The 72,089-nt window shown below is 36.6% G+C and overlaps 1 protein-coding gene across 2 annotated transcripts; it reads right to left on the minus strand.

Moving 5' to 3' along the window:
• Positions 1-7,386: 7,386 nt before the first annotated feature.
• SGPP1 (sphingosine-1-phosphate phosphatase 1) lies at positions 7,387-42,848 on the minus strand. 2 transcript variants are annotated; one of them, XM_069465048.1, is made up of 3 exons: positions 42,011-42,848; positions 18,151-18,240; positions 7,387-9,830 (listed from the first exon to the last, which is right to left on the minus strand). In XM_069465048.1, exons 1-3 carry the CDS (start codon positions 42,692-42,694, stop codon positions 9,279-9,281), a joined length of 1,326 nt encoding a protein of 441 aa, XP_069321149.1. In that variant the 5' UTR covers positions 42,695-42,848; the 3' UTR covers positions 7,387-9,278. The 2 variants fall into 2 exon arrangements, with proteins under 2 accessions (XP_069321149.1, XP_069321150.1); XM_069465049.1 differs by lacking the exon at positions 18,151-18,240 and having other exon boundaries at positions 9,097-9,830.
• Positions 42,849-72,089: the final 29,241 nt, after the last annotated feature.

Raw genomic sequence — 72,089 nt, forward strand, 5'->3', positions numbered from 1 at the left:
TTAAAAAACCTTTATGAACTTGGAAGGCTGAGGCTGGAGGACTGCTTGAGACCAGGAGTTTGAGACCAGCCTGGTCTCACTATGTCTCACTAGTTTTAGTTTTTACTTTTTAAAAGTACAATTCAGTAATTTTTAGTATATTTACACTACATAGTGAGACCATGTCTGTAAAAACAAAACAAAAAACCTTTATAAATTAATGTTTTTTGCTTTGCAATTTTAAAATGTCTTGAATTTATTACAAGGATCTTACTTTCCAAAATATAACATGATTCTTCAAGGGTCATACAAGCTTTATGCTTGTAATGAAGTAATATTACATTCTTTATCCAGCATTGTCATTTTTTCTATTTTTCATTAGTTCTGAATGAGATTTTCTGAATGAGGAGAGATTTTCTTCTTTTTCCTCTGCATATCCATCTCTGGAGCTAACGAGATTTGTTGAATGAATTTTAGAATTACTGAGGTTGTTGGTGTCTAACCTGTCCCTCTCCCCATTTTTTTTTTTTAACAAAGAATTATCTGTTTAGGGCCGTTTCAAATGCTCAGAACTATTTGGATAGTAGGTTGGATTAGGTAACACCTAGCAGTCACTTTAAACCTTGTGATTCAAACAAAAGTTATGATGAAGATTTACAACCTCCTGTAATACTCTTCTAAAGCAATTACCTCATTGTTTCTCTTTGGTGAAACTTATAATTTCCTTAGTGGGCTGTATACAAACTTTTTACAGACAGGAAAAGAGGGGAAGGTTGCTTCAATGACAAGACAGGTTCTCTCAACTGTATGCCCTCAATGAAAGTGGATTAAAATTACTTTTTCTTATTAAATTTCAGAATCCTAATAAAAATAATAGAAATACTCCATTTTTTTTTTGCACACTTGGTCTAGGAGAGTTTATTAAATTTTAATGTTGAAGAGAACATCAAGTCCTACCTCTTTATTTTATATGGGAGGAAATCATATATCATAGGAAGTGGAGCTAGTGCCTACTTTAGCCAAAGACAAAAAGTAAAAATAAAAATCCTGGTCCTCTGACTTCTACACTTTAAACACTTCTCCATAACCTACTGGCCTCAGTCTACTTCTTTTATTCAATATATCTATTGTCACTATATTTATTGAAAAAAAAAATAGACACAGAATGGGAACGTGAAAGTCAATACCAGTTTGGCATCAGCATCTTCATGCAGAATAGAATTCATACACAAAAATTTTCACAAGAACAAACAAAAGAAACCTGTCAAGTGGTAGAATTAGGATTTGGGAAAAGTCACTATTTGCAAGCCCAGAATCTGAAGCCAGTTTTGATAGACTTTCAAGGGCAAGAATATGGTGTAACAAATTATGACATGGAACAGCTTAAAGCCCCCTAAAGACAGAAGTCTGTAATCTTTCCTTATAACTTATGAAGCCATTTCATGGAAAAATCAACAAAGGTTTCTTACGAATGGGAATTTCAGATTGGAACATGTGGAATGGCTATCTTTGCAGATCTGCAATGGCCAGTAACTTGTTTGTGGCCTAATTACAAGGCAAATGTAACACAGTGTGGTCATCATGTCCTTTTTCATAGGTAATAGACAACCTAATTAGGAAGCCAAGAGCCTTTTTGCATAATATTGAATCAGGAAAAAACTAGGTGGTCATGGGTGTATTGTGGATTATTTCACACATACAGACCATATTTGTGGTTTCCCTGTGATTCTGCTAGCAAACATCCTTCCTACACCCATGCTGCAATCTTCATGTCTCCAGCAGCTGAGATCAGCCAGATGTGTAGTGGGTTGTGATCTCAATCCATGGAGGAAATTTCATGGTCTCTTAAGTACGGTGAGATAAGAAATAAGTTTAAGAACACTGTTCTGTGGTGAGCAGGTATATGCAAACCTACCCCCAAAAGCCAAAGGAGCTGAGAGGCCAAAGAAAGAGGCTGACAAATCCAATTTCTCAGAAAGAAAATATTTAATAGAGACTTATGAACAGAAGCAATGTCTCAGGTGGCTGCAAGATGGTGGATCCCAGCACCCACCCTTCAGAAAATATCTTCTATATAGCAAGCTTTTGGGGTAAAGACATATGCAGCTGGTTATGTTGCAGATTTTCGTGCCAAAACTTGTGACCACTGGGGAGGTTAGAGAAGCATATTTATGAGGGGTTATCTATGCTAGAAGCATTGTTTAAAGGCTATGCTGCAGAACACTTTAGTATGCAGGAGTCAAACGTTAGTTATCTTGGCAGTTGCGCTTTAAGATGACGTCACTCTTGCCACACAATAGGTATTTTCCTACAAACATCAACTTTATTCCCAGAGCATGCCTGGAAATCCCAGAGTCATTCTTTTGGTAACTAGTCCTCCTTGTAGAACACACTGTAGACCCCTGGTCTGTTATAAGAGTAGCTGGTCTGTAGACTCTTCCTTATCCTCATGATGTGATTCCTCAAAGTCCGTAAGTTTCTGGGTATGTCATTAATTTGTGAGGGTTTGGAAGGTGGGGGGAGTATAATTTCACATCCAAAGTTCTCCTAACTCCCTGGGGACTCCTTCTAAATAACTGCAATTATAGCAGTCCTGATACCATATGACTAAAATTCAAGACCTTCGGCTTTTTCATAAAAATCCAGGATTAATATATAAAATTGCCCTATTTCTCCTCTTAATAAGTAAACAAGACTTAAAACAAATAATTCTCTTCCTTTATCACAGGTTTTAGAAAACAAAACCACAGGCCAGGTACGGTGGTTCATGCCTGTAATCTTAGCACTCTGGGAGGCTGAGGTGGGAGGATTACTTGAGCACAAGAGTAGTAGAGACCCTGTCTCTACTAAAAATAGAAAAAATTAGCCAGTGTGGTGGTGTGTGTCTGCAGTCCCAGCCACTCAGGAGGCTGACCAGGAGGATTGCTTGAGCCCAGGAGATTGAGGTTGCTGTGAGTTAGGCTGATGCCACAGCACTCTAGCTTGGGCAACAGAGCGAGACTTTGTCTTAAAAAAAAAAAACAAACAAACAAACCCACAAATACTCAATAATTATCTGTCAAACAATAGTTTTATTACCTTATTACCTTCAAGTTGGGTGTAATCTCACCCATGAGCTAAGTGAGCAATAGTGTCACTCTTCTACTGGTAAAGAAAGTCAACACTTCACCATATCCATCGTTTACTGGACATTGTAAGCAGCTTTTCAGCTTTATAACCTACTACTCCCTTTTATGTATCTTTACATACCTTCGTGCTCCAGACAAACTGCAATCTATTTGTTTGCTAAAGATGTCTAAAATAGTTCCATTTCCATACTTTGGTTCATCCGATTTCTTCTACCTAAAATGTATCCTTCGCCCCACCAAAATCTTATTTCACTTCCAACTGTCCACTGATGGAATACAGTGCCTCATAAAGTTATAGTTGACTTGACTGTTTAAGTATTTAGGAAGATTCCACATGATTATCTGCTAATGATATTTAGAAGAGATTTATGAATTGGGTAAAAAATTGCCATATGTGAGCTCTAAGATCCCAGATATGTCTAAAATATTTTATAATTCTATGATTACCCCTAACATATACAGCATAGTGGAAAAATGAAAACTATTTTTAGAAAAGGTAGAAAACATTTCAAACGTAAATGTCATATTTGGGTGTTTAATCAATTAATGATACTCATAAATCAATTTATATGTTATTTAAAAAATTTACACCCTCTGTCCATAAATACCTTAAATAAGATTTTGAGAATATACTGCCAAGAAACAAATATTTTAAAATTCCTATTTGTAAACTATTTGAAACATTTTGCAATAAAAAATGTTGTGGGATTATTACTCAGTTTCTTTTACTATCTTAAGATTGTAATCACAGCATTTCAACCAGAAATGAGCAAAAATAACAATGTCCATTAAAATGAGTTTGGTGAATTTTCCCCCTTACATCAACCCAGACAAAAGAGAGGAAAAACCTTTTAAGTAGTAGGGCAATCCATTTTATTGTCACCAACCCCAACTGAGTCCTGTAAATTTGGGCCTGGAGAACTTTGGACACCAGGGAGCATTTTAACTTGGCTTAAGCCAAAAAAATCTTGATTTTTTTTTTTTTTTTTTTTGAGACAGAGTCTCACTTTGTTGCCCGGGCTACAGGGAGTGCCGTGGCGTCAGCCTAGCTCATAGCAACCTCAAACTCCTGGGCTTAAGCGATCCTACTGCCTCAGCCTCCCGAGTAGCTGGGACTACAGGCATGTGCCACCATGCCCGGCTAATTTTTTGTGTGTGTGTGTGTATATATATATATATATATATATATATTTTAGTTGGCCAGATAATTTCTTTCTATTTTTAGTAGAGACGGGGGTCTCACTCTTGCTCAGGCTGGTCTCGAACTCCTGACCTCGAGCGATCCACCCGCCTTGGCCTCCCAGAGTGCTAGGATTACAAGCGTGAGCCACCGCGCCCGGCCAAAACCGTGATATTTAAGCCCTGAATGTATCTTATCTAAATTTTAATTATAAATATCACTTCAAAATTTTAAATGAAGTAGCCTGTTATATGAAATAGTAAAGATCAACTGTATAAAATATTCTCAAGAACACATTTATATAGCTCATTACTAGAAACTAAAAATTATATCCCTACACATACAGAACATTTTCTTTTCAGATTTGATTTCAATTCTAAACAAAGCAATATCTTACAACTAACCTGAATAAAAATCACATTCTATACAATAGGGTATTGTAGTAGTTACATGCAAAACTTTCCAAAAATTAAATTATTAAACCTTAAATATTTACCTGAAAAGTGACAAGATTCTTACCAGATAAATTGGAAGCATTTATTTATAACCTAAACTTTTAAAACAGCTAAAACAAGAAGTAAAATATAGACTATTAAACAATTTTAAAAGTTTTAAATCATTGATCTCTTTGAGAATCAATTCTCAAAGATGTAGAATTTTTCCCCAGAAAATGCACATACTGAAGCCTGTGTAGGGATTGAGCAATCATGGAATTCATGCAACATATATTAACTGAATGCCTGCTGCATCCCAGGGATCCAGAAATAAATAGATGCACAAGCTCCTTTTCCTCATGGAGGAGCTTCATCCTCATAAAGATGAAGACAGAAAATTTAAAAAGTAAATAATATATAAATAAGATAATCACAGACTGTGACATATACTACAATGGATTTCAGTTAAAAGGACTCCTGATTTAGGGCAAGGGATAAGCAACCAATGTGAAGAAGTAATATTATTGCAAGGATAAAAAGAGAATCCAGGATGGGCGTGGTGGCTCACACCTGTAATCCTAGCACTTTGGGAGGCTGATGCAGGAGAATCGCTTGAGGCCAGGAGTTTGAGGTTACAGTTAACTATGATCACACCAAGGCAGTCTACCCTAAGCAACAGAGTAAGATTCTGTCTCAAAAAAAAAAAAAAAAGAGAGAGAATCCATTTTACATCCCCTAAGAAAATGTCATTACATAAGAAAGGATATTTTTAAAATTCACTTGGTGTTTAGAAAATAGGGGGAAAAAACTTAAAAAACAAACATCAGACATTCTGTTATATTCTATTGCTTGCTGTACCAGGGAATGGGCTTTCTAGATATTGGTGGAAAATACACCAAGACTAAAAATACTGAAAAGAAAAGGGAAAATAGTCTCTTACAGGCTCTCTGGAACAATGAAAGCATCTGGTTTTCGTATTTACAGACAAGAGAGCTCTCACAATCACTAAGAATTTTCAGGATGAATAGCCAGTATAGCAGTTATCAAAGTACATTTTATTCTGCTCATGGGTTACTGCTATCAGATGTAGAATTCTGTATTTGGAGGAAAAAGGAGGAGGGGAAGGACAAATTAGGAAAAGTCAGCAAGTTGAGGTTTAAAAATAGTTTATTTCCTTAAACATTGTTATTTTTAAAAAAATATTTCTTTTACCAGCTTGGTTTTTTTTTTAACTTATGTATACTTCAAAAGGAAATGGAAGAACATGACTCAAATTTGACAAAATATCCAGCATAGTAACATCCACTATGTTCAATTACTTTTCCTCAAGATGTTGTTACCTCTTCCCTTTCTCAAAAAATCTTAGCAAACAACAAAACCCCACTTCACAAAATCTAATGCAACTATCAAGTTAAATTTTAAAAATTGGCCCTTATAAGATGTCTGAACATTTTGGTTTTTAAATCTAGAGTAAACATTCTTTGTTAACAAGCATAAAATTATTTTAGCAATAAAAAAATCTTTGTCATATAAAATTGTGTGTTTATATGTTTAAAACATTTTAGCATTTACTAATTTTATTGAATGTTTTGTAAAAGTTTGCCTGTAAGGGGCTGGTGAGGAGGATGACAGAAAAATTTGCCTTTAAATTCTATTCATTTCACTGAATAAATTTTTATGTTGTCTTTAAAAAGATACATTTAATAAACATTACTTGTAAAGAAAGCTACAAAATAAAAATAGTTGTATCAATTTTGAAGCAGCATTGTTTTATAGTAGGCTTTATACTAGGTCTTATAATTAGTTTCTGGCAGACCTAATTTTTACAATCCACCTATCATGGCATTTTAAAATTATAAGATGTCCATATGTTTTTATTCTGCTTGAAAAAGTACCTGTTGCTAGTCTTATGATTAATTACTGACATTCAAGGAATAGCAGTAAAATACCTACAATACTATTAGTCACAGATTTTAGTGAAACATTTTTTAGGTATAATTTTTTTTTTTTTTTTTTTTTTTTTTGTTGAGACAGAGTCTCACTTTGTTGCCCAGGCTAGAGTGAGTGCCATGGCATCAGCTTAGCTCACAGCAACCTCAAACTCCTGGGCTCAAGCGATCCTACTGCCTCAGCCTCCCGAGTAGCTGGGACTACAGGCATGCGCCACTATGCCCGGCTAATTTTTTCTATATAGATTTTTAGGTGTCCATATAATGTCTTTCTATTTTTAGTAGAGACGGGGTCTCGCTCAGGCTGGTCTCGAACTCCTGACCTTGAGCAATCCACCCGCCTCGGCCTCCCAGAGTGCTAGGATTACAGGCGTGAGCCACTGCGCCCGGCCTTTTAGGTATAATTTTTAAAAAAAGAAATATTATGAAACTTTTCACTAAAAATACAATGTTAGAGGTAATCATAAATGAAGCCAGAAGTCACTTTCCACCTTAAAGAATTTCATCAATGTCTTCTATTGCTAAAAACAGTACTTTGATTTTGAATAAAATGCTTCAGAGGAAAAGTCTGCTACAATGAAAATCCTGGACATATTTTTAAAATCTCCACCATCCAGACTCAAGCTTATTTCTTGGTGAGAAAAACAAATGAACAAACAAAATCTCTACCCGATAAAATAGACAATTGCCAAGAAGGCAAACAAAACAAAACCCTCTTTAATCTTGAATTTGGCTTTTATTTTAAAATACATTTAGCATGGAACTGTCATAGGACAGAAAATAATAAAACACAAAGAAATGGAATATTTTCAAATATTTTTTAAGCTAGACATAAAAATTAATGGGGTAGCATAAACTCAAATTATGGGCAACAGTCTCTAAAATTCAATTAATTAAACACACATTTTGAAAGAAAAGCTCTTTTCACACTTTCCAATGTACCGATATGTTCCTAAATGCCGTGTTTTCCTTTTAACTAATAGGTAAAGATAAATTTACTTGCTTTATTTAAAATTATCAGATTCAGTTTTGGTAAAAATTATCATGCCCCTAAATTCTCAATGAGAATTACAAAAATATGAGTTCAAATAGTTATGCTGTCCAAAATAGAAACATCTCAAGTGATACTTCTGGATAATCATATAGATATTGCACTAAAATCAGTAATTCCATACCTGATGTTCATTTCTATGGAAAGTTAATTCTCCTCTTTATGAAAAACTTTCTACAAATGAACTTAATGTTAACCTAATTACAATCACACTTCAAAATATAAAGGCAGAAACAGAAAAAATAGTTTAATAGTATACCCAAATGTGAAAATAATGAAAAGTTGAAAAGGATCTAAAATACTGATACCAATTTTAGATTTTATAATTTACCTTAAGTAGCTAATAAATGGATATTAAAAGTTAACAGTGCTAAATCTAATCCTTTCCAAATAATTTAGAAAAATGCTTTGTTTACATATGAAGCGTGTGCATTGTCCCCTCTATAAATTTCAACTATGTTCCCATTCACTGGAAATATCTACCTGCAGTATAAACAATCAAGACAATGTACAAAAAGATATATCTTGTTCCTGTAACTTACAATGCACAGAAAAATACCTACAAAAAGGGGAAATATTTATCCATTTAGCTTTCCAATAAATTAGTGAGAAAGTTTAGACCATTCCACATTTCTTTCTAAATAAAAGCTAAAGAGTTAAGAGTGGTTTAATTCTATGCCTGTTAGCTTGACATATACTTTTTAAATATTTGCCTGATTATATAACCTAAAATAAAGTTAGCGTCTTATTTTTATATCATAGTAAACATGGCATTTCTTAATTTAGCAACAGAAAGGCACAATTAGCAAGCCATAAAATTCAGTACCTGAATTATTAAACTGATGTCCAAAATAGATGCAAATAAAGTACATTCAAAACAGTGTACAGAACTTAAAAAAAAGAAATAAGGAATCCAAAAACTAATTTTTCTGAAAATTTGGTCCATTAAAAATGCCTCCCATGTTCAACACCATGGGTAACATGAAAGGTGATGGCAGTGTAAAAAGAGGCAGTAAATTAATGTGTGGTAGCATATGCATTCTGGTCTAATAATTATGCAATTCAATTAGGAAATGGCTCCCGTAGTAAATAAACATTAAATATATTTGTTAATAATGACATACCTGTATTTAGTTCAAATACACAGGCACAACTGTTTGCATATTATTATTGATTTTATAATATACCCCCATAGTTTAAAAAAGCTTAGGTATATTATTTTATATATAACATATATTAGATATATAATTGCATATTATGTACCTTAATATATATTATATATAACTTGAACCCATAACAGCACAAAACTCTCCAAACATTACATGAACATTCTAAATGGATACTTATCATTTTCTCAGTACTGAAATAACTCAGCTCACTTAAAACAGTATCTGGGTGTGCAATGATATAATGCACTGACTCTTACAAATTTACTTAAATAATTATTTAAGTTAAATTCCTGCAAAAGCCTAACTCTGATCTGGCTTTTACCTAGAATATATTTTTAGATATCAGTAACCAATGTCCTCCTTTCTTATCATAAACAATATTTACCCATCAAGAGATACCGATAAAGAAAAATATGTGAGGAACCAAAAATGTGATGGAGAAACCAACCATTCCATAGGTTATATACCGATAAGGAAGTTCAACTTCCATGTGCTGTCTTGCTTTTCGAATATCGTCACACGGTATACTGAAGATTTTACAGGCTAAAGGAATGGTGATCTTTTTCATTATATTTCTGACTATTAGTATAAATACCATCCCTATGAGGATCCGCAATATGGCTTTTCCACACAGAGTCACAGTAATGGGGAGCCTAGCTAAAGGTAACATATCTAGAGAAGGATCCAATATTAGGCCCACGTTATAAGTAACATGAGCTCCACATGCAATTCCAGCACCACTTCCTAGAATCTCAGCAGTGTCTCCTCGGGATGTGCTCCAGGTGTCAAGAGTGAAAGAAAAGATCCCCAAAGCTAAATGAAGCCCGATGATGATTAATGGAGCATATTTGTGAGTTTGGTTGAAGTTGTCAATCAGGTCCACAAATGGATAGAAGACAGCTAAGATTAATATGGTATATAGGAATCCAGCAATTATATCCTGGAAAAAGATAAAAGTATAGTTGTTTAGTATAGTACTAAACATGTTTGGCACTTAAAAAATAATGTATATTTTAAAATAATGTATATTTGACATTACAAATGTTCAATAGATATAAATTTTTAAAAGTTGTCAAATTCTCAAAGTAAACTTTACTGACCATATAGTAGGCACTAAAAACTGTTTAATGATAAAAAGATTTATTGATAATAATAAAAGATTATGTTTTTGTAGTTCTACCCTTTTATAAATTGACTACCTATATAATATACACAAATTTATATTCAAATCCTGAACAATAAACTATGCTTAAATTGTATATTTTTGAATTCTGGGAAAAAGAGTATACTTATTATTCAAAGAAATGATCTTCATTTTCATGCATTTAAATATGTAATTATCTTCACAGTCAAAGAGGATACAAACCCTAGGCAGTTTCCTTCTCTTATTCACTCATTCATTGAATAAATACTTACTGAGTACCTACATGTGCTTGGCACTATTTTAGCGGCTGAGGATACATTGCTTAAAAAAAACAAGATTACTGCTGTCACAAAGCTTATGTTTTAGTGGAGAAGACTGACAGTAACCACACAAGAAAGCAGATAAATATTATAATTTCAGACAGCTATGAATGTCATAACTATAGAAACTAAAACAGGACAATAGGATAGAATGATGAAGGTCCCTGTTAGCATGATTAAGGAAGCCTGTCTGAGAAGGCAACACTTGCGTAGAGATCTGATTCTAAAAAGGAGCCAGCCCTATCTTTAGAGCTAGAGGAAAAGTATTCCAGATAGAGGGAATACCAAGTGCAAAGGCCTTGAGGCAGAAAAGAACTTGGTTACTTCAAGGAACTGAGAGAAATCCGGTGTAGCTCAAATGGTGAGCAAAGGAAAGAGGGATGTGATATGAGGTCCAAGAAGTAGGCAGAGATTAAATCACGTAGAGCCCTTGTGGGCTAGGTAAAGAGTTCAGATTTTATTTCAAAAGCAACAGGAAGCCATTGAATGATTTCAAACTAGGAGTGTAACATAATCTGATTGATATTTGTAAAGAGCACTCCCTCTGCATTGCAGATTGGCTTACAGGGGAAAGTATGGAGGATAGAAGACCACCGAAGATGCTAGCAGAAGCCTACCACAGTGGTCTACTCTAAACATGCTCCATATCCACATGAAGAGAAGTACACAGATGGATTAACATATTTTAAAACTTTAACTTGGTCATGGATGGAATATGAAAAAGGAACAAAAGAGAGAGTGATCAAAGATAGATCCTAGTTTTTGGCAGGAGCAATTGATAGAAGATGGTTTAGTGGAGGAAATAATAAAGTTAATAAAAATAGCTTTCCTTTCTGAATTATTTCTGACAAAGATGTTCCATAATTTCCACCTTAAAACAAAACAAAACCAAACCCTGGGGTCTACTCTCTCTTACAGAAAAATTTATCAAGAGTTGCTTATACTCACTGCCTCTACATCCTTACTTCCAATTTTTTTCTAAACTTACCATTGCACTGAAATCACTCTTTTCACGAATACTAGTGATCTTCATGCTGTCCAAGACAGTGGTCACCTCTCAACAGCATTCAATACAGTTGAGCAACAGACTAGTTGCCTAATGTTTTTCTGTCTTGAAATTTTTTATTATATAATATTTATACATAGCAAAATATATGTAGGGTATATATGAAATGATAAAATTAGTATCTATGAAATCACTGCCCAACAAAAGAACTATATTACCAATAATTTTAAATCTACTGGTGTGCTCTCAGTTCTATCACTCTGCATTCCTCCCCAGAGGCAATTTCCAAGACTGAATTTTGGGTGAATAAAAATCTGTTTTAAAAAATTGTGTTAGCATATATCTCCAAGAAAAATATTATCTAGTTTTGCTTCTTTCTGAGTTTTGGAAAAATATTATGTATAGTATGCAGTCTCCTTCACTCTGCTTTTTGCACTTAACATTACATTTTTAAGATTCATTCATTATATGTAGTTGTAGGTCATTTACTTTCATAATAATGTAATATTTTTCTGTGTGACTATATAATTTATTTATCCATTTTCCCAGTGATGGTCACTCAGATTGTTTCTAGGTTTTGGATTAGTTAAGTGGTTATAGTTGAACTTGAATGTTTAGTTGCTATAATATCTATTCTTAAAGCCAACCAGGAATATTATAAACATTGCTACTAAGTTCTTTCTTGTGATGTTCGCTGGTATAGGTCTGCAAGAGTTTGTCCAGAGTATATGCCTAGGAATAGAATGGCTGAATCATAGATATGTACATGTTCAATCTGCAAAGATAATAAAAGAATTTCTAAAATGTTTATAGAAACTTAGATTCCATGAGCTGTTGGCTATGAAATGGTATTTCACGGATACTTAATTTGAACTTCACTGATTACAAAGTATCTTTTCATAAGTTTATGGGCTGGCTATGCAATGTATATTTGTATCCTTTGAGCAGTTGTTCTTTTGATTTTTCTTTATTTGGATTTTTTTCCTGATTTACAGGATTTATTTATATATTCCACATACAAATCCTTTATCAATAAAATCTTTTATCAATGTGTGCTGTAAACATTTTTTTCGAGTTGTGGCTTGTCTTTTCATTTTCTTTAGGGCATTAAGTTCTAAATTTTAATGTAGTCATATTTGTGATTTTAATGTGCATCCCTGGTTGAAAACTACCACATTTGCATTGTTATATTACATATTACATGTGTAGACTGTGACTACTCAAAGATAAAGACTTTATCTTATTTATACATATATTTCCAGTGTATGGCACATTAGTAAGCAGAAAATAAATATTTGGTTAGTTAAATTAAGACAGTTAAGGTAATTCTTTAGACTCATCACATTGACTATATAATTCTGTCTGACAAGAATTCTCTAAGAGAAACAGATGATACCTAATTTCTTGAACCTGGCCTTAAGGCAGTTTCAGGGAATAATAATTACAATACTTTCTGTACTAAAAACACTGCTCCAATACTTATAATTACTGTCCCATTTAATCATCACAACCAAACTGATATGGCTTGCCTTTTATAGTCCCATTTTGCTTGTATTGTCCTCAAGATGAATATATTTTTTTTTTTTTTTTTTTTTTTTGAGACAGAGTCTCACTTTGTTGCCCAGGCTAGAGTGAGTGCCATGGCGTCAGCCTAGCTCACAGCAACCTCAAACTCCTGAGCTCAAGGGATCCTCCTGTCTCAGCCTCCCGAGTAGTTGGGACTACAGGCATGCACCGCCATGCCCGGCTAATTTTTTTTTTTTTGATATATATTTTTAGCTGTCCATATGATTTCTTTCTATTTTTAGTAGAGATGGGGTCTCGCTCTTGCTCAGGCTGGTCTCGAACTCCTGAGCTCAAACGATCCGCCCACCTCGGCCTCCCAGAGTGCTAGGATTACAGGCGTGAGCCACCGCGCCCAGCCCAAGATGAATATTAAAAGCATCTTTTCTCTTCTCAAAAGTGTGCAAATGTGATGGAAATATATGGTTCAACCAGTTTTTAAAATGAAGGAAACAGGACTTAGGTCATATAGCTATTTAACCTCATAGATTGAAGGTACTCAAATAGATTTGTTAGAAAAATTAATATTTTCTGCATTAGAAATTAAATATTCAGAGTGAAGATAAACTAAATTTTCAACTTTTTTTTTTGAACATAAGATCTTTCAAGAAAACTCACTGATACATACTAAAACTTACTTAAGAATTCTGATTAACTGAATTTTACTGCAATTACTCAAAGATTCCACAAGTGACTCAAACTTTGATCATACTTTTGGAGATGGAGATCTCAAATTATGTGACTGTCAAGCCTCTATTCTTCATATTTCAGACCCCAAATTGCCAAAATAATTTCACCTTCTGAGGTTACATTCCTTTTGTTTGTTACCTTACCCTTTCCTCCCTACCTTATAATTAAAGACACAGGTCTTGGGAAATACCCATAGGATTTTGGTTACCAGGACAAAAGCTATTGCTTTATACTCTAAGGTTAAGTACAAGGAAGGGTTAATAGCTTTGAAGTTAGCTATTTTTTTTATTACACTTTTTTCATATTATAGATAAGTACATGTTCAATCCTATAAAATGTTTCTTTTACAATACCTTAAAAAATAAAAAAATTAAATGTCTTTAAAATTTTTTGTTTGATCACTTTGACATTAAGAATTCTTTAAAGGCTGGGTGCTGGCTCACACCTATAATCCTAGCACTCTGGGAGGCTGAAGCGGGAGGATTGCTTGGGCTCAGGAGTTCCAGATCAGCCTAAGCAAGAGCGACCCTGTCTCTACTAAAAATAGAAAAATTAGCTGGGTGTGGTGGCTTACACCTGTAGTCCCACCTACTCAGGAGGCTGAGGCAGGAGAATTGCTTATGCCCAGGAGTCTAGGGTGCCGTGAGCTAGGCTGACACCATGGCACTCTAGCCCAGGTGACAGAGCAAGACTCCATAAAAAAAAAAAAAAAAAATTCTTTAAAATAACTTCTCTTACATCAATTATATTTTTAGAAGTATATTTCAGTATGACATAAAAAATCCAGTATTTGTCCTCTACTTTTTTGTATAGCTCTATGAATATTAAACTTAGATTGCGATAAAACTATAAAAATCTGCTTCCTTTTCTGTTTATTAATTATATTTATTGCTCCAGATAGTAAGGGCATATTGAACTTCCATCTAGTAGGACCATAGGACCAGAAGGAAGGAACAATCAAATTTAGGACACTGGAAGCTCTCTGAACCTTTAGTGATTCAGGGTGCTTACCGAGGTGGGGGGGGGGGAGATAAAAAACAAATTTAGGACATAAACATGATAGGTACACCATTGTGATATCAATAAAATGAATAACATTAAAATGTATAACAAAATAGTTTTAAGCATTAGAGCACAAAGTTTGCAATAAAGAAAATTAATGCTAAAGGTAACATAAAGAGTTCAAAATAGCACATTTCTAAAAGGAAATTGCAAGTAATTTTAGATGTTTCTGATTATAAATAATTTTATGCCCTAAAAGTTAATAATTACACATTTGAATGGAATATTCAGGGTTATCAAATTTATGGTAGAAGATATCAAATATTATAAATTCAATGAAGATTTATTTATATTAAATCTGGAATTTTCTCCTTTTCATTTATCCTGATCAGAAAACAGACCTAGAGAGGCTACTGATTTGCTTAGACTGGAATTCAGGTCTCCTGTCTCCTAGTGGATTTTTGTTTTTATTTTAGCTATAATATATTTCAGGTGTCCTGGTTTAAATTTCAATATGCCAATACGGTTTCTGACAACAAAATTTATTGTTGTAATGCATTGTCTTTAATTATAAAAGCATTATTAAGGATGTTTTTGAATTTTCTATTATCTTTAATTAAAAAACAAATTTAACTCATGCTTACTATAGAAAAACTAAAAAATACAGATAAACAACAAGAAGCAATTTTACTCAGCAATACCCACTGTTAAAATTCTTAGTGTTCACTGTTAGACTTTTCTCTATAACATGTTTGCTGTTTGGTTGGTTTGATTTTTATTTCTTGTTATAAAAATGGGTTTGAGAGGTATATACTTTAAGAGAGTGCTCCATATGCTTAAAATACCTTTCTAAAAATACTTTCTACACATACATATAAATATCTATTTTTATATATATAAATATTTGGTATAATTTGGGTAAATGCAATTATAACTTATTCATAATTTTACTAATACAGAAACATTAGAATTTGACAAGTACTCAATTTAGTAATAAAAATGGCTTGTATATTATTTTGAGAAATTAAATTTTGAGAGCCAGGATTGATAATAAATGAAGAAAATAGGTAATAATTTTTACTTTTATGGGGATTAAAAAAACCAATTTAGGAAAGTAGACAGATATTAAAAATAAGCTCAGGTGTTGTTTTTTATATTGAAACAGTAACAATAAACCATTTGGCAAATACTGAAAGATTCCTTATAAATTATTTATAACACATTATTAGAGCTCTCTTCTTCTTCTTCTTCTTTTTTTTTTAAATAATTAGTTGTCCAGATAATTTCTTTCTATTTTTAGTAGAGACAGGGTCTCACTCTTGCTCCAGCTGGTCTCGAACTCCTGAGCTCAAACGATCCATCCGCCTCGGCCTCCCAGAGTGCTAGGATTACAGGTGTGAGCCACCACGCCTGGCCTAGAGCTCTCTTCTTAATGTTAGTAAAGACATCAAGTTACACAATATGGTCTCTAAGAACCTTTAAGCAATTTGTAGGACAAACTCTGCCTAATTTCTTAATAATCAATGAAGATACTAATTATGTTTTAGAAAATAGTTCAAAATGCAGCTAATTACTAAAACATTAAAATATAGAAAAAAGTACAAATTGTGGAAGTATATTAGACCGATACTGTTAAAAAATGAGTACACTGTGGGTATAATTTCAAATACCAATTAGCATAACACAAATAAGAAGCTATGACCAGATGTGGTGGCTTACACCTGTAATCCTAGCACTCTGGCGGCCAAGGCATGAGGATTGCTTGGGCCCAGGAGTTTGCGGCTGCAGTGAGCTATAACGATGCCACTGCACTCTACCCAGGGCAACAGAGTGAGACTCTGTCTCAAAAAACAACAACAACAAAAAAGAAGCAATTCAACTATTATTAATCAAAACTTTATTACTAATCAAAAATATATAGCATGGAATTATAATTTACAATACTTGCAAATTACCCCTAATTTTACTTTTAAAAGAAAAATAAAAATTTGCAATACTGCACATAATTAAATTCAGTGCCTAGTCAATAAAAGTGGTAAGACATTCTATGAGACAAGATAGTCTTTGAATAAATAACTAGGGTTATCAGATTCATGATTTGAAAAATAATACATCAATATTGTTTTCACTTCAGCTGATTCAAGAAGAGATGTTATCTAGTATATAAAAAATGAACTAAATTCAGCCTGGATGGATATTTGACCAACCCACTAAACATTTCACTTTTTTTTTTAAAGAATAGTATCTTTGAGATTATATATTCAGTATAAAAAGATAGATTCTTATTCCTCTTTGTATGATAGTAATGAATCTAGGGATAAAATTATGTAATATCTTTTCCTCCAAGAAATACCAGGGATTCATTTTTTATCACTCAAAGATGCATAACCATTTGGTAGTTTTTAGAAGTGGTATTGCTAACTTTTACGGGTGGAAGGGAGTAACTTTAACAAGCCACAGAAAATAGATAAGATTTTCTTATGACAAATATTAGATTTCACATAAAAATATCACACTTATTCTGTTTATAAAAATGTAAAGATTAGTCAGAACTGTATGTAAATTCACAATTTGTATTAAATATAAATAATTATAAAAAGTCAAACACAAAGAATTTGTTTATTAAAATAGTGTTTGGGACTTCTGGAAATTTTAGGATTCCAAGAATTAGCTCATATCTCTCCTTTTTTCTGATCCTTTAGATGCTTTCAGAGACACCACCTTACATGCTGAGCATAAAACACACAGTTACTGTTCTCAGGGAACTTACAGTCTAGTGAGGGTGAAAGCACTCACGCCCTAGGAGACGGGCTGCCTCACAAGTCTTGAGGAAGGAAAGATGGGGAAGGGGCTAAGAACACTTATAGTGAGTGTTGAAGAATGAACCAGATGGTTAAGGCAAAGAAAGCAAAAGTTATAGCATTTTTGAAGTTTACGGAGGTAAGAAACACCCTTTGCGTTTGGGGACACATAAGTAATTCAGTATGGCATCATAACTGTTTTGGAAAGTCTACTAAACAGGAGACTGAATACTGAAGGGGCAGTGTCAAACTGGAAGTAAGGCTACTAATTAAGAAGCTATTGTAGTAACCCGGTCAAGATAAGAAGAAAAGTAGAGTTTAATATGTAAATACAAATGGTACCAAGATAGTTTAAGTTCACTTAGTGTCTAGTCACTAGGTCTTCAATGATACTTAAGAGCTCTCCTTGGTTTCCGTACTCACATTGTTGGTTTTGACTCAATGATAGGAAAGGAATAGAAGAGACTGCAAAGGAAAATAAAGCTGAGACTGGAAGGAGGAAGAAAGGTTATCCTGAGTATATAATGTCAGCTATTGTGATCGCTGGAAACTATTTCTATGAAAACATGATTACTACATTAACACTTCATAAAGCACCTAACAAAGTTAGAAGACTTACAATAACTATATTTTCTCATTTAGGTTTCATGTAAGCTTGCAAATAATTAAAAATCATAAAATTGTCTGTCAATGTCATAAAAAATAAAGCATGAAGAACACAATGTTTTCCTTACCAGAATGGAGTGCATTCCCATGTAAATTCTACTTAGGCAAACTAGAGAACACCAGCAGGCAATAAGAATCAGTCCATATAAAAGAGGATACTAAAGGAGGGGAGAAAAGTAAAATTAGTTAAACCAATAAGTTAGATATAAACAAGCAAATAAAAACCAAATCACTATACTATAAACTCCCTGAAAATAAAAACTATGTAATTTGATTCCCCATTATATTCCCAGCACCGAACCCTGAGCACAGCACATAGCAGACATTTAAGAAATACTTCTGCACAAATGAACAAATGAATGAAATCTCATGAGTCTACACCCTTTATTGAGGGAACTGGATCATTTCTGCAACTATAGTAAAAATTCAATTGCTAGCATTCTACAGGAGGAGGACAGGTAGGAGTCATACTTTTAATATGGCCTCCAAAATGAAAAAGCCTCAGGAAAAGCACCTGAATTTGATCCATATAAACGTCCTCATTTCCCTGGGGAGAAGAACTGGGAGTTTTCTCCCTCTCACTTCCATCAGTGACTGCTATCTGCAATTTGTGTTGATACTCCTCCTCCTTGGTTTCAATACTCAACACCCTGTACTAAGTTCTCCACTTCTGTCCCATCCACTAAAATTTCAAATGGTAACCAGTTTAACTGAGAAAATTTTTCATGGAATACTGGGAAAAGAAACCATAAAAAGGGAAAAGGTATAAATAAAGTGTAGACAACTCTTGGCATCAATGGCATTAGTGGAAGAGTTGGCTTTGAATGCCTTGCGATTACAGGGAAGCGGGAAAGGATAGATGGGCATGGTGGTAAGTTTGTAAAGGAAGATGAAGGGAGGGCACATTTAGGACAGTTTATGTCTGATGACTTCAAATTTCTCAACGAAATTGAAGCCAATGTGGTTGGGGAAGTGAGGTTGAAAAAGGGAGTAAGGGTTGTATGGTTGTAAAAAGAGTGGTAAAGATTTAGTACATGGTTTTTGGTTTTTGGTTTTTAAAGAGACACGACTGTCACTACTCTATGTTGCCCAGGCTGGGATACACCGGCAATTCACAGGTATGATCATAGCTCTCTGCAGCCCTGAACTCCTGGGCTCAAGTCACCCTCCTGCCTCAGCTACCTGAGTAGCTGGGACTACAGACAGAGTCTGTTTTGATTTGACTTCTCTACTACAGTTAACATGGCCCTCCAATTTCTTCTTGAAACTCTAAATACCCTTGATAATCATAGCTTCGCACTCTTCTCTCCTGGTTCTCCTTTCGTCACTTTTTTTTTCCTCATTTCTCACCCAAGAGTGTATCTTCCTATTCATGTTCCTCAAACCTAAGTATAAAGAAGGATTCTGTCCTTAGTAGTTATTGACAGTCTTACCTTTTCTGATTTTAAAACTACTACCTAGGCATGCTGAAGATCGACATTTCCCTGGTTTAAGAGCCATATATCGAACTCCTGCACATATCCACCTCGAGGTCTCCATGGAGCTAAACTCACTATACCTCAAACCAAGCCCATCATCCTATCACCCGAACTTGTTCCTCCTCTCATATTCCCTACTTAATTTGGAAACATCATAAACCACATAATCTAAATGAGAAGCATGGTTTGTCCTTCATTGCTCCCTTATTCCTTGTATTCAACCAATAACCAGGTTTCACTAATTTTATCTCCTAAATATTCCTTCATCTATCATCTCTTCTCCATCCCTACTTATACTGCTCTTGCTCACATCCTCCCAGTTTCTTTTCTAGGCTCTACCTATTTCTCCAGCCATTTTTCCACATGCATGAGGCAGACAGCCATGTAACCACACATGAGGTAAGTGCTATGATGGGAATATACTAAAAATTCAGAGGCAGCCTAGGGGTAAGCATTGAACTTCACTTAGGGATGTTAACAAAGCTTCCTAGATAAAGTAAGATTTAAGCTATCCTGAAAGATGAGTAGAATTTCATCAGAGAAATGAAGGAGTGAGGACAGGGCAAAAAAGATGGAGAGTATTACAAAGAGCAGGAACAACATGAACAAAGGCTTGTAAGAAATTGTAAGTATTGGCCGGGCGCGGTGGCTCACGCCTGTAATCCTAGCACTCTGGGAGGCCGAGGTGGGCAGATCGTTTGAGCTCAGGAGTTCGAGACCAGCCTGAGCAAGAGCGAGACCCCACCTCTACTAAAAATAGAAAGAAATTATATGGACAGCTAAAAATATATATAGAAAAAAAAAATTAGCCGGGCATGGTGGCGCATGCCTGTAGTCCCAGCTACTCGGGAGGCTGAGACAGGAGGATCGCTTGAGCTCAGGAGTTTGAGGTTGCTGTGAGCTAGGCTGACGCCACGGCACTCACTCTAGCCTGGGCAACAGAGTGAGACTCTGTCTCAAAAAAAAAAAAAAAAGAAATTGTAAGTATTAAATTTTCTGGGAGAATAAGCACTTTTATTCTTTTGGGGGTAGGTACTACATAGCAAGCATGAAAACATGCAAATTATGACATAAATATATACAAATTATATTACTATAATAAAATCTGATTAAGAAAATAAAAAGAGGATGGTGCTGAAAAACAGTAATGCCCATTAATATTTCTTGTGCTCTTCCTATATTTTCAGATTCACTTGCAGTAAGATTGGGGTCATGTGACTAGTTTTAGCCAATAAGCTGGGGGAAAGGTGATTTATACCATTTTCAATCATTTTTTGAACTCTCGCTTTCCTATAGATGTGACCCTGGGAAACCACATATTGAGATGCATCACAAGATGGGCAAACTTCCATCAGCCTGAGTCCCTGAGGTTCTAAGTCGACAGAGGTGTTTGCTACCTCATAATGGATAATGGATATGTAACACAAAGGAGATATAAGCTTTTGTTGTGTTAAGTCACTAAGATTTGGGGGTTATTACCACAGCATAACCAAGCCCATCTTAATAAAACAGAAACAGAAGTAGGATCATAAGTTTCAAAGTGTAAGTGGGCAGGTCACAGTATTAAATAGAAGATGGTCAGGGGAGGCTTCACTGAGAAGCTGAGAATTAAGACGCTGGTGAGAGTATCAGCCAGGCGTATATCTCAGGGAAGAACACACACCAGGCAGGGGAGTCAGCTAAAGCAAAGTTTCTAACGACGAAGTATGCCTGGCAAGGAGCAAAGAGAGCAAGTAGAAGAGGTCAGGAAAGTAATGGGGGGCTCTTAGGCCCACTGGAAGAAATCTGACTTCTATCGTGAATTAAATGGGGAGCCATTGCAGGGTTTTGAGTAGAGCAGTGTCATGATGGCTGCTAGGATGAGATTAATTATAAGGGAGCAAGGGTGAAAACAAGAAGACCAGTTAGGAGGTTGTTGGTATAATCTAGGTGAGAGGTAACAGTGGCTTCTATCTCTACTGCAGGCACTCAGGCCTTTTAAATTTTTCTGTAGGCCGGCCTGGGCAACATATTGAGACCCTGTCTCTAAAAATAAATTAATTAATTAAAAGTATATAAATAAGTTTTTTTGTTAATTTTTAAAAGCTGTTAATAGCAAAAAAGAGAGCCAATGGAAAAAAAAAAAAATCGTCCTAATGCCTCCCTCTTTCTATTTAGACCCCGTAAGGAAGTAAAAACGTACAGAATTACTGATGGGAGTTCATTATAAATAATAGATTGAAGAAAAAATCATTTACAGAGTCTCAGAAGAAAACTGATTTATGTGGAATTATCCTTTGCCAAGAAATGACAGAATTCACTACAAATGTATTAAATATATTTAAACCACTCCTTTCAGTCATCTTGGTTTGTCCTCTTTTTCTTCATGACTTCTTGGTGTGCCCCAGGGCCTAGTTCTAAGGATATTTCATTTCCCAGTCTATCTTCATTCCTTGATGAATTCATCCAATATAAGGGATTTATATACACTCCATATATTCATGAATAAATTTCTATCTCTAGCCTGGACTGCTCTCCTGAATTCCGGACTTGAATATCCACTGCCCAATTGATATTTCCACTTCAGTGTTTAATAGGCATCTCACATGTAACATGATCAAACTTGAACTTCTGATTTCTCCCCCATATCCCCATCCCACAAATGTATTGCTGCAGTTTTCTCCTTCCTAATACATCACTTCCCCACTGTTCCAGTCCTCAGGCCAAACACCTTGTTGTTATTCTTGGCTTGCTTTCTCGCATCTATCATCTAATCCATTAACAACATCAGTTATATCTTCAAAATACATCCAGTTGTTAACTGTAACTGTAATCCCCATGGTAACTACAATGAAAGTATCTTAACAATTATACACAAAAAAATAAATAAATAAATAAAAAGGGAATCCAATGGTATACTACAAAAAAATCAAATAAACACAAAAGAAGACAATAATGGAGAATTTTTTTTTTTTTAAAGAAATGGGGGTCTTACTCTGTCACCCGGGCTAGAGTGTAGTGGCATGATCATAGCTCACTGTAACCTTGAATTCCTGGGCTCAAGCTATCCTCCTGCCTCAGCCTTCTGAGTAGCCGGGACTATGGGCACACATCACCATGTCCAGCTAACTTTTTCATTTTTCATTTTTTTTTAGAAATGGGGTCTCACGTTGTTGCCCAGGCTAGTCTCAAATTCCTGGGTTCTAGTAATCCTCCTACCTCGGTTTCCTGAGTCACTGTAATTATAGGCCTGAGCCATTGTACCTGGCTCTAGTAATGGAAGAAATGAGGAACAAAGGGGTGTAAGATACACAGCAAACAAATAGCAAAATGACATAAGTCATTCCTTATCGATAATTACTTTAAACAAACGGTTTAAACTCCCCAATCAAAAGACAGAGATCGGCAGAATTGTTAAGAATAAATGATACAACCATATGTTGCCTAAAGAGACTCACTTTAAATACAAAGATACAAAAAAGTTGAACATAAATGATGGAAAAAGATATTCTACGCAAATAATAATAATCAAAAGAGAGCTTTGTGACTATACTAATATCAGACAAAATAGATTTCAAGTGAAAAACTATTTAAAAAGCCTTTTGACTCATTGCACCCCTGAAAGCAAGATGGGTTACCAACAGCTTACTGGAGCCACCCATAAAAATTTGGCCAGGGTTCTTGCCCTTGCCAAGTCTGCTCAAACAGTGAAGCCAGTATTACCCTGATAATAAAACCAGACAAAAATATCACAAAAGTAAATTACAGACAAGTATGCCTTATTAATTAATACCGATGCAAAAATCCTTTACAAAATATTAGCAGACCCAACTCAGCAACATATTATAAGGATTACGCACCATGACCCAGTGGGATTTATCCCAGGAATGCATGGGTAGTTTAACATAAGAAAATCAATCAATGCAATATACCACATTCATAGAACAAAGGGGGGAAAAAAATCACAGAATCATCCCAATTGATGCAGAAAAAGTACTTGCCAAGATCCAATCCCTTCATAATAAAAACACAACATTAGAAGGGAACTTTATCAACATGATGAAGGGTATCTATAAAATATCTACAGATAACATTATACTCAGTCGTGAAAGACTTAAAGCTTTCCCTCCAAACAAGGATACTCACCTCTAGCCACTGCTCTCTAACATTATATTAGAAGTTCTAGCCAGAGCAATTAGGCAAGAAAAAGAGATAAAAGATGTCTAAACTTACAAGGAAGAAGTAAAACTATGGTAATCTCTCTTTATCTGAGGTTTCACTTCTCATAGTTTCAGTTTCAGGTATCTGCAGTCAACTGTGGTCCAAAAATAAATAAGTACAGTACAATAAGATATTTTGAGAGAGAGAGAGAGAGAGAGACATTCACATAATTTTTATTATAGTATACTGTTATAATTGTTCTATTTTTTATTAGTTATTGTTGTTAACGTCTTACTGTGTACCTAACTTATGAATTAAACTTTACCATAGATATTTATGTATAGGAAAAAACATATTATATACAGAATTCAGTACTATCCACAGTTACAGGCATCTACTGGGGGTTAGTTGGAAAGTATTCCCTGCCAGTAAGGGGGGACTACTATATGTCTATATACAGATGACATGATCCTAAAAATAGAAAATCCCAAAGAACCTACACACACAAAAAAGACTAGTAGACTTAATGAATTCAAAGTTGTAGGGTATAAGATCAACACGTAAAAATCAGTTGTGTTTCTGTACACCAGCAATAAACAATCTGAAAAGAAAATTAAGAAAATTCCATTTTCAATATGATCCCAAAGAATAAAATGCCTAGGAATAAATTTAACCAAGGAAATGAAAGGCTTGCACCTTGAAAACTAAAAAACATTACTGAAAGAAATTAAAGACCTAATTAATGGAAAGACATCCCATTTCATAAATTAGAAGACTTAATATTGTTAAAATGATATTACTACCAAAACCATCTAGAGATTCAATGTAATCCATGTCAAAGTTCTAACCACATTTTTGCAGATATGGAAAAACCGACCCTCAAATTCAGGGAATTGCAAGAGGCCTTAAGCAGCCAAAAGAACATTGAAAAAGAGGAACAATGTTGGAGGACTCACACTTCCTGATTTCAAAATTTACATTAATCTGGCCAGGCACGGTGGCTCACGCCTGTATTCCTAGCACTCTGGGAGGCCGAGGTGGGAGGATCGTTTGAGCTCTGGAGTTCGAGACCAGCCTGAGCAAGAGCGAGACCCCATCTCTACTAAAAATAGAAAGAAATTATATGGACAGCTAAAAATATATATAGAAAAAATTAGCCGGGCATTGTGGTGCATGCCTATAGTCCCAGCTACTCGGGAGGCCGAGACAGGAGGATCCCTTGAGATCAGGAGTTTGAGGTTGCTGTGAGCTAGGCTGATGCCACGGCACTCACTCTAGCCTGGGCAACAGAGTGAGACTCTGTCTCAAAAAAAAAAAAAAAAAGAAAGAAAGAAAAGAAAAAAAATTTTTACATTAATCAAAACAGTGTGGTATTGGTGTAAGGACAGACATGCAGGCCAATGGAACAAAATTAGAAGTCCAAAAATAAAGTCATATATTTATGGCTAACTGGTTTTCAACAAGGGTGCTAAGACCATTCAATGGGGAAAGAATAGTCTCTTTAACAAATAGTGCTAGGACATCTAAATATCTATATGCAAAAGAATGAAGCTGGACTCCTACCTTATACTATATGCAAAAATAAAGTCAAACTGGGTTGACAACCTAAATATAAGAGCTAAAACCATAAAACTTTCAGGTCATATATTTAATAAGGGTCTAGGGCCAGGTGTGGTGGCTCATACCTATAATCCTAGCACTTTGGGAGGTCCAGGTAGGAGGATCAGTTGAGGCCAGGAGTTCGTGACCAGCCTAGGTAACATAGTGAGACCCTGTCACTACAAAAAAAAAGAAAAATTAGCCAGGCACAGTGGCTTACGCCTGTAGTCCCAGCTACTTGGGAGGCTGATGCAGGAGGATCAGCTGAGCCCAGGAGTTTGAGGTTGCAATGAGCTATGATGACACCAATGCACTCTAGCCCAGGCAACAGAGCAATATCCTGTCTCAAAAAATAAATAAATAATAAACAATAAGGGTCTAGTATACAGAATTTGTAAAGAATTCTTACAACTCAAAAACAAAAAGACAACCCAATTGAAAAATGGGCAAAAGATCTGAATAGACATTTCTCCAAAGAAGATACACATATGGCCAAACAGGCACATGAAAATATGCTAACACCTTATTCACTGGGGAATTGCAAATCAAAACCACTTCATATCCACTAGGATGGCAATAATAATAATTAACAAAAAGACTCCTTATTAGCATAGTGGCAAATAAAAAAAAGAAGCAAAACCATTTTTAAATAATAAAAAGAGAGAAAAAAGAGAAAAAAGACAAAGAAAATAACAAGTATTGGTAAGGATGCAGAGCAACTGGAACCCTTGTACATTGCTGTTGGGATGTAAAATGATACAGCTGCTTTGCAAAGCAGTTTAGCGGTTCCTCAAGAAGGTAAACATACAATGATCATATGACCCACATTTCCCCTAACTATATGCCCCCCTAAAGATGAAAACTGGTACTCAAACAAATACATGTACACACACCTTCATATCAGTTCTATTCGTAATAACCAAAAAATGGACATAGCCCAAATGTTCATCAACAAATGAATGAATAAACAAATTGTGGTACATACAGACAATGGAAGAATATTCAACGTAAAAGGAGTGAAGTACTGATACAAGCTACGATATGGATGAACCTCAAAAGCATTATACTAAGTGAATGAAGCCAGACATAAAGGGTCACACATTATATGATTACATTTATATGAAATATCCACAACAGGTAAATCCATAAAGCCATACAACGGTAACCAGGGGCCAGGGAGAAGGAGAAATGGGGAGCAACTGCTTAATGGGTATGGGGTGTCCTTCATGGTTGCACAACATTGTGACTGTACTAACTAGAGCTGAATTGTTCACTTCAAAATGATTAATTTTATGTTATGTAAATTTTATCTCCATTAACAAAAAGGAAAAAGAAAATAAATATATCCAGAATGTGACCACTTCTCACCATCTCTACCATTATCACCTGCTCTAAGCCACAAAAATTCCCTCCTGCTTGTATTACTATTATAACCTATTTTCTCTCCCTGCTTCCAACCTTGCTCCTCTGTGATCTAATTATTACTCCACAGTTAGAGATCATTTAAAAAAGTAAATCAGGCTGGGTGTGGTGGCTCACACCTGTAATCCCAGCACCTTGGGAGGCCAAGGCAGGAAGATCTTCCTGTCTTAACTCCTGACCTCCCTCAAGTGATCTTCCTGCCTTGGCCTCCCAAGGTGCTGGGATTATAGGTGTGGGTCACCGTGCCTGGCTTTATAATATATTTCATATCATAAACCACAATAAGGGAAGTACTATTTATTACTATCCTGGTTGATGTAATTTTACGTTAACAAAAGAGGATCCATGTTCCAATTTCTATTTCGGGCAAAGGATCTGTGAGGAAAGAAAGGAAGGCTACATGTTACAGCTTGTAATACATCAGAGCTGCAGGCAGGCCACAGCTTTCCAGGTAACAAATATCAACAAGAAATTCCTGATTCCCTCTCCAGAAACCAGACAAGAAATAAAAGAACCTTAGTAAATACAGACTTCCAGGCAGTTTCCAATTCATTAATAATTCTTCACTACCTACTAAAGTTTTTTTTTTTTAATCTATGGTCTCTTGGGTCATCTAGACCTATCTGCTACAAGGTTCCAGAAAACTTTTCCAATCAATGTCTAGTGTGGGTTCTGTGGAGATTTTTTTTCAATCCTTATTCAAACCCCCAGGCTAGGGAGTAAATCGAGTCTGCGGTGACGACAGCTCTGGAGCTGCCTCAGCGCTTCGGAAAGTAGAGTGGAGCACAGCTCATCAAGGACAGCAATTTTGAAAACACAAAAGGCACTGTGGTGGCAAATTCAAATTGTGCCTTTTCCACATTGGTAAATTAATTCTGTAAGGGCTCTAGCTTCTATTTTTTAAGAAGTCGGAATTAAGGGTGTTCTCTCTTTCCCCACGCTCTACCACAGCACCCTAACCAGCCTTTACTTCACTCTCTCCTTTTTTTCTGTTTCTACCTAATCCAATGCCTTATTTCTTACCCTTAATCTGGTTGGATGTTCTTAAATCTAGAATTCAATTCTAGGCAGATATTAGGAGAGATGGACAGAGATTTATTCTTTACTGAACTGTTAATAAAGTAATTTTTATTTAATATACAACTTACTATGTACCAGGCACTATTTCTAAGAGCTTTACAAATATTAACTCATCAGAACAACCTTACGGGGTAGGTATTCCAATTTACCTCATTTTACAGATGAAACTGAGGCACAGAGGGCTCAAGTTTTTATCCAAGACCAACTAGGTATTAAGTTATGGATCTATGATTCAAATACAGGAAGTCTGACTTCTGAGTCTGAGCTCTTTACTACTCTACTATGCTGCCCTTCATGTATAAAGTTGTTCAAAGTATGTTGTCTGTTTAATTTCTTTTATCCTTAGGATCAAGCAAAGTATCACTCAAATATTTTTTAAGTGTTTCTTAGAATGGAGGCTAGTTCAAATTTTGTTGAATTAGCGGTAGAAGAGATCTTACAGATATTAATTCCATCCCCCTCTTTACAGATAAACAGACCTAGGAATGCTAAATAACATTTAGTATTATTAATATATTCTACTGACCTAGTCTAACGCCTTTTCCAGTTTACCATGCTTCTTACTTTACACTTTTATCACTACACCAATAGGTAATAATTTTAAGTTTAGCAAGGATTCTTAGTTTTTATTTTCTTTTTCTTAGAGAATGTTGAGTTTTACCTGCTGCATTTATGTATTTCCTCTAATAAGAATGTTTTTACTGAAATTAAATCTTTAGATCTTGTCAAAAGAGTTGAAAGTACAAATTACAATTCTTTCACATTACTTTCAAATATATAAAAATTATCAAACCCCAAACAGATCACATGATTTCCTAGATGCTTTTAATTTCATACCATTATCTAGTCTTCTGGGAAGAGGCTTAAAAAAAAAAAAATCATACCTCTACCTAATCTTTTCATTGTACCTCCTTGATTACAGAAAACTAAACTTTTCCTTCAGTTATTCTACCAACTGGTTTTATTCTTCCTGTTTTCCTTAACTATTTATCATACATAATCAGGATTACTAATATTTTGTATATTGTGGGATTTTCCATTCACATTCATTGAAGTTAGTAAAATAGGTCAATAAAATGACTTACAATTAAAACAATTAGTAAAACTGTCTTTAACAGAATTTAATATTTTCACAGTAACTTAAATATGGGACGAAGGCAGGCATAGGAAAAAATTTCTATTTTGAATTCTAGGAATGAATAGTATATATGTAAACAATGGATGACACCAATGACATGTTGCTAGAATGAAAATTGATACAACCTTTCTGGAAAGCATTTTGTCAATATATAAAAGAACTCTAAATGTTCATATACATTTACCCAGCAATTCTAGAATTCTATATTAAGTACATAGAAATGTGGATAAGAATTCATATTTTTAAGGATTTATCAAACAAATTTATACTATGCAATAATTAATAATCAATATTTATTGATTATATACAGTAGTTAAACAATGTAGGTTTTTGGAGCTGCATAGACTTGGCTATCACCATTTACTACATGCATTTATTGGAACTCTAAAAATGTAAATAACAGAAACCAATTTAAATTACTTTAAGAAAAAAGGAAATGTATTAAAAGGCTACATTATATCTCACAGAATACTCAGGTGGAATGAGGCTAAGCCGAGAAAAGAAACTGCAACTATAAACTAGGTGGTCACAGAACCACTTCTTCTTTTTAGATTTCCATTTCATTTTTCTTTTTCTGCAGACCAGCTTCTCTGCTTTTTAGTCCACGGGGCAGATGAAGCCTTCTGAATTTATTTCTTCATTGAGGAAACCAGTCCAGACTCCGTACCTATTCTCAATTCCTAAGGGACAAGATCATACAGAGAAGATATGGCTGTCCTACAGGTAAGGGAGCTGTTAGAGGGTTATAAACTAGGAACACTCCCCGAAAGGTATCTATTTCTTCAGTTGTGGGACCATCGGCTAGTCACATAATCTCTTTACATCTCAGTTTCCTCATCTATAAATGGGGATAATAAAATCTATAATAATCATAATCTTACAGTATAAAAACTATTTTGTAGGAATATAAAAATATTTCACTCATTAAGAATGTTTTCTAGGAATCTTTATTAATGGGAAAATTTATGACATATTACTCAGGGTTCTCCAGAGAAACAGAACCAATAGGATGTGTATATATACATATAGGGAGAAAAATTTATTTTAAGGAATTGGTTCATGCAATTGTAGAGGCTACCAAGTCCAGAATCTGCAGGGCAGGCCAACAGGCTGAAGACCCAGAAAAGAGTTAATGTTGTAGCTCAAGTCCGAATTAAATTTGCTGACAGAATTCCCTGTTCTTGGAGGAGGTCAGTCTTTTTTTTCTTTTTCTTCTTCTTTTCTTTTTTGTAATATCATCTTAGGTGGTAAAGGCCTTTTTTTTCTTAAGGCCTTCAATGAATTGGATAAGGCCTCTCCACATTATGGAAAGTAATCTGCTTTACTCAAAGTCTACTTATTTAAACGTTAATCTCACCTAAAAAAACACTTCCACATCCCTATAATCTAGCCGTTAGGATTAAAAAAATAAAAATAAATTTAAAATACCTTCACAGAAACATCTAGAATAGTGATAGACTAAAAATCCTGGTCAAGTTGACACATAAAATTAATCATCACACATAATATTAAATTAAAATTAAAAAAGGATAAACTCCATATGTAATATGGTCCCAGTTATTTTCAAATTGTAAGGAAATACCAAAAAAAGTTAACACTAGCTATTTCTTATTCTTTTATTTTCCAAGTTTTCATAAGTTTCAGTACTTATCTTGCTTGTCCTCTTAGCAGAATTTAACAATCTTAACCACTTCTCTTTTCTAGAAATACGCTCTTTTCTACTTTCCCTTCTAGTTTCCCTCTATAGTATTAATATAATATTTTTATGATGCTGTCCAATCTACATCCCTTTCTTCTTTGGGATTTCAACATTCAAGATTAGGGCATTCAGGATTGTGTCTTTTGGGATAATGTCCCAAACCTGTCATAGCTATTCGGCTCTGCTGTTGGAGCACGAAAGCAGCCACAGACAATGTATAAAGGAATGGACATGGCTGTGTTTCCATATGCTTTATTTATAGACACTAAAATTTTGAATTTCATATAATGTTCTTATGTCACAAAATATTCTTCTTTTGACTTTTTTCAACAATTTAAAAACCATTAAAAACCATTCATACTTCATGGGTCATACAAAAACAGGCAGCAGGCCCTTGTTTGTAGATATCTGATCTAGGTTACCATCATTTTTCCCCTGGACTTGTACAGTAACTTCCTCCCTATCTCCAGTGTTGCTTCCCCCTGGTCTGTCTTCCATACCACAGACAGAAGAATCTTCCTAAAGCACCAATCTATTCTCTTTGAGGAAACAACCATATTTGTTTTACTCACACTGATATGTGTAGAGCCTACCATATTACCTTGTACTTACTACAGGTGAAAAAATATTTGTTGAATTGAATGCCACTACCTTGATTAAAGCTTTTTATTGAATGAGAAGAAAAAATGTGAGATTATAACAAAAGAAATATATCTGTCATTCTCAGCTGACATGATTTTCTCTATAAAGAACACATGCGAATCTATTAATACATATATACAGATTAAGAGTTCAACAAGGTTATTGTTTATAAGATCAATGTACAAATTTCAACTACATTCCTATATTCCAGTCACAAAATGTTAGAACATTTGAATTTTAACAAGATATCATCTACAATAGTAACAAAAAATGTAAAGTAACTAGAAATAAATTCAACAAAAGATATACTTGACCTATATGGAGAAAACTATAAAGCTTCATTGAAAGACATTTAAGAAAACCTAAAAAGTACATGTACTATATTCATAGATAAGAAGATTCAATATTGTAAGGCTATCAATTCTCTCCAAATAAATTTATCAATTCATTGCAATTTCAATGAAGTCCAGACAATATTTTTCAATGGAAATTAAAGACCTGCTTCTAAAATGTATATTGAAAGCAAAGATGCAAAATTAGCCATGATAATCTTAAAGAATATGGTGAGGAACTTGAATGAACAGATATCAAGACTTACTCTAAAGCAATTAAAGGAATAAAGACAATGACATTGATAAAGAGCTACACAAATACACCATTTGAACAGAGAACTCAGAATCAGACATATATATATAAAAACTTAAAATGTAACAGAAGTGGCACTACAGATAAGTAGAGAAAGGATAAACTACTCAAAAATGGTATGAGGTCAATTAATTATCTATACAAAAGAAATTACATCAGATTCATACCTCACAACATAAACAAAACCAATTGAAGGTGGATTAAACACTTAAATGTGAAACTACAACAATATCTTTCCAACAAAAAAATAACAAAAGGGATTTTCTTTTGGAACTAGGCAAACTAAATCATGTCATGTATTTATAAATAAAGAAGAATAGCAAGAATAATTCTGAAAAAATATTGCATTTAATATAAAGTTACAATGAATATAATATTATAGAACTTGCACATAAATATCCAACATATCAATTCTAAATAAAAATATGGCCATAGACCCAAATACATTCTTATACTTAATATATGATAAAAGTGACAGTTCAAGTCAGTAGGGGAAAAGGGATTATTCGCTAAATGGTGCCATTGGGAAATATTAGGTTGAATTCGTTCCCCAAAGCAAAAAGTGTTTAAAAGATTTAAGCATAAAAAATGAAACCATAAAAGTACTATAAGAAGCCACAACAGAGGCCATTCTAAATATCACATAAAACCCAGAAACTATGAAAGAAAATACTGATACATAAAAAGAAATAATTTCTGCTTGGCAGAAAACATCATGAAGTCTGAAGAAAATGAAAAATTTAGAAAAACAAGCCAGGAGCAGTGACACACACCTGTAGTCCCAACTACTTGGGAGGCTGAGGCAAGAGGATTGCCTGAGGCCAGGAGTTCAAGGCCGCAGTACACTATGACTGTGCCTGTTAGTAGCCACTGCACTCCAGCATGGGCACATGGCAAGAAACTCTCTTAAAAAAGAAAAGAAAAGAAAAAACCAGTAAGTAGCCCAAGACAAATGAAAACATATGTCCATGTAAAAACTTGTACATAAATATTCATAGCAGCATTATTCAAAATAACCAAAAAGTGAACCTAAATGTCATCAACTGATGAAAGGATAAATAAAAGTGGTCTATCTGTCCAATGGAATATTATTCAGCAATAAAAAGGAATGAAGTACTAGATACATTATAAGAATGAACCTTAACATTATGAGAAGTGAAAAAAGTCAGTTACAACAGACTACATATTGCATGCTGCCGTTTATATAAAATGTACAGAATACACAAATCTGTAGAGACATAAAGTGGATTAGTGGTTGCCTAAGGACTGGGGGAAAACGGAAAGTGACCACAATGGATGTGAGGTTCTTTAGGGGATGATGAAAATGTTCTAAAGGTGATTGTGGTGATGATTGCACAATATACTAAAAAGGACTGAATTGTATTTTTTAAATGGTTGAATTGTACAGTATGTGAATTATATCTCAAAAAGCTGTTATATATTTTAAAAAAAAAAAAAAACAATAAGTAGAGGTGAGAGGATTTCTCCTTCTGCCCATAAAGGATTGTTTTAAGAACAGCCTTTTCACTGTAAACAACCAGAAAACTAGAAAAATTATGTGAAACAACTGTTTTCAGATATTGGACAATAAGCAGCACAGAACTGTGATTGACAGTTCTGTGAAAAGGGAAACAAATGAAATGAGCCCTATGATTGTACTAGCTTGCTGCCAGAGGCAGTTTGCAGGCTGTATTACAGGAGGAGGAACCACAACAGAGCCCAGCAGTCTCACTGAGTTATGAGGAGAGAAAGTGGTGTTCTCAGTGGCCAAAGAGATTATAATTAGCAGGACAGAGTGCTGGAGAGAGGAACCTGCACAGAAAATGAGCCCTAGAGATGTGTAGAAGAAACTTGGCAAATTGTTGGCCAAGTACTAATCTGTGTATGCGTGAGGAGAAAGGCTGGGGGGAAAAACCACTGGAAAGTAGTAGGCAAAACAATTCCCAAAGCTCATGTAAGTTTGGAATTGCTTTCCCACCAGGCAGACTGAAGAGGAAATTGGGTAGAGTAATTAGAAGGTTATCACCTAAGTAGTGAAGCTAAATTAGCTCTAGGCTATGGTTATTCTGGGGCCATTTTAACAAGACTAAAAGGATTAAACAGACAAGTAATTTAACTGCAGACCAGAACAAAGCTTAATACTATTTAAAGGAATACAACAAAATCCAAAAGTCTATAAAAACTACCAAGCAAAAAAGCAGGAAAATATAATACATAACCAGGAAAAATATTAGAAACACACAAAGATTACAGAAATGAAGGAATTAGTGGACAAGAACCTTAAAACAGCTATTAAAAATCTTGTAAACTTACTTAAGGATGTAAGGGAATATAGGAACATAATAAGCTGAGAAATGGAAGATTTTTTAAAAAGACCCAAATGGAACTTCTAAATATAAATTATATAGTATCTGAAATTATATGCCATCCTACTTGATGAAATTTTCAGAAAATGAGACATTGCAGAAGAATAGATGAGTGAATTTGAAGCCACAGCAATAGAAACTATCTAAAAGGAAGGAATAAAAGCAAAAACACTAAAAAAAAAAAAAAAAAAAAAAAAAAAACCCCAAAAACAGAACAGAGCATCATTGACCTATACATGAACAGTCTAACACACATGAAATTGGAATTTCAGATGAAAAGGATAGAGGTGGTAAGGGGGAAAAGAAAAAAAATTCTAGAAAGAATGCTGAACATCTTCCAAATATAATGAAAACTACAAACCCACAGATTCAAGATCAATGAGCCCCAGGCAGAAGAAATACAAACAAACGCACATCAAGGCACATCATTTTCAAATTGCTCAAAACTAGTGACAAAGAGAAAATCTTAAAAGCAGCCAGAAGAAAAAAAAGACATTAAGTACAGAGGACCACAAATAAGAATTTCAGCAGATGTTTTTTCAAAAACTATATAAGCCAGGGGGCAATGGAGAAACACAGTATTTAACGTGCTGAAAAGGCCAGGCACGGTGAATCATGCCTGCAATCCTAGTACTTTGGGAGGCTGAAGCAGGAGGATAACTTGAGGACAGGAGTTTGAGACCAGCCCGGGCAACATAGTGAGACCCTGTCTCTACAAAAAAAAGTAGCCATGCATGCTAGCACAAGCCTGTAGTTCCAGCTACTGGGGAGGCGAAGGTGGGGGGGTCACTTGAACCCAGGAATTGGAGGTTACAGTGAGCTATGATTACACAACTGCACTCATTCCAGCCTGGGCAACAGAGTGAGACTCTGTCCAAAAAAAGAAAAAAAAAAAAAAAGTACTGAAAGACTGGCCGGGTGTGGTGGCTCACGCCTGTAATCCTAGCACTCTGGGAGGCCGAGGTGGGAGGATCGCTCGAGGTCAGGAGGATCAGGAGTTTGAGACCAGCCTGAGCAAAAGCGAGACCCCACCTCTACTAAAAATAGAAAGAAATTATCTGGACAACTAAAAATATATATAGAAAAAATTAGCCGGGCGTGGTGGCACATGCCTGTAGTCCCAGCTACTCGGGAGGCTGAGGCAGGAGGATTGCCTGAGCCCAGGCGTTTGAGATTGCTATGAGCTAGGCTGATGCCACGGGACTCTAGTCCAGGCAACAGAGCGAGACTCTGTCTCAAAAAAAAAAAAGTACCGAAAGAAAAAAAAAACTATCAACCTATTAACAAAAATTTATGTATCATGCAAATATTTTCCCAAAATTAAGTCAAAATATTTTTCAAATAAAAAAGCTAGGAAGATGACATTGTCAACAGATCTACACTAGAAAAAATGTGTGAAAAGAGGCTCTTTAGACAGAAGAAAAATTATACCAGTTCTGAAACTACAGCTTTAGCATATTCTATGTCATATATTGGAACATTACACAAAAATAATAACAATGTATTATGAGTTTTATAACACATGTAGATGTAAATACATAACAACCATAATATAAAGAAGGGGAGAGGGAAAAATGGAAATATACTGTTGCAAGGTTCTTATGCTAAGCTTGAAGTTATACTTGAAGGGGTGTATTATTATTTGAAGATGGAGCAGACACTAAAAACAAACAAAAAAAGAGATACAGTTTAAAAAAATCAGTAAGTAAAATATCAACAATCTAACTGAAAAAAAAATAGAGGAAATCTTTGAATAGACAGTTCATAGAAAAGGAAACTTAAATAGTCGCTAAACCTATGTATACCTGCATACCTACATGATGAGTGCGATGTGCACTGTCTAGGGAATGGACATGCTTGAAGCTCAGACTCGGGGGGATGGGGGGGCATGGGCAATATATATAACCTGAACTTTTGTACCCCCATAATGAGCTGAAATAAAAGAAAAAAAAGAAAAGAAAAGGAAACTTAAATAGTCGTTAAACCTATGTAAAGCTCTTCAACTTTATTGATAAAAGAAATGCAAATTAAATACAATGTTAAAATTATTTTAAGCAAAGATTAATAAATTTGATAATACATTGCAATAATGAAAGTGTAAGAAAACAGACACTCTCATATATTGTTGGTAGGAATGTAAATCGGTACAATCTTTATGAAAGAATTTTGCATTATCTGTTAAAATTCAAATGCATATACTCTTTGACACAGTAATGTATTCAAAATGCATATAAGCAGTCACTGTGTCATTATACTAGCAAATGACCAGAAATCTAAAGATACTGAAATAGTCAATTTATTAGCTATATTATTAATAATATAACATGCAAATGTGAAAAAATTAGATAGCTCTCTCTATATAATAAATAATACAGAATGTATATAATCCAGGAGCACAGTATCATTTTACAGCCAAATTGCCTGCATTTGAATCCAGGCTCTGCCACATATATACTTGCTGAGTGATCTTGGGCAAGTTACTCAACCTTCCTCTGCCTCAGTTTCTTCTGCAAACTAGTGATATTACTCACAGGGTTTTATGGGGATTGGAAGAGTTAAGTCATGGAAGGCATTTTAAAAAACCATGAGAACATAATTAGTACTCGTTAATTGTTGGATAAAAGAAAAGGAAAGGCCACGGTGGCTCACACCTGTAATCCTAGCAAGGCCCGAGGATCGCTTGAGGTCAGGAGTTTGAGGCCAGCCTGAGCAAGAGTGAGACCCCCCCATCTCTACTAAAAATGGAAAAATTAGCCAGGTGTGGCGGCGCCTGCCTGTAGTCCCAACTACTTGGGAAGCTGAGGCAGGAGGATCGCTTGAGCCCAGGAGTTTGAGGTTGCTGTGAGCTAGGCTGATGCTACAGCACTCTAGCCCAGGCAATAGAGCAAGATTCTGTCTCAAAAAAAAAAAAAAAAGAAAGAAAGAAAGAATGAAAGAAAAAGAAAAGGAAAGTCTTCATGATATATTTCTAAGCAAAAAAAAGATCCAGAACACTATGGTATGTGACCATTTGTATGTCTATAAAAGTAAAGACCATCTCCAGAAAACTAAACAAGAAAAGTATAACAATGAATCCTCTGGAAAAGAGATCTTAGAAGCTGTGGGACAGAGAAAAGAGAGAAACATACTCTCCTCTTCATATTTTTATGTAAATTTTGAGTTTTCTACAATGCATTCACCTATTCAAATAAACGAATACAATTAATTTTAAATAAAAAAAGTAATAAGCACTTATAAAATCAGGAAAATGTGAATTTCAAACACAAGCGTCATGCAAGGTAAAAAAGTAGCAAACCATTTCAATTTTTAAATAAACTGTGCTTCTTCCCAGAATTACCAGAGTGATCAATCTCTTGGATCTTGCAGCCTCCTTTGGTCTTTGTTATCTGTGACCTACTTTTGTAACTCTTACTTCTTGCCTTTCCTCCTTTTATCTTTCCATGACCTCACAGATATCTTCTATTATCTACAATAAACTATTCTGATAGAACATCTTTTGTCCTTTTTTCCCCAAAGGTCTTATGCTTACCTAATTCTTTATTCTATTGAGTGACAAATCAGCATTTTATTTCAGTCAACATCTTAATATGGCCGGGCGAGGTGGCTCACGCCTGTAATCCTAGCACTCTGGGAGGCCGAGGCAGGTGGATCCTTTTTATTAAGGAGTTCGAGACCAGCCTGAGCAAGAGCGAGACCCCTGTCTCTACTAAAAATAGAAAGAAATTATATGGATAACTAAAAATATATAGAGAAAAAATTAGCTGGGCATGGTGGCACGTGCCTGTAGTCCCAGCTACTCAGGAGGCTGAGGCAGGAGGATTGCTTGAGCCCAGGAGTTTGAGGTTGCTGTGAGCTAGGCTGACGCCATGGCACTCTAGCCCGGGCAACAGAGTGAGACGCTGTCTCAAAAAAAAAAAAAAAAAAAAAAATCTTAATATATGTCTAAAACGCAAATATTTGTGGACACTGCATGTGTACATATATACATATATATACACGTATACCACATATACAATTATACATATGCATAATAACGCTATGTTCTTAACGCATATAAAAGCTGATTTTGTACTTTAAGAACACAATCATATCTATTTCAAAAATGGTATTTATTATTTAAAACATACTTTAAAAACCACACATAAAGTGTGATTTGAAATGAGTTTTCTCTGTAAGCTCTTGAGTCAATCTATCTGCATTTAAATCTAGCCTCTGCCAACTTACTGGCTGTGTTACTTTGCATGAATTACATAACCTCCATGTTCTTCAGTTTCCTCATCTGTAAACTTGTATTTACAATAGGATCAAACATTGGGATGTTATAATAGTAAACTAAATGAGGTACTAGTCATTTCAAACAATCTGACATGCAGTAAGCGCTTAATAAATGTCAATAATGTTAATATTATAATTATTATAAAAAGTAGTGAAAGCATATGTAGTAAAAGATTAGTTGGTAATAAGTGTGTCTATAAAGCATAAGACTAATTTTTTAAAAAAGAAATTCGTTTAAAACCTTATAATTAGTAAATCAAGTATATACTTAGAACTGATTATAAGCCATATTATTTAAAAATCAAAAATTTTTATTTCAGAAAACATGCAAACATAATTGCAAAAGGAATGCTATATTTATTTTAGATTATTCTTCAAAGGACTATGTTTTTAATATCTGATGCTCCTTATTTCATAATTTGTTCCCAATTCAGGCTACAAAAAATTCCAGTGAATAATATGACAGCAGTAATCATTATCTGGCCAGTGGATCTCAGGTTATTTAATCCCTGGAGGAATAAACATTTTTCTATCTTACAACACCATAAAATATATATTTAAAAACTCTTCAGATAACCACTTGGAGTTATACTATTCCAATCAACACATACTTTAAAATATTCAAAGACTGCACTCACAAAAAGAGCTGAGACAGCAATTTTGGAGAAACATAACATATATTTTAAGGATCAAGAGTTAATCTTTGGTGGACAGAGAATTTATACAGTTAAAAAAAAGAGCTAATTTTCAGGGAACTTTCTCCAGTAAAATGCAATGCCCTTCACTTATCTAATGGTTCATCATCTCTGGAAGTAAGGTGCAGAAATCTGCATTTCAACACTCCCCCCGAACCTGTAATTTTCATATACTGTCATTTTAAAAATAAGTGAGGAATAATGAAACAGAAAGGGTTAATTTAAAAGGTTCCATGTAGGTGGTGACTCTTGAGCAAATTTCAAGGAGGGTAGGAACATTAAGTGCTAGAGAGGAATGAAGCAGTGATTCTAAGCCAAAGGGATGGTATGTGAGATAACTCAGTTTCGAGAGATGTTTGAGCAACATAGACATATAGAAGTAACCAGTCCTGTCCAGAGTATGCAGCTGAGGCACAGCAGATGGACAGACAGGACTGTCAATCAAAATGCCAGGCTTTCACTGTTTAATTCTTCTCTTCATCTCTAATATTGTTTTTCATTACCTACTCTGGAAATACAAGCCTCCAAAGTAGTGCAATACTAACCGGCAGAGAGGAGGACCAAAACAACTTAAGCAAAGGAAGGTACTTTTGTTTTCAACACATAACAAGGATCTTAAAAAAAAAAAAGTAAAAACGTAAAAAAGTCATTCTGGATTTTGTACTGGATTATTACAATCAAACATTTATAAAGACAGAACTTTCATAGACTGGGAGTCTTTCAAAACAGGTAACTAAAAAATAATTATGCAAATTTAGAAGTTTGTTCAATTTTAGAGTGAAAAATGTAAAATAAGAAATTTAAACCATTACAAGATTAATTCTAATGTAACTGGTCTGTTTGAACATCTGTATAATGACAGTTTGAAACTAGGTGATTTCTAACATCCTGTCTAGTTCAAAGTCTAAAACTGTATAATACAAGTTCCTCAAACTTTGAATTAGATATACTAGATTGTTTTAAAACTATAATGTAAGCTTATTTTGATAATTCAAATAATTCTGAAATGTTAAAATATTAATAGCTGCATCCCATAAACAATTCAACTATATTGTTTTCAGACTTCCTGTTAGCATGTGTCCTGAATAAATGAAGAGCAAAAATAACTATTTCTCTTAGATTGCTAACATTAATAGCACACAACATAGCTACTCACTAAGGTGTTATAAAAGGCCCTATATTGTTATAGAATCCTATGTTTCGTGAAACTAAGAGAAACAACATCAGCTAACCAGTAAATATTATGCCAAACACAGTTCACTGACAATCTTAAATTTTGAAATATTTAGATTAAATGCAAAATTTGAGATATTTATCATGCAAAACAGGCAGCATTGCTTCACAATCTGAGTATCACTGTATATCTCCTTTGGTTGAATAGGAAGAAACTTCCATGGTTCTCTTCCCTCCTAATTCTGCCATTCTTACTTATGCACCTTACATATTTTCCATGTTATTATAAGAAAGATGCACTGCACAGAAGTATCCACGGGGATAAGATTTTATCTATACTGCAATCAAATGTGGGATAACGTTATCATAATGAAGTTTTATATGGAATGTGTATTTCTCAATGTAAGATGATTTTGTGCAGTAAAGGGGAAAAATACAGAGAAGTCCGCTTCCTTAGATTCTCCACAATTAAGTACTTTATTCCTTTTTTTTTTTTCTTGCTGTCACTGAAGACAGAATATATTTTATTCTTAAATTAAGGGACTCATCTGGAGGATTAACACATCTCTTACAATTTAAAAGACAAATAAAGCAATCCCGGAGGTCTAAGAATAAATTTTGGTTTTATGTTTTTCATTTTTCTTTTTTTTTTTTCTTGCAAATAGGCACACCACCAATGCAGAAAGATAATTAGTTTTTAAACCTAAGTAACATTTATGGACCATGGAGAACTCAAAATTGGAGGGCCCAAAGAAGTAGGCAAAATAAAAACAACTGCCATTAAAAACCCCTCCCTGATGGTCAGGCTGACCCTGCTGTTCGTATTTGCCACTTTCATAAACCCACCAGTCTAATCAAGAACTCTTTCTTTAAGAATAACTTCTAAACCATGAATTTTTAGAGTTAATGCAGCAATAACACTGTTGTGGCTTAACTGATACTTACAGATCAATGATCCAGAAGATAATTAAACTTTGTGTCTATCAGCAAATTAGTAACCACACCTCTTAAGACCGTGCTCCATTAACTTCCTTCATTAAAGGGTGGAGTTCGCTGAAAATTCTTTACTTCTTTGCTTGGAACTGGCATGTTTGTTTTGAAATTACACTAAGATTTTGTAAACACTCCTACAGTAAAGCTAATGACTTTACCTAATACCTACACCTGAAACAGAATCAGTTTTAGGGAAGGCACCACACTTTACTATGAAACTGGGTCTTAGTGACCTAACGATTCATAATAAGGAAAATCCACTTCCCCTGTGCATCACAAGAATTAAAGCAGTTTAAAAACTCAAAGCCCAATGACAATGTATTACTCCGTGAAAAGTGTTTCCTTCGGGTTCTAAGAAAGGCATTGCTATTAAAATAGAACTTAATGGTTCAAGTCTCTAGGTTTCCCCCATTACTTAATTTTTTTAAACCTAGAAAGGGCCCGTTTGAGGATACTCTGAAAACCTATGGAAAGAGGGGTTTTGGAGGGGAATGGTCAAATTAAAATAACTGTACAGAGCAAAGAGAACTCCGAGTTCTTTAACTGCCCGCAGGCTAAGCCGGGCGAGGAGAGGGAATCTTACCTGCCAGCGGCCATAGGTGAGGAGGACCATAGAAATGGGGATGGCGGTGCCAGACATGGCATGGGTGGAGGGCATGCTGTACTCGGAGTTGTAGAAGACCTCCAACTTGACCACCGGCGGCGAGGCGGGCCGCGGCCAACGGATAATGTCCTTGGTGCACTGGCCCAGGTACATGACCAGCACCCAGATGACCACGAGCCTCCGACCCACCAGGGGGTCCAGGTTCCAGATCCAGAAGGGGAAGAACGTGATGTAAAAGAGTTCGTTGCCCAGTTCCGTGCCGAAGCAGAACAGGTAGTAGAGCGGCCAGTTGTTCACGCAGGCCAGCTCGCCCTCCTCGCCTGTCAGCGAGTTGCGGCGCAGGGCGCCCGCGCGCCGTGGCGAGGCCGGGCCCAGCTCGGCGGCCAGCCCGTTCCGCACGCCGTTGGGGGCGCCGCCGCTGTCCGGCTTGCCCGGGCACTGATTGCAGTCGCCCCCGGGCGGCTGCGGGCCTCCGGACGCCCCTGCCTGCCGCCCTCGCCGCCGGGCGTCTCCGGCTAGGGGCGCCTCCGCCTTCTCATCCTCCCTCGGGTCGGCAGAGCGGCTCGGCAGCGCTTCCACCCCGCACAGCCGCTGGAAACGGGCCACTTTCTGCGGCTCCTGCAGACGGCCAGCCAGCTGGGCCAGGCGCTGCCTCAGAGACATGATAATGGGACCCACCAGGAGGGTAGGCCGACCCCCGGCGCAGCCTCGAACCGTCCCCACGCGCCTGGCCAGCGGCAGCAGCGGCAGCAGCTGCGCCTCCCTCGAACCGCGGGAGTCTGACGGGTGACGGCGCCACAGGCCGCAGCGGCCGCCGCGCGCCCTCGCCCCGCGCGCCCCTCCCCCGTCGCGCGCGCTCCGCCCCCGCCCGCGGCCTCCACGCGCCCGCGCGCGCGCCGCGCCCCGCCCCCACCGCCGCTCCGAGAGGGGCCGGGCCGCGCCGGGCCAACCCCGAACGCACCCGGCGGCGCCTTGGCGCTGAGGCTCTACGGGCGGCTGCCGAGAGGTTCCCCACCGCCAGGCGTTGCGGTGCTCCGCTAGCGGGACGTGGCGTGTCCCCCTTCTCCATCTTCAGCGCTCGTTCCCCGCAGACTAGTGTTGCCGGATTCCCTCTGCGGAACACTGACCCGGCGAGGCCACGATCCTGGTGCTAGCTTCAGCGGTGCCAGTGACCCAGCAGCGGGACGTCCTGCTGGCACCGAATCAAGTGGTGAATGATGAATGCAGGCGAAGTAACCACCATGCGCCCGGAATCGCTCGACTCAAGTAATTAACGAGTAATTACAGAGCTGTCCGGGACGATTGATGTCCGGAAAGCCACGTGCCGATTGATAGGTGGTGGCAAAACTAGATGTAGACTGCAGTACAGGACCCGGATGTATAATCAGTAAAATTAACAGCTATGGCCTACAAAAGAAAACCCAATAACCTACAAATTCAAAATGTTGTGTCATTTGTCAGATATTTTGGCAAACGTTAAGAGAGCACAGGTGTTCTTGGCTTAGTGTAAGATTTCCTTTTAGGAAATTCTGATCGCTCGGGAGCTTGCACAGAAGAAATGTAATTAGTGGCTGAATGCAGTATGTAGATTTGTGAGTTTGATAAGGTTGACCTTTAGGGACTAAATTTCCCTAACAAGCTACAAACTTGACTTCTTGATAGAACAGTTTATATTATAAGGTCTCTGAACTCTAATTCCACGAAGTTGTTTCAGGTAAGGTGAATGTCTATAATTAAAGGATTTGAATTACTTCTAAGAAACAGGCTGAAAATTTTCCCAGGCCTTTAAGTCATTAGAAATATTTTTATAATATTTCCCAGGGAAGGTACTCTCCTCCCTCTCCACTTGCTAAACTGTGATCATAAAAAGAGGAATAAATTATCATCCATACCCTCAAGTTGCTCACAGTATAAAGGGGAGATAGAGATAGACAGGACCACCTCTAGAGTATAGAGCAGATGGCAAGTGTAAAATCGGTACATAAACAGCATGCCCTGGAAAGGAGAAGGAAAGAGTTTGACTAGGGGCAGCAAGAAAGGTGTTAAAAGGCGATCCTGCTTAGCTGGATTGTAATTAAAGAGCAAGATATATAAATAGGTGAAGAAGCCCATCCTTAGGAAGAGAAAATGAACTAAGATAGGGGATATGAATGTGCAAAGATGTTTTTGGTAAACAATAGTTCATAGAATAAGAAGGAAGGGTGATTAGAAAAGGGAGGATAGGACCAGGTTGTAAAGCCTTGAATGCCAAGCTAGGGATTTTATTTTGTACCCAGTGGGAGCCACGGAAGTCTTTTATACTAGGGAGTGATGCAGTCAGAACTGTGCTTTAGAAAGATAACAAGGAAGGAAATCAAAGATGAATTGCCAGAGGTCAGAGACCGAAGGCTAGCTAAATAATTAGAAAATTATTGAAGTAATCAGGTGAGAGAGAATGAGAGCCTGAACTAGAATCAGGTTCTGGGAGTGGGAAGGAAGGAGATACAGATTTGAATGAGATTTTGGAACTAGGAAAAAATTAAAGTGTTTCATTTGAATTCATAGGTCTGCAAATACTAAGGCATCCGTAGTTGGAACACCTTTTGTATCTAATATTGAGGCATTAACAATCTAATGAGGGAGACAAAAACATGAGAAAAAGGTACATGTGTATTCAAAGAAAATGTAAAGCCAGGCATAGTAAACAGCTCTAGGAAATGAAACATAAAGTAATCACTACATGGAGTAGGCAGAGGTAGCCCTGGATTATCTGTGAATGGTTCTGTGAGGCAGATGATTAGTTAGCATCTGAAAATAAGAAACAACTTGGTTTATAGAAAGAAAGGGGGCAACAGCCTTTGGGTGAAGAGTGTAAACATGCTTTCCTGTCAAAATAATTTGTTTACAAGGGAATTATTCTGGCCAGACATGGTGGCTCACACCTGCAATCCTAGCTCTTTGCAAGGCCACGGCAGGAGAATCACTTGAGCCTAGAAGTTCGAAACCAGCCTGGGCAATATGGCAAGTAAGACCTTGTTGCTACAAAAAAAAAAAGAAAGAAAGAAAAAGGGAATTATTCAGATTCATCCAAGAAATTTCGATTCTGGGGACTATGTAGCCCAAACATGGCAGAGAAAGAAGAAAGTACATAAAACAAAATAGAAGGTGATCTTTATATCCCAAGACTAAATCATGACTCCTTTAGCATTGATATATTTTGTCAGAATGCAATATTATTCTCTTTAACATTAGTGGGAGCAAAGATGATGGGGAAATGGGAATTTGGCCTATGACTGCACTAAAGAGGAAAAATAAAGGGCTAACACTGTCCTGCTGGTGTAATAAATTCTTGTTAATGATAAGGACAAGGTCTTAGCTATATACCATAGAGTCATGGTGACACCAATAGTAGTTCTGGTGGTTTCTATTTATATTCACTCTGAACTTTTTATAATAGAATATCTTAAAACTTAATAGAAATTTAACTATATCAAAAGATTCAAATATAAACATTCTATGGCAAGCATTTTTATCATACAGCATAAACATTAAAAAAAAAATGTTACTGCCAAGTAAAGATATACTACCTGGGTGAGATTCAGTGTCTTGCCTGCAAAACCAAATAAGAATACCTACGATAGATCTGAGAACTGTATCTTAATCCATGCTTTATAATTTTGTTATATCCTCTGTATTTCAGTTTAACTTTATGTAACATTAAAATCTTTATGAGATAGATGTTCTGTAAAGGTAAAATATTGCCTCATTTCTAATGGAACTTTCATAGAAGTAGTAGGGAAACAAAATATACAGTCTTAGCCTTGGACATTTTACCTTTGACAAGTAATTTAAATTAAGTTTATAATGTATCATATTGGGTTGAGGTAAATCATTGGTTCAACTATTACAATGAGGTCAAAGAACATTATCTAAATTCTTTACGCCTAAGCAGTTTATGTTCAAAACTATTTTACTTGTGAAAATTATAATAGTGATTTAAAACTGAATATTTATTATCATTTATTTTCTTTAGCCTACCTGGAACCCACCTTAATTTCTTGTTTGTTAAAACTACAAAATGTATATATTGCAAACTATTACCATAAATTGCTACTATTAATAGAATATTTTTGACATGTTGATATCAGTACATAGCACATTATAGGTATCAATAGTCATTATGAATGTTATTTTTGAAAGAGTAAATCTATGTTTATTAAATTCTTTATATATACCTAATGATTTTATCCTGCATCTTTTATTAGTTTTATCATATTTCTCAAAAATACAATTTCCTCTGAATTCTGTCTGTCATAACACAAATGCAAACAAAATGTATGATTAATATAGATAAAATTTTTATCATTAATGAGTAAAGAGTTTTCTATCTTCTCAGTTTTTTATGCCCCAATCTTTGAATCACCTTCTTCCAAAGTAAGATTCTAAAAGAAAAACCCTACAGATAAATGGTCTAAGACAGTGATCCCCAACCTTTTTGGCACCAGGGACCACTTTCATGGAAGACAGTTTTCCCACGGATGGGGAGGGGATGGTTTGGAGGTGATTCAAGTGCATTACATTTATTCTGCACTTTATTTCTATTATTATTACATTGTAATATCTAATGAGATAATTATATAACTTACCATAGGTTGAGGACTCCTGGTCTAAGAGTATCCCAGGCAACAAACAAAAGTAGACCAAAATAAATAATGACAATAAACAGTCTCTTACTTTTTTCAAGCCCACATAAGCTGAGATGACCATGAAATTCTTTCTTTACCATATAGACTTTTTGCATTCAGTTTTATTTTTCCTTAACTCTGTAATTTTTATTTATTTATTTATTTATTTTGGTAGAGAGGAGGTCTTGCTATGTTGGCCAGACTGGTCTTGAACTCCTGGCCTCGAGTGATCCTCCCACCTCGGCATCCCAAAGTGCTAGGTTTACCAGATGTCAACCAATGTGCTTGCCCTCTAAAGTCTTGTTTTTTTAAAAAATGACTAGCTATATTGGGCATATCAAATTTGAAGACTTTAAGATCAGGATTAGGAATGGCCTCACAGAACTGTGGAACTGGAAAGGGCTTAGAGGCCATCTTCTTAATTTTTTCATTTTATGAGAGTCATTCAGTTTATTCATCTGGTAAATGAAGCACTAACTGGTTCTTGGAGATGCAATGTTAGTAAGATATCGCTCCTGCTTCCAAGATGGCTTATGTTCAAATAGTCACTGAGAGTGCTGTCCTTCTTCTAGGCCCCCAGATGAGACTGGGTGCTGTCTTTTGAGTTTTCTTCCTCTGAATTCTCTCACACATTCTTCTTTGTACTCACTGTCACAACCCTAACCCAAGTTCAGTTAAAACAAAAGAAGAGCTGGGCACTGTGGCTCATGCCTGTAATAACAGCACTTTGGGAGGCCAACTCAGGAGGATTGCTTGAGGTCAGGAGTTCAAGACCAGCCTGGGCAACATAGCAAGACCCCATTTCTATAAAAAATTAAAAAGATTAAAAAAAAATTAGCCAGGCATGATAGTGTATGCCTGGGGTCCCAGCTACTTGGGAGGCTGAGGCAGGAGGATTGATCAAACTCCTGAGCTCAAGGCTGCAGTGAGCTATAAGCATGCCACTGCACTCCAGCCTGGGTGACAGAGCAAGGCCCTGTCTAAAAAAAGGAAAAAGGGGGAAAAAAAAAAAAGGAAAGAGTATTCTAGGAAGCGATTAAGGATTTGTTTATTTGCTTATGTTATAAAGTAGGGTTTCAGAAGTCACAGCTGAATCTACATAAGAAACCTATAATGGCTGCTTCAACTGGAACAAATTCTATGTTTAGCTTTTCAGTCCATCATAATCACTTCCTACCTTAGCAGTTCAATATTATTTCTATGGGAACAAGGACACAGCCTTGCCCTCCAGTCAGGCTTGTCTTTTCATCCATACACTGCCTATGTCATAACTCAAAGCCTCCTTCCCCTACCTGGAACACTGGTTTCTGTCCTTCTATTTAACGATATCATACCCCATATTTAAGGTTTGTATCTTTCACAAAGTACCTGAGAAAATGGACACCTGGAATTATCTTGCTAGAACTCTGGGGAATTGATTCCTCTGGGAACCCATGGGTTGGGCACCTACCTTCTGCTGGGCCAAGGAGTAGGTTCCCTGAGAATTTTTTACTTTGGGACAGTGAGAGAGGTTGGGGTGATCTCCCCACAATGGTTAAAGTTTTAAGTCTAAACTCAGTAACATAGTAGACATGCTTCCTACCATTAGTGAGAGCTGGTTAGTAGTGAGAGAAAGTGAAACTACCGTACTGAAAGCAACAGAAACAAGATTTGTGAAGACTCCTAACAAGGTTTGGGCCCCTGTTCCAGCTGTTCCAAAGGCCCACCTCTGCAGCCTTTCTTAGTGCTTGATTGTAAATCCTTCCTTGGATTTCACGAGCCAATAATTCCCCTCTGTATTTAGGTTTGAGTTGAGTTTCTGTTATTTTCACATAGAAATAATCACACCGGTGGTTAGAGGCAGAATTAGAACCGGAAGGCAGATCTGATTGCCAGTCAATAGCTTTGCCAACAAACAATGCTGCTATCCGTCAGAGTCAAGGACCCAACCTGGTCTTCTCATTTTTTTTTTTTTAATTTCCACTAACGTAGTGCTGGGAGCAAAGTAAACACTGACTAAAGAGTTGATGGGCTATAATAAATGTATACAGTACACTGTCATGGAGTGAACACTGTCTTGAGTCAGAAGAGCTAGGTTTGAGACTTGCATCTTCAACTGACTTCCTCTATATCTAGGCAAGTCAATCACTTACAATCTCAGATGTATAATTCCTCACTGTAAAATGGGGAAAATAATAGTCCTCTCCACTTTATGGGATTATGGACAGTTAAAATGACATTATTTAGGTAAAAACTTTTTAAACTATGGAATGAATTAACAACCACAAACATATAATGGTAGTATTATAGGAAACTGAACATAAGGACATAATGTACCTTGGAAATTTTTTTAAAGAACTGATTCTGATATCTTGCTAGAGTCTTAACATCTTAACCCTTCAAATGTCCATCGTTCCCTTAAATTCAACACCTTGAGACAGAATGGATTGTCTTCAAATCTCTGCCTCCGTTTCCCACCCCTCAAATCTCTTCTCCATGTTGCTTTCAAAACTGCTTTCTTAAAAACAAACTTGATCACAGTTCTGTCCTGTTTAGTATCCCTCAGTGTTTCCTTCTTGCCTTAAAGATAAAATATAACTTTTTGTTTGGCATTCACAAAGAACTAAATTTAGGTCTCTCGGGATACTTGGAGGGAAAACAGGTGGTTGGGTTCTGGTTTGCACAGAGCTTTGGTTTCTCAGAGACTGTTTGGCTGCCACTCACCCTGAGAGGTGTGCAAGCCCAGGGGACTGGAACAGGCAGAGTGAGGACAGCCAGGTGCTATCCAGGCCCCACAGGCAAGATTGTCATCATCCTGTCCCTGCCCCTCTCTCTCTTACCACTGCCTTGTATCCGGCTTTTCTTACCCCATGCTCAGTTATTCTGAAATGAAGTTCCCTGAATATTTCGTGCCCTCTTGTGCCTCTGTGTGTTAGTTCAGACTATTTCTCTTTGTCTTGAACTCACTTCCTTCCACACCTCTCTCACCTGGCTGCCTTCTTCGTAAGACCATAAGTTAGTTGAAGACAGGAATAGTGTCCCTGATTTCTGTATTCTTAAAACAAAAATGTTTATTGAATAACTGAATAAATAAATATAAATGAATGAATTTTATTAATAGACACTCATTTCTACAGAATTCTCCTAGAAAGATACTGAAGCCTGAGCCTGGGCAACAGTGAGAGCCTGTCTCTGCAAAAAATAGAAAAATTAACCAGGGATAGTGGCATGTGCCTGTGGTCCCAGCTACTCAGGGGCTGAGGCAGGAGGATCACTTGAGCCCAGGAGTTTGAGGTTGCAGTGAGCTATGATGGTGCCACTGCACTCCAGCCCTGGCAACAGAGTGAGACCTTATCTCAAAAAAAAAAATAAATAAATAAATACAAATTTTAAAAAGATACTGAAGCCTGAAGGATTATTAAAACTTTCATGAACCTGATTATTTGGCATTCGCTCATTCCCAGGCAGCTGTGGGTTATAAGAGGTCATTCCTTTTTCTGGTCCTTATACAAATCTTTGAGGAGATCTGATGATCCTAGAGATAGCACAGGTTCTGGTCAAAACCAGTCAGTTCAGTAGCCACTTGGTAATAAATTCTTTGGATTATTTTACTTAAATGATCACTAGGAGGCAACAAGTACTATCTGATGTGCCTTATAGACAGTAACTATGAAGTGGGTGTTCTTTCTATCTTTATCCCACATATGAAAAGTGGAGGGACAGAAATATCAGAAAATATATTCAAGGTTACGGAACTATTAAGTAGTAGAGGCAGAACCAAAGGCACTGAAACTACAGTCCACACTCACACATTATGCTATGTTGCATCCCATGAACTCTTTTTTTTTTTTTTTTTTTTGAGACAGAGTCTCGCTTTGTTGCCCGGACTAGCGTGAGTGCCGTGGCATCAGCCTAGCTCACAGCAACCTCAAACACCTGGGCTCAAGCGATCTTCCCGCCTGGACCTCTCAGAGTGCTAGGATTGCAGGTATGAGCCCCAGCCCTGGGGAATAATAATAGAAGAGATCATTTCCCAAAGAAGGAAGAAATAGCATTTGTGTTGGATAGATATTCAGAGGGGGAAATTTTGAATGGAAACCATTTGAGGCACAAAAAAAGAGAATGTGCAAGCAGAGTAGGAAAGCTGTCAGAATAAGAATGGGGTCACTTGTGCTAAAAACCCCAACAAATGGAGTCCAGGAAGGCCATGAAGAGAAGGGTTCTCATGAATAAATGCCTGATAACAAAAACTGCCACAAAAGACTCTACAAACGCCCAAATCTGCAACCCTGCACTAAGGCCATAGCAATCTTACACACAAAAAAATACTTCTGCAAGGACATCTGCACAGCAATTGCCTGTCCAACCTCAGACTGACATCATCTTTGTTATTGATCCTTGGAGCCAAGGATAATTACCTGAAAACAATTATGTGATCTTCCTTGTTTTTCCCTTGAAAACCTTTGTCCTTCTTTACCTCCCTGAATATGCACCTAGTTTACTATAGTTTACTGTATTACAATGCCCTATTCCCTCTCTCTATTCGTTATTTAGGTTGATGATGCTGAGACTGGAAAAAGCTAGGTAGGTTTTAAAAACAACTGAGGCCGGGCGCGGTGGCTCACGCCTGTAATCCTAGCACTCTGGGAGGCCGAGGTGGGCGGATCGTTTGAGCTCAGGAGTTCGAGACCAGCCTGAGCAAGAGCGAGACCCAGTCTCTACTAAAAATAGAAAGAAATTATATGGACAGCTAAAAAAATATATATAGAAAAAAATTAGCCGGGCATGGTGGTGCATCCCTGTAGTCCCAGCTACTCGGGAGGCTGAGACAGCAGGATCCCTTGAGCTCAGGAGTTTGAGGTTGCTGTGAGCTAGGCTGATGCCATGGCACTCACTCTAGCCTGGGCAACAAAGTGAGACTCTGTCTCAAAAAATAAATAAATAAATAAATAAAATAAAAAAAAATAAAAACAACTGAAAGGGCTCATGGAAGGAAGAAGAGACGACGTTAAACTTCATTGTGGAAAGACCTAAAAGCTATGCTAAAGGAGCTGTACTTTATTCTTAGGTAACAGAGCAAAAAAAAAAAAAAAAAAGAGGGCAAAAGAATGCTGGGTTTGGAGTAGTAATCTTTAGGATGACTAATTTGCAAGCAATATGAAAAATTAACTAAAATGGGAGGCTGAGGAGACAAGGTAGCGATGGGCAAGGGTGAGGTTAATACGGATCTGAACAAGAGCACTGGCAAAGGTCAGGAGGGGCACAAGTGAGATAGAAAATATCTCCTTTTAGAATGAAGTAATGTAAACTCAGTTTAAGAAATTCTATATACAAAGATAGACTATGTCAAACAAAAAACAAATCTGGGGCCAGGCATGGTGGCCTGTGCCTGTAATCCTAGCACTTTGGGAGGCCAAGGCAGGAAGATCACTTGAGACCAGGAGTTTGAGACCAGCCTGGGCAACATAATGAGACCCTGTCTCTAAAAAATATATATTTTTTTAATTAGCCAGGCATGGTGGCACACACCTGTAGTCCTACTAAGGAAGCTGAGGCAGGAGGATCACTGGAGCCCAGGAGTTTGAGGTAACAGTGAGCTATGATTCGAACAGCCAGTGCATTCCAGCCTGGGTGACAGACCAAGACCCTGTCTTAAAAAAAAATCCAATAGGATTATTACAATGGGGAGGGAGGACTACTGCAATAGAGTGAGGTGACTCCCATCCTCCTTCTTTGTGAGGGATTGGTTCCAGGGCCACCACCACCACCACAAAACCAAAATCCACGGATGCTCAGGTCCTTTATATAAAATGGCCTATTTGCATATAACCTGAGCACATCGTCATACATACGTTAAATCATCTCTATGTCACTTATAATACCTGATACGATGTAAATGCTGTGCACATAGTTGTTGTATTGGTTTTTTTTTTTTTTTTTTTTTTGAGACAGAGTCTCACTTTGTTGCCCAGGCTAGAGTGAGTGCCGTGGCGTCAGCCTAGCTCACAGCAACCTCAAACTCCTGGGCTCAAGCGATCCTCCTGCCTCAGCCTCCCGAGTAGCTGGGACTACAGGCATGCGCCACTATGCCCGGCTAATTTTTCTATATATATATTTTTAGTTGTCCATATAATTTCTTTCTATTTTTAGTAGAGACGGGGTCTCGCTCTTGCTCAGGCTGGTCTCGAACTCCTGACCTTGAGCGATCCACCCGCCGTGGCCTCCCAGAGTGCTAGGATTACAGGCATGAGCCACCGCGCCCAGCCTGGTTTTTTAAATATGTATTATTTTTTATTGTTGTAGTAGTATTTTTTATTGTTTTTCTCCCAAACATTTTTGATTCGACGTTGGTTGAATCTGAGCACGTGGTTCTCTCTCAATAGAGAGAACCCTGTGACCATAAAACCTGCAAACTCTCAAAAGTTAGGTACAAAGGATTTTTCTTTTAGAGAGAGGAGTGTACAAGGCTAAAAAGAACCAGGTACAGGAAAGTGGGATAAAGGTGGTGTGATGGGATAGGAGGTCAGATAACACTCCAACCAGAGCCTAGCATATGCTCAGACAGCACCTGAAGGGGAGTCTGTGTGCTGGCTCTGGGTCCTGACTGAAGGAAAGAAGTTTAACCAAAATTTGGTGAATAAGCATTTTGTTCCTATCGATCAATGGGGACAAAACAGTTCAGCTAGTCATTTATGAGGCAAGGAATGGAAATTTGCAGAGTCTGTGTCTGGCATTGCCGTAGGCAACCAAGGCAGGCATCTCTGAGTCCTAGCTATCATGTGGAAAAGTCTGGTTCCTTGGCGTAGCTATTTTCCAGAACAGAAAGGGTGTACATAATTCCTAACCTTCAGATTAAGTTTGACAGTGTCCTATAAAATAGAAAGGCTTCACTTTACACTCAGATTCCTATTAAGGAGTAAAAATGTTAGTATTCTTTGGATTTCAAGGACAAACCTATCTGAGCTTCATTTCTACACCTAGAGGTTTAGCCACCAACTCTGACACACCCACATTCAGTGACAAGACAAAGACCCTAGTATTTTTAAATGTATAGAATGGAGATTGTTGCTATATGCCAACATCGTTGCTGAAAAGTAGACTGAAATTGGAAGACCTTGGGCAAGGCAAATAGAAGATATGCTTCAAACCAGTAGTTTGCAAACTACAGTTTTAATGTTACTAATTCAGGGTAACAAGGTGAAACAACCTTGGATTTTCTCAATTTGAGGCTAGAAAAAAGCTTTATTAACCATCAAGTCAAGAGACAGACATCACGGCTACAAACAAGTTCATATATATATATCCCCAAGTCGGATATTACTCCAATAATGGGTCTATATTGCTTTTTTCTTTCCTTTTCATATTCTTTTGATCGGTAAACATGAATATTTCATTTTATGTGTAAATTATGAGTGCTCTGAGTCCATATCATTTCTATTTCCTATTCACAGTGACCAGAACAATATCTTAACTTCATAATTGCTATTTTTTCTTTCGTATTACTTTAATTCTACCACTCATTTCAGCCATTTTAGATTTTTAAAAATAGTTGCTTTATAGTACATTTTCATCAAAAAATGTATTTAACTGAAAAGGAAGTTAAAGGAAATACTCTAAAACACTGAGTTATTGAGAATACCATAGCATCAAAAGAATAATGACACTTTATAGTTTATATGGTACATTTCCATAACATTCAATATATTATTTCATTTGATCCTTAAAGTGTTTCTGAAATAAATGATCACCATTTTATAGTTGAGGCAACTTAGAAAGTGGCAGAGCTGGAATGAGAATTACTGGTAAAGTACTGTTTTCCTTTTACTGCATTGTCCTATGTACTATGTATCAGAACAATATTCTGTGTAGAATTGCAAGAAGATTAAAATATTCACAAACAATGATAGTGTAGGTGAAAAACTTTGTTCTGAATATATCTGCCTTACATGCATTCTTTAACAGGTTCATCTTTGACATAATTCAGAAATCTCCATTAACAGAGGAATAATGTTTAGTGTTTATATATGTAAATGGATAAATTCCTCTTATGTGAAGAACTGGCACTCCTGAACAGTTTTTAAGTGCATTAGTGGAAATGGATTGAATCCATGTTGGGGATATATACTATAATTTGATTTACTATTTTACTATTTTGGGAACTCCAGAGTTGATATAGCTAAGTTTCTAGATATACCACTCCATAGAGTAACATTTAATTAATCAGTCACTCTTGAGTTTATATTTTAATTTCAGAACTATCACAAGCAAAGGGGATAAGTTTTATTTCTAAAAGGATCAAAATTTAGGAGATTTTATATTGTGATTTAGTCACATTTTGGCTGACCGTTTTAAATTTATTTTCAGCCTATAAAAAATATTTGGAATGGTAAATTATCACTATATGTGTGATGTTCATCTGAACATAGATGTGTGAATGTAGTATTATAATTTTTAGGTGATTCATGGACTCAGTATTGTGGTAATCAAAAATAAAAGGGTTTAATTGATTAATAAAGATTTATAGCCACATTTTACTAAGTCAATAAAACAATGGGAAGAGTTTTAAAATGTATGAGTTATTATACTTGTTAAAAATATGGAATGAAGGAAAATACATAGATGACAGCCAGAGAATTTTGTTTAGAGTTGGAATTTAAAATTGTCAGTTATTAAGTACATGATACCTAAAGAGACAACCTATGAAATACATAGATGAACATAATTGTGGGGAAATTTTAGAAACCTACAACCCAGAAGGAACTTAGATTGTTTTCTCTCGGGACATTTTTATGAAAGAGACAAAAGGTGAAGAAAGGGGTATTGTGAAAATAAGGAAAACATAAAAATTAAAAATATTTTATTGCCATACTGAAGAATGGATAATGTTTTTAATTGCTGTTGTGCATGAGTGTAGTACATGTGTGATAAACATTCCATATTGGGTCGGTTAGATAAGTACTGTAAGTTGAGAAATAGTGCTCCAAGTTTGTATTTAATATAATACAGACTGGGAGCACTATTTCTCAACTTAATACATTTATACTTTCTTTGTATAAGTAAGTATAAAAAACTTTTATATTTTTTTGCCAGCAAATTTCAAAAGATATGCAGATAAAGTTGCCAACTATTACTGCAAATTCTTATCAGGAGTCTATTATTAAAATAGTTTTAGAAAACAGTCCTGATGCAATTAACAAAAGAACCTTGGCCACATGAAGACTTCTTTTTATCCCTTTTGTTATATATACAGTCACATTCTAGTGAAAGTGAACCATAATTTTAAAGATTTTCTAATAGTGTTTCACATTTTTTGAACATTATACGTTGGAAATTTTCGGATATTGTTGGCAAATTCAAACATCGGAAATGCTGGAAATTGTAAACACGATAAAAATTTTAGTCATGGGTCTGAACAGTGAGTTTTATTCCTAGGGAATTAAAAGAAACACTTTTTTAATCATGCTTGCTCATGCCTGTTGGAGTAAGACTGTCACCGTGCACATTAAAAATAATCAGGCTCAGATAGTAACCGAATCCCAAACCTATTCAAAAACTTATCCACTAAATGCTGTTAAATGTGCTAACCTCATCTTAGTTTAACCTAAAGCCAAAAAGGATTAATTCACTTCAGCTGTCTCTCGTCAAGTATTTGTTTTCAGTAATTTAGGGTAAATGACCAAGGAAAGGAATACATGGATTAAAGAAGGATTAAGAGTGGTGGAAATAGTTGTTTCATGTTTCAAAGGTGCTTGCAGTCTCTTTTATTCTTTTACAGCATAAGCTGCTTATTTTGTTTGACATGTTTTTTCAGTGCCTACTCTTGATAGCACCTCTTTGTTTAGATATCTGCTTTTATTTTCTTTGACTGACTTTGTTGGTTTAGTTTCCTTTACAATTCCAGCCTCATTTTACCCTGCACCCCTACCTGGCTTTTGATGTATCCTTCTTTCTGTCGTTTACACAGGAATGCTCACTTTAAAAAAAAAAAAAAAATAGAAATTTTAGCCAACAGCTTAAAGGCACTGGAGAAAAAACTATAGTTGCAGCGACTCCATGGTTACATTCATTGTGCCTTCAGACCTCCTGCAAAGAGGTTCCTTTGGCAAATGCCTCTGGTCCAATAAACTCTAAAAAAAAAATCTCTTTTTGGCATCTGTGTATACGTTTGTGTGTGTGTGTGTGTGTGTGTGTGTGTGTAGATATATCACGTTCTGTATATCAGATGTGAAATAAGATTTTCACGCAAGAAAAGTGCAGCCACCTAATGTCAGCCTACTGCTATAGAATATCATGTCTACCTAAATAGTATGTTAAAGAAAGCCTTGTCTCTTAAAACCACCTGGACGGATTTACTAGAAATGTCTGTCATTGGCACCATAATTCTTCCTGCACATCAGTTATTTTAGTCCAATGTTTGTAAGGGCATATATGTTAAGCAATCATTAAAATGTTTATTTATAAGTTTATGAATCTTTTTTTTTTTTTTTTTTTTTTGAGACAGAGTCTCACTTTGTTGCCCGGGCTAGAGTGAGTGCCATGGCGTCAGCCTAGCTCACAGCAACCTCAAACTCCTGGGCTCAAGCAATCCTACTGCCTCAGCCTCCCGAGTAGCCGGCTAATTTTTTCTATATATATTTTAGTTGTCCATATAATTTCTTTCTATTTTTAGTAGAGACGGGGGTCTCACTCTTGCTCAGGCTGGTCTCGAACTCCTGACCTTGAGCGATCCACCCGCCTCGACCTCCCAGAGTGCTAGGATTACAGGCGTGAGCCACCGCGCCCGGCCATGAATCTTATATATTCATATATTCACCTACATGGATGAATTTAGGTATTTTACAAGTGAAAACCATAGAGGATTTATCTACACATAAAATCTCATCGATGTTAAAAAAAAAAAAAAGTGCATTAAAGCCAGACACGTTGGCACACACCTGTAGTCCCAGCTACTCAAGAGGCTGAGGCAGGACGATCACTTGGGCCCAGGAGTGTGAGGCTGTAGTGTGTTATGATTGCACCTATGAATAGCCACTGCACTCCAGCCTGGGCAACATAGCAAGACCCTGTCCCCCCCCACCAAAAAAAATCCATGAACAGTGTTGGGCAGAAAAAAAAGTACATAAAAAGACTAGAAGAAAGTACATAAAATTATAACAATAGTTGTCAGATGATATTTTTCCTTCATTTATTTTCATGTCATTTTACAATTCTCCACAATTATTTTTATAATTTGTAAAAATTAAATAAGACATTATTTTAGCTTATTCATAGAGCTATATGGTGATTTTTAGTATATAATGAGTATCCTAAAGGTTAGCAGTCCAAATGCAATAATTAAATAATTTATACCTAGCTATATATTTCAGTTTATTATTTTTTTGTTTATTCTTTTTGAAAAAGAAAGTTTACCCACAGCCTTCTCAAAATATGAACAAAATGTATTAAATCAAAATGTACCAATTTTAAAGGAGTGGTCTCTAAACTCTTTTGCATATTTATTTATACATTATGTATGTGTATTACTGTACTAATATATAAGGTACATTATACAGTATATAGATATTTTAAGGATAAAATAAAAATATAAAGAGGCATTTATTTATTAGAGTTGTCTTGTATAGCCCTGAAGAACATGCACCAGACTTTTGGAGACCATTTCCTTAGAAAACAAAAAGATCAAATAACTTAAGGGTTTTTTCTTTATTTATTTGCTGCATACCTTTCCATTATTTTTTAAAAATGGATTTGAGAGTAAATAGCAGAAGATGAGAACCAAATTTTTGCATGCCTTTGTGCTAGATATTGCATTCTTTTTTTTTTTTTTTTGAAGATTGAGTTTATCTACTATTCAGGTTCAAATTTAGCATTTCCTGCTTAAAATTATGTATTAGAGAATTTTATAGGAAGGGCTGAAAGTATAGTTGAAACTGTCAAGCACAGCCCAGGAACTAGAAGATGTGGGCACAGCAAGGAGGGGCCATGTCTAAGACTTACTTCACCACGTAATGCAGGGAGCCATCATTGTACAGGGACAAGCACTGCTGGTTTGAATCAGAAGAGGTTTTGGCTCGTTCCCTTAGCCTTCTGGGACATTGTCTTCAGGAATAAGCAAATAGTTCAGGGAATTCAAGCAGGAGCTCAGAATATATTTCCAATCTCTGTAGTCTCCATTTTTGGCAGGCATATAGATAAGGGGGATGGGAAATTAATATTGAGCCATATGCAGAGAGAAGAAAATCTAATGTCCCTGAAGAAAAGAAACCTTGTTCACTGATCAAGAAAATATTAAGGAATAAAGTTTATTAAGTATCATATTTGTATTTACTAAACCAATCAATGTTAGGTCAATATCCTAATTTTTTTTTTTTTCAACAGAGACGGGATCTGGCTATGTTGCCCAGGCTGGAGTGCAGTGGCTATTCACATGAGTGACCACAGCACACTGCAACCTAGAACTCTTGGCCTCAAGAGAGCCTCCCGCCTCAGCCTCCCAAGTAGCTGGGACTACAGACATTCACTCTCATCCTAAATAGAAAGGATCAGGGAGGTAATAAACAAAGAAAAGCACAATTTTTTTTAAACAGAGTTCTGAATCTCCATCTGCAACCAAGATTTGTTTCTGCATTTTACCCCCTTTTAGAGATTGAAGGTGGGAATTAGGTAAGATTGACATACTGGTTTTTTGAGACTCAGTTCAACCATTACTTCTGATGTGAAACCTTCTTTGATGCTACCATGTAGTTTCCCCCCTCTGTTTCTTCACAGCATATTCTACCTCTATTTTTATTAATAAAAAACATTATGATATAATTGTTCCTTTCAAATAAAATGTGGCTGAGACTGTGTGTTTTTTGGATCCACAATACTATCAGTGAAAAGAACTATCTTTCCTTCCTATCTTAGGTTCGTGGTTGAGGTCCCTATAACAATAGGGACAAGAGACAAGCATAGAAATTTACTTAATGTAAGTTTCACATGACACCGTGTCTTTATCAGGAAATGAAGACCTGAAGAAGCAGTTAAACCTGAGTGTTCTTATGCCAGGTTTGATGAAGAAATGGATAGCCATGGAGAGTATGATTGGAAAAAGGGGGCATGGTCTAATGGTAATAAGCTGGGGCTGTGGTCTAATGGTAGTAAGACCTGTTTGTTCAGATTCTTCTCTGTGTCCCTGTGTCTTCAGAGATAAGGATGTTCCTTTTCTCCACGTATAGGGAAGCCCTCTCTCAAATGAGGATATCATGACCTGCTTCAGGGAAAGGACAGAAAAATCCTTTTGAAGTTTTATGACCTGCTTCAGGGGTGAAAAGGGAGAAGTAAGAGTGTTCCTTCTGCTGTTTTCTCAAGGTGTCATATTTTGGGGTAGCATGTCCTGAACCCCGTCAGCACCTAGCACAGTGAAAGTGTTTACTCCAAATTTGTAGCATGAACAAATGAGTACATCATCTTCAAATCTAAGTTAATCAACTTTGCCTTCACTTTTAGCCTTTTAGTCAAAACTATTTAAGGTAAACAAAATTAGCTGATTAACTTTTATATCTGCTAATTTGATACACAAATAACCAATGAAATAAGCAAGACCAACACCCACATTGGTTCATCATCCTCTTATGTCATCCAGTTGGCTATATTTACATAATACTTTTTAAAAGTTTATTGGGATTAAAAAAAGGTATAAAGAACATTTTTTGGACAATTCAGGAAACTAGAACAAACTGTATTGTTAAATTTCTTGGGCATAGATATGGTATTGTAGTAATATACAAGAATGTTATTGTTCTTAGGAGATACATGCTGAACTGTTTAGTGGTGAAATGTCATGATGCCTGCAACTTAACTTTCAAATGGTTCAGAAACAGAAAGAAGCAAATTGGTAAAATGCTAACAAATGGTGAATCCAAGCAAAGCGTATATGAAGATTTATTATAGTATAATCTCCTTTTTTTCTAATTTGAAATTAAATGAGGAAAATGATGTAAACAAAAGGTTTTTTTCCTTTTTAATTTGTTAATTGATTTATTTAAAGACAGGGTCTCACTATGTTGCCCAGGCTGGCCTCCTCCTGGGCTCAAGTGCTCCTCCTGTCTCAGCCTCCTGAGTCACTGGGACTACAGGCATGTCACCCCACTCAGCCCAACATAATGTTTTTAAGGCCTACAAAAGAGTTTTTCCCCTTGAAGCCTGTTATAAAAGAAGTACTGTCCATGGTTTTTAGAGGCTAAAGAAAACCTATTTTAATTCCTGAGTAATATTTTAATTTGGCTGAAATACTGGTTGATGACTAAATTCTAAACTTTTGCCTTCCCAAGAAATTTTAAAAGGAAGGCAATGTAGACAAGTCAAAACAAATTCGCAAGATGGGATTCATTGGCAGCAGACCAGGAGAATAAAAATTTGGGGGCTGTTAGGCATAGGTAGAAAATATGAAAAAAAAAAAAGAGAATAGAAAAGAAAATATGACTCAATTTGGGAATGTCTGGTCACAGATAAAACTGACATGTTAGCCTATAGATGGGATTAATGACACATACCTGAAAGCTTAGAAGGGTGTTTTGCAAAGAGCCCTGTTGTGTTTGTATCAGTGAGAGCCTAGTCAGAAATACAGAAAGCACTGTTTGAAAGAGAATTTAATAGAGGGAATTGCAATAAATTTAATGCACCTGTGTGCACAGATGATGGCACGTTCAAAGTGGACAGTGAGGCAACTCTGAGTCAAGGCAGCAGGAAGCAGCCACCACCTGTAGTGCTGAGGAAACAGAGGAGACAGTGTCATTGTCCTCGGGAGCAGGAGCTCCAGAGGGAGGAGCTGTCCTGAGGGAGCCGAGGCTGCGAGGAGACAGCCACTGCCAGCCAGAGGGACAGAAATCCCTGTCTTTTCTTGTCCCCCCATCCTCTAATCCTTCACCATGACTAAACCTAGGGGCAAGTCACAGGGCAAGGGAGTTTGAGGACAGTAATTTCTTGTGATAAAGAGCAGAGTAGGGAAGAGCAAGGGACGGATCTGAGAATAAAAAGCTAGAAAAGAAGCATACATGCTATTCTATCTCGTTTTGTTCTTTTGCTAACATTCCTCAAATTCATAGTCACATGTGACAATCATTTCAGAAACAACAAGAGATAGGAAACTAGCACTAATGGTTGAGTTGACTTAAGACTATTGAAAAGACAGGATTTGAAAAATAATATGTCCTAACCATATCTGGGCTTACATAGTAGGATTGCAATAAAATATTAAGTTCATTTTGTAGTAAATATTCAAATATTTTTTATAATTATATCTGCCATTGTTGCTACCTAACTAACGCGTGAACAAAAGTCTCTGAAAAGCGGAATTATTTTTCCAGGAGAATTTACTATCCTAAGTTTTGAATACCTGGTTGCCTAAAGGTAGAGCATTATGCCTGTGATATTGAAACAGCTGTTGGGACAGCTGGCATCACCTGGGGAGCAGTTTCCTTGTTATTGTGTGGTTAACTGTCATATCATGTGCGTGATCCAGTGGCAAGAAGTAGTGCCATGTGACAACATGACAGGAGTACGGGTTTACCAGCAGTGAAGAGCCTTATTAATTGCTCTCTTCTAAGTGGACTGTCTATAGACAGGAGAGAAATTCTGGGACAATGTTGTTTAAAGTTTTCAGCCTTCAGGGGAAGAAAGGGGAAATAAAAAAGCTTGTACTTCACCTCTCCTATCTGCTCCCCTTCCTTTTGCAAAGAAAACCTCTCTGGGGAGAGAGGGACAAAAAGCCCCTGGACCTACTTCTTTCTCAGCTAGACCACTCAGTGATCCCGGAGCAAGTGAATGGAGGTGGCACTGAAGGTTGGTGGTGGAAAGGGGGGATGGGATGAGTAAAATAAGAGAAGAAACAAGATCTACTTGGCTGTAGTTGATGAGCCCATGCTTAGAAAGTCACCATAAAATTCAGAGTCTAAATTAAAGATCCCAAAAAGGCAAAAGTATTTTCTTCAGCTTGCACAATTTTTAAGTTATTTGACATTGAAAATTGAGGATTTCATTTAAAACTCTTAAGTTCTGGCTTCTCTTGTAGATTGGGATGCTCTGGCCACGCTGGGCCCTCATTCCTGCAAGGCAACCATTTGAACCGTCCCCAGGTCACCACATCCCAGACTCACCTGTAAGCAAGTAATCCTCCTTCCTTCCTCTCTTCATGCTAGACTGGCTAAGGACTCGCACTAATTATCACCCTCATATTCTACTTTTTGTATTAGATCCACTTTTATAATGCTTAGGGTTCACTTGTTAAGTCACAAGTTGAAAACCCAGCTCAGAAATTCCAATGACTATCCCCCATGATACATCATTTCAGATTCTTTTTTCTTTTTTGGAGGTGGAGTCTTGCTGTGTTTCCCAGGCTGATCTCGAACTCCTGGACTCAGGTGATGGTCCTGCCTCAGCCTCCCAGGTAGCTGGACGACAGGTGTGTGCCACCAGGCCCTGCTCATCATTTCAGATTCTTTGTGAAAAAAACGAATGTATGAAAGTCATTGTTTGGTTACCTGTACAAACACATCTTTGCCTATGACTGAAAGAATTTCAGTTGACTTGAAGTAAAATTAGACCGTTAAGACCAAAGCAATAAAAATTTCCAGAATAAAAGGCAAATATCCAGTAATAAATGTCAACCAGCTGAGGTTAGGTTTCCATGCTATAAGCTTCCTTGGAGTCTTTCCCTTTTGTAGCACTTATCCACTTAAAACTTGTTTGATGCCTCGAACTCCTGCTAGAATATAAACTCCTAGCGCAGGGACCTTTTTAATCTTGTATATTGCCATATTCCCAAGTGCATAGCATAGAGCCTGATTAATTCAATAAATAGATGAAAATGTATCAGGAAACATAAAATTATGTCCTAGCAGCCAGGACAGAGAAGCAGGAGACAAGGGTTTTGGCCTGCAGCCTGTCCGTATTCTAAGATTATGCTGTCTCAGAAAGCATAAAACAAACCAACCAATCAAAACTTTAGCTAAGAAAGTTGCTCTAGATTCCTAGCAGTTAGTACGTTGAGGAGCAAGGTACAGGATCCATATCACTGGCCTGGCTTTCAGGACAGAACTTTGGTCACTCGAAGGAACATAGTCATAGAGAAACTGGTTTTTATCTCCCCCCCCCCACCCCAACTTTTATTTATTTATTTATTTTTTTCATAATTTTCTTTCTTTCTTTCTTTCTTTTTTTTTTTTTGAGACAGAGTCTCGCTCTGTTGCCCGGGCTAGAGTGCCGTGGCGTCAGCCTAGCTCACAGCATCCTCAAACTCCTGGGCTCAAGCAATCCTCCTGCCTCAGCCTCCCAAGTAGCTGGGACTACAGGCATGTGCCACTATGCCTGGCTAATTTTTCTATATATATTTTTAGTTGTCCATATAATTTCTTTCTATTTTTGGTAGAGACGGGGTCTCGCTCTTGCTCAGGCTGGTCTCGAACTCCTGAGCTCAAACAATCCACCCGTCTCGGCCTCCCAGCGTGCTAGGATTACAGGCGTGAGCCACCGCGCCCGGCCTTTAATTTTCTTTTTTATTGTTCACAGCATCAGAACATAAGAGAAACTGGTTTTTAGACAGAAACTTGCCATGAGGTTTTAGGAGGTAGCGGAATTCCAGTACTAGTTCTGGTCAACAAGATTAAAATAGAACAAGCTTAACTTATAGGAAGTAAAGCTGATGAACTAAACTTTAAACTTTCAGGATTGGTACCAGAGTACAGGGAAGGGTCAAGATCACAGTGACTGGCGAACAATCTAAGAATAGAGAATTGGGCAGGCCATGGAATATTCTAGGAGTGATATTGGACTAGTTATTTCATTTTAGGATGTGTCTCATTGTACATAGTGATAAGGGAAAATGAAATTAAAATATGAAATATCAGGGGGCAATATTGTGTGCATACTGAAAAATGCATTAAAACCCTGAGACCTTGATGTAAGTAATAGTGAAAAACACTCATCAGAGTAAAATTAGACTTCCCTACCCTGTGTATACTTGAATGCTGTCGTGCTACAGTCACGGGTCACTTTGGGCTCCCTCTGGTGGCACACTAATCCTCAGTGATAACTTAGTGTTTTCAAGAATCTCGTGTAAATCCCTGTGGATGAAAGCTTCATTGAAGATAGTTTTTCAGCTAGCCAGTCATAAATATTCAAATAAGGAAAAAAATGAATCCACCAGAAAATAGATGCTAGAAACAGGCCCACAGATGTATGGAAATCTGATATAAGACAGAGGTGGCCTGGCAAGATCAGTAAAGAAAAGACAAACCAACCAAAAAGTGGGCAAATTATATGAATAGATATTTCACAGATGGGGAACAACTATGGCCAGTAACCACATGGAAAGATTCTCAACCTCATTAGTGTTAAGATAAATATAAGCTAAAACCAGCGAGAGGCCATTTCACTTACCAGATTGCCAAAATTTTTTAAAATCAGTCAATTTTTGATGTTGGTGAGGAAGTGGAGCCACAGAAACCCTCATATACTCCTGATGGGACCAAAAATTTGCTAACGACTTTGGATAACAATTATTGCCTTATAAGTTGAAAATGCCATTTCTAATGATCCAGCAATTTCTTTTTTTTTTTTTTTTTTGAGACAGAGTCTCACTCTGTTGCCCAGGCTAGAGTGCTGTGGCGTCAGCCTAGCTCACAGCAACCTCACACTCCTGGGCTCAAGCAATCCTACTGCCTCAGCCTCACAAGTAGCTGGGACTACAGGCATGTGCCACCATGCCCAGCTAATTTTTTCTACATATTTTTAGTTGTCTAGATAATTTCTTTCTATTTTTAGTAGAGACAGGGTCTCGCTCTTGCTCAGGCTGGTCTCGAACTCCTGAGCTCAAACAATCCTCCCGCCTTGGCCTCCCAGAGTGCTAGGATTACAGGCGTGAGCCACCGTGCCCGGCCATGATCCAGCAATTTCACTCCTGGGTGTATTTACACTAGAGAAACTTTTAGGCAAACACCAGCAGCTATATTCAGGAATTTCTTGTCTGCAGTTTTTCTTAATAGCAAAAACTAGAAACATCATAAAAGGGTAAAACTGTAGTGCATTCAAAAGATGGAACACTATATAGCAGTGAAAATGGATAAATCATAGCTGTAGGCATGAATATGGATGAGAATCTAAAACGTGCTAAGTGGCGAAAGAAGCTATCACAGAAAAATACTTAAGAGTATGGTTCCACTATATAAAGGGCAGAGAGAGGTGAAACTAAAAACAGAGCATAACACTTAAGAATATACTCATAAGCAAAAAAGTATTGTGTCTAAAAAGTTAAAAAGGTGGTGTGTATTATCCTTTACACTATATATACCTACTGTGTTTTAATCTTGCATTTACGATATAGTTCACAGTAATCAAGTATAATAGAAAGTATTTATTTAATTCTATATTCTGTGAGAATAGATATTACTCCCCTTGCTCCTGGTCTCTGCTTCACATCATTGTGAGAGTAGCTCCCATACATGGTTTGCATAATAATCAGATTCCTGCTCAGACAACATCAAGGCTGCCTGTTAACCACAGTATGAAATGCAATTGCTCAGACTAATAGAGGATTCAAGGCCCTCACTAGCTTGACCCCATCTGACCTACCGCACCTTATACTGTACCTGCTGATCCACTCACTAATACCAAACTACACACCATGAGTTTTTTTAGTTCTTGCTTGGCGTTTGCTTCTGCCATCCTTACTACTTGTTAGTTTCAGTTCTCAAAATTATACTTCTTATTGTCATCAAGCTACCTGCCAGCAATAGCTATTTTACATTTATAAAAATATAATAAGCTATATTAACTTTTCAAAATAAGTTATTTGCTATTTTATATTTATTATTATATAATACATTTTATTTCATTTGTATTAAATTCTATTTATTTATCATTATTAATATTTTATTTAAATGCTATTCATTTTACTGCACTTTAAAAATAAGCTATTTTAAAATTTTAATAAGCTATATTTTCGTTTTTATTTTTTTACTTCATTTATTTATCTTTTCAGACAGAGTAACCCTCTGTCACCCTGAGTAGAGTGTAGTGGCATCATCATAGCTCACAGCAACCTCAAACTCCTGGGCTCAAGCAATTCTCCTGCCTCAGCCTCCCAAGTAGCTGGGACTACAGGCACATGCCACTATGTCTGGCAAAAATAAGCTATTTTTAATACATTTATTATTAGCAAGATTGTTATGTCTAAAGTAACAAACTTCAGTTTTAATTGAAAAGTACAGATATCAACACATTTGCCTGTGATTATCTTTCTGACAGAATAATCTTTTGTTTGAGCTGAGCACATTTTGATTTTGAAGTATGATTATAGATTTAGGAATCCTGACCTCTCACAGGACTTTGACAATTGCAATAAAATTATAAATCACTTTGCATTTTTATGCCATTCCATGGCTTATCCTAGAAGACATTTTCCTCATTTCACAGTTTAGAAAACTGAAGAGGGTTTTAATCAATAAAATAGCTATAATTTGGTAGGTAGAGTTTAAATTATTGTATTAATAGTTGTCTCAGGCCATGCACGATGGCTCACACTTGTAATCTCAGTGCTTTGGGAAGCCCAGGCAGGAGGATCACTTGAGGCCAGGAGTTTGAGACCAGCCTGGGCAACATAGTGAGAACCCATCTCTACAAAAATATTTAAAAATTAGCTGGGCATGGTGATGTACACCTGTCATCCTAGCTACTTGGGAAGCTAAGGCAGGAGGATCACTTGAGCCCAGGAGTTCCAAGTTACAGTGAGCTAAGATCGAGCCATTGCACCCCAGCCTAGGTGAGAGAGCAAGACCCTGTCTCAAAAGAAAGAAAAAGAAAAGAAAAAATAGTTGTCTCATTTGGTTCAAGCTGCTATAACAAGAATACCATAAATTGTGTGTCTTAAACAACAAATACGTATTTCTTATAATTCTGGAGGCTTGGAAGTCCACGATCAGGATGCCAGCATGATCAGGTTCTAGTGAGGGCTCTCTTCCCGGCTTGCATACAGCTGCCTTCCTGCGTAGCGTCACATGGCAGAAAGGGGTCAGGGAGGGAGCCTCTGGTCTCTTCCTCTTCTTGTAAGGGCACTAGCACATCATGGGGCTCCACCTTCATGACCTCATCAAAACCTAATTACCACCAGGATTAGAGCTTCAACATAGGAATTCGGGGGGACATAAACATTCAGTTCATAGCAGTAGTAGAAATGAAATTGGCAATAATAATATCTTGAACAAGAAAGGCTATAACATCCTGAGTCTTTCCTGTTTCCTGAACACCTTTACTTAACGCAAAAGTTCACTAAATACAGATTGATTTATTTAATAAACATTGGCTGACCATTTAATGAAATGCAAAGCAACATGTTAGGCACTGACAGAGTTAGAAAGATTAGGCTGGGTGCAGTGGCTCATGCCTGTAATACCAGCACTTTGGGAGGCCTGAGGAGAGAATATCACTTGAGGCCAGGAATTCAAAACCAGCCTGAGCAACACAGAGCAAGACACCCATCTCTACAAAATGTACACAATTTAATTGGGCGTGGTGGTGACTGTAGTCCCAGCTACTTGGGAGGCTGAGTTAGGAGGATTGCTTGAGCCCAGGAGTTTGAGGCTGCAGTGAGCTATGATGGTGCCACTGCACTCTAGCCTGGGCAACAGAGTGAGAGCCTGTCTCAAAAGCAAACAAGCAAACAAAAAAAGAATTATAAAAATTAATAATATGACGTGATCTGTATCTCCAAGAAACTTACAATGTAGGAGGGGCGATCTGCCAGTATTTTAGATCAGGTATTGTAATAGCTTTAGTTTATGAGCCAAAAAACCAAACATGTCTTCTTAGCTAACTCATCAAAAAGAGCACATAGTACTTTTCCTCTACCATTAAAGGCCTTCAGAGTGCACCTTAGCTCACTGGAGGCTTTAAGTGAATGTTTATTACAATATTTATTCTGATTGATTAAGATGATAGATGACTAGTGAGTTCCACGCCACAATTAAAATGAAAATTCCCACCTCCCTGATGAACAGGAATGTCCAGATGTTGACAACTCTGAAACTTATAACAAATCAGAGAAATGACTGCATCATAAATCCTTAAGCAATGACAATCTTTTGTACATGTGTCTGATTCTGGGAGATTAGCTCAGTCAACAGCTCTGAACTCTGATGGGGTCTTAGTCCAGTGTAGCTACACAAGTGCCCTTGAGCTCAACTGACATCTGCTCTGAGCAGTTCACAATTCTCAGCACAAATCTCTCTTTTTGTGTTATTACTATTATGAAAATGTCAGATAGTGCAGACTAGTAACATTAATGACAAAGTAATAATGAGAGTTTTGCAGTATAGATCCTTTGAGGAATTCAAACAGAAAGAAATCGGAGGAGTGTTTTGCTGATAAGTCATTCATTTACTATCAAGTAGGCAGTACTTGGAAGGAGATCACCCAGGACTGAGAATTTCTATGCCAAAGATTATTTTTATACACATCCACCACTCCCTCATAGTCAGGCAAACTAAAATATATTAAGTTATTTAATTTTAGAGACTGAGAAATTATCCAGACTAGAATTTACAAACATTTTAAAAACAGTGGTATACTTGCTTTAAACAAAATCGTATATGGCAGCCCAACATACAAAACTAATAAAGTGCCGCAGTTCTGAAAGGACATGGGAAATTCTTTACCTAACCAATGGAGAAAATCAGTAAGCTACATTATGAGGTTTTTGATGAGGTTGACTCACAGCTGAGAGTTTGCCCTTGACTGCTTTGACAGACTACTTTGTTAGAATGGAGGACAGTCTTACAATTTAGAACAAGAATAGTAGAAACCATATTTCCTATTCCATTCCCAGAAAATAAATTATTACTAATAGAAACATGTCCAAGTATGGTTAATATCTTCTACTTATATGCATCATACAAATTGGTATTTGTAAATAGTCTCAGGACCTCGAATTTGAAAGACTCACAGAAAATAATTATTATAATTTAAATAATATATTTTAGTTTGCCTGACTGTGAAGGAGTGGTGGACATGTATAAAAATAGTCTTTGGCATAGAAATTCCCAGTCCTGGGTGATCTCTTTCAAAATGCTGCTTACTTGATAGTAGATGGAGTCATTAACAGCAAAATACTCCTCTGATTTCTTTCTGTTTGAATTCCTCAAAGGATCTATACTGCAAAACTCTCATTATTACTTTGTCATTAATGTTACTAGTCTGCACTATCTGACATTTTCATAATAGTAATAAAACACAAAAAGACAGAGAGATTTGTGCTGAGAAATGTGAACTGCTCAGAGCAGATGTCAGTTGAGCTCACGGGCACTTGTGTAGCTACACTGGACTAAGACCCCATCAGAGTTCAGAGCTGTTGACTGAGCTAATCTCCCAGAATCAGACACATGTACAAAAGATTGTCATTGCTTAAGGATTTATGATGCAGTCATTTCTCTGATTTGTTGTAAGTTTCAGAGTTGTCAACATCTGGACATTCCTGTTCATCAGGGAGGTGGGAATTTTCATTTTAATTGTGGCATGGAACTCACTAATCATGTGTCATCTTAGTCAGAATAAATATTGTAATAAACATTCACTTAAAGCCTCCAGTGAGCTAAGGTGCACTCTGAAGGCCTTTAATGGTAGAGGAAAGGTACTATGTGCTCTTTTTAATGAGTTAGCTAAGAAGACATGTTTGGTTTTTTGGCTCATAAACAAAAGCTATTACAATACCTGATCTAAAATACTGGCAGATCGCCCCTCCTACATTATAAGTTTCTTGGAGATACAGATCATGTCATATTATTAATTTTTATAATTCTTTTTTTGTTTGCTTGTTTGCTTTTGAGACAGGCTCTCACTCTGTTGCCCAGGCTAGAGTGCAGTGGCACCATCATAGCTCACTGCAGCCTCAAACTCCTGGGCTCAAGCAATCCTCCTAACTCAGCCTCCCAAGTAGCTGGGACTACAGTCACCACCACGCCCAACTAAATTTTGTATTTTTTGTAGAGATAGGTGTCTTGCTTTGTGTTGCTCAGGCTGGTTTTGAATATCTGGCCTCAACTAATATTTTCCCCTTGGACCTCCCAAAGTGCTGGGATTACAGGCATGAGCCACCACGCCCAGCACTGTCATGCTTTTAAATTGGGTTTAATTTTCTCCCTTTTAAAATTTGTAGTCAGTGAAACTTTTCTTTTATTCAACTTTGCGTGTAGGTTCATGCCAATAAAAAAAATCAGAATAAGTCAATTTTATTTATTTTTTATTTATTTTTTTAAACATTTACAGAATGTTTATTTACAGAAGGAGGAAGGAACAACTGCTGGGAAACAAACAGAGGACAGACAGAGGCAGGACAAGAAGAAGGACAGAGAGAAAGAAGGAAGAAGGAAGTGGGGTTGGAAAGAACTATTTTAATAAAACTAAAATTTCTATAAAAAGTACAAGTCAGACAATTACTAAATCATACCACTGATGTAATGTTTCATCTTCTTGATTTATTCTTTTTGAACATTTTTTATGGGTACATAATAGTTATACATATTTGTGGGGTACATGTGATATTTTGATACATGCATATAATATGCAATTATCAAATCTGGGTAATTGAGATATCCGTCACCTCAAACACTTATCATTTCTTTGTGTTGGGAACATTCCTAATCTTTCCTCTAGCTATTTTTGAAATATACAATAACTTATTGTTAACTATAATCGCCCCATTGTGCTATTGAGCACTAGATCTTATTCCTTCTGTGTAACTGCATTTTGTACCCATTAACCAACCCATCTTCATCCCCCCTTCTCACTATCCTTCCCAAATAACCACCAGTCAACTCTTTCCCTCAATGAGATCAAATTTTTCAGCTCCCGCATACAAGTGAGAACACGTGATATTTGTCTTTCTGTGCCTGGCTTGTTTTACTTAACATAATGCCTGTACACTGTCGATAGGAGTATAAATTAGTACAGCCACTATGTAAAACAGTATGGAGGATCCTTAAAAAACTAAAACTGGAACTACCATATGATCCAGCAATCCCACTGCTGAGTATATACCCAAAAAAGAAAGGAAATCAGTATATTCTTTGAAGAGATATCTGCACTCCCATGTTTATTGCAGCACTATTTACAATCTGAGGATATAGAATCAACCCAAGTGTCCATCAACAGATGAATGGATAAAGAAAATGTGGTATACCAAAATGCAGAATATTGGCCGGGCGAGGTGGCTCATGCCTGTAATCCTAGCACTCTGGGAGGCCAAGGCAGGCGGATTGTTTGAGCTCAGGAGTTCGAGACCAGCCTGAGCAAGAGTGAGACCTCATCTCTACTAAAAAAAATATATAAAGAAATTAACTGGACAAGTAAAAATATATATAGAAAAAATTAGCCGGGCATGGTGGCACATG

This window comes from Eulemur rufifrons, chromosome 2 (assembly GCF_041146395.1).
Source record: "Eulemur rufifrons isolate Redbay chromosome 2, OSU_ERuf_1, whole genome shotgun sequence".
Taxonomy (NCBI): domain Eukaryota; kingdom Metazoa; phylum Chordata; class Mammalia; order Primates; family Lemuridae; genus Eulemur; species Eulemur rufifrons.

Bases quoted from the DNA above. Each gene is read 5' to 3' on its own strand.
- SGPP1 (XM_069465048.1), bottom strand. From the start codon at position 42,694: ATGTCTCTGAGGCAGCGCCTGGCCCAGCTGGCTGGCCGTCTGCAGGAG. The intron at 18,241-42,010 runs GTAAGATTCCCT...CCCCTCCTTTAG, and splicing joins TCACCTATGGCCGCTGGCAG to TATCCTCTTTTATATGGACT. The intron at 9,831-18,150 runs GTAAGGAAAACA...ATCTTTTTCCAG, and splicing joins TGGGAATGCACTCCATTCTG to GATATAATTGCTGGATTCCT.